Here is a 72089-nt window from a genome sequence, read left to right as displayed (position 1 = left end):
TAGAGAACCTCCCAAGATAAACCAAAATAGAGGGTGCAAAGTATGGAAAGGTAAGATCATATACTTTGGGGAACCTATTTGGCTATGGATTTACTTCGGTAGATGTATAGGCATATTGTATTTGTATTGGATAGGAGTGAAATATGCCTATGTTGGAATATGATGTGAGGAAGTAGAAGTAGAAGATGTTGACTTGAGCAAATCTATCACTAACCCCTTTGATCCCCTCTTAATAGTGCGGGATCCCTATAACTCAAGAAACATAAAAGAGCTATACTACATAGCTATCGAGAATCCATTCTTGAGTGTATATGTTTCTTCGGTGGTCATCTCTCCACAACACTAACGCCAAAGGAACTAATACCTTTGACTCAAGCCTTTCGCTTGAGCTTGATGTTGATGTTCCTTCTTGGCGCAAGTTGAAGGCAAGACATTGGTGAAGTCTTCAAGTAGCTCCCCCATACACAATATGGGAAGCTTTGCTTTATATTCATCTTCACTTGTCCATCATGTGATCATCCACAAGCTTCAAGCATGTAATCCCTCGGGATGGTTATCTTGAACTTGCCCTTATCAACCATGATCACCAACACTTGATGTCATCCTCTCATAGACACTTGAAATCTCTCTCTCGATGCGAGCCCATGAGAATCACCTAACCCACGAGATCTTATGTGGTGCATCATTTGCGCTCGTGTGTTAACCATTTAGAGTTCGATCTTCGAGCTTCATCTTGGTCAACCGATATCTCTACTCCATGTTCAATCTTGACGTCTTGAAGGGTATATTGAATTCTTCACTTGAATAGCTTGCTTGAATACTTGATCAATCATGACTCAACACATGAGTCCACTATGATCATATCTTTGAGACACTCCTAGAATTCATCATTCAAATCCTCCTTTTAAGTTCTTGATCCATTATGGCTCAAACCATAGCCCTAAGCATGGCAACTGTTAAGATACTCCAATGAACTTCATTTTGATCATCTCGATGTAACTGTTGGTTCAAAGGAGTTGTCTTCCATTATTCTTCAATCATTTTACAATGGGACAAACTTCAAATGCATATCTCAATGCAAACATTAGTCCATAAGGATTGTCATTAGTTAATTACCAAAACCACACATGGGGACTACATGTACTTTCAATCTCCCCCATTTGGTAATTGATGACAATCTCAACAAGAGGGTTTATATAATGAATTTTTAAACAAGCATGCAATTTATCTGAGGATAAACTGTATACTTGGGACGGTTGTACTATCATCAAGACACTACACAAGCATTTGATGATAGTACACCCATAGTATATAGAGCAAACTCCCCCACAATACATGCATGTGTGAATGAACTTTTTGAATGTCATTGCATTAATTGGTTGACGTAAACTAGGAGAAGATTTCTCTATATACAATACTCATCCATGCAACAAGAATATATAACAAGGGTAGATATGCATGAGTGACTACAAACACTACAAAAATACTTATCTTAAAACCTCTAAACTTCTCCCCCATTGGCAACAAATGCCAAAATGGATGGAAAAATCTAGAAGACTAATATAGTATGAGTTCCTCCTTGATACGTCTCCAACGTATCTATAATTTTTTATTGTTCCATGTTATATTATATTCTGTTTTGGACATTATTGGGCTTTATTATACACTTTTATATTATTTTTGGGACTAACCTATTAACCGGAGGCCCAGCCCAGAATTGTTGTTTTTTGCCTATTTCAGAGTTTCGCAGAAAAAGAATATCAAACGGAGTCCAAATGGAATGAAACCTTCGGGGACGTGATTTTCGGAACGAACGTGATCCAGAGGACTTGGACCCTACGTCAAGACATCAACCAAGAGGCTATGAGGTAGGGGGCGCGCCTACCCCCCTGGGCGCGCCCTCCACCCTCGTGGGCCCCACGTTGCTCCACCGACGTACTTTTTCCTCCTATATATACCTACGTACCCCCAAACTACCAGATACGGAGCCAAAAACCTAATTCCACCGCCGCAACCTTCTGTACCCGTGAGGTCCCATCTTGGGGCCTGTTCCGGAGCTCCGCCGGAGGGGGCATCGATCACGGAGGGCTTCTACATCAACACCATAGCCTCTCCGATGAAGTGTGAGTAGTTAACCTCAGACCTTCGGGTCCATAGTTATTAGCTAGATGGCTTCTTCTCTCTTTTTGGATCTCAATACAATGTTCTCCCCCTCTCTCGTGGAGATCTATTCGATGTAATCTTCTTTTGTGGTGTGTTTGTTGAGACCAATGAATTGTGGGTTTATGATCAAGTTTATCTATGAACAATATTTGAATCTTCTTTGAATTCTTTTATGTATGATTCGTTATCTTTGCAAGTCTCTTCGAATTATCAGTTTGGTTTGGCCTACTAGATTGATCTTTCTTGCAATGGGAGAAGTGCTTAGCTTTGGGTTCAATCTTGCGGTGTCCTTTCCCAGTGACAGTAGGGGCAGCAAGGCACGTATTGTATTGTTGCCATCGAGGATAACAAGATGGGGTTTATATCATATTGCATGAGTTTATCCCTCTACATCATGTCATCTTGCTTAAAGCGTTACTCTGTTCTTATGAACTTAATACTCTAGATGCATGCTGGATAGCGGTCAATGTGTGGAGTAATAGTAGTAGATGTAGGCAGGAGTCGGTCTACTTGTCTCGGACGTGATGCCTATATACATGATCATACCTAGATATTCTCATAGCTATGCTCAATTCTGTCAATTGCTCAACAGTAATTTGTTCACCCACCATAAATACTTATGCTCTTGAGAGAAGCCACTAGTGAAACCTATGGCCCCCGGGTCTATTTTCCATCATATTAATCTTCCAACACTTAGCTATTTCCATTGCCCTTTTTATTTTGTTTACTTTACTTTGCATCTTTATCATAAAAATACCAAAAATATTATCCTATCATATCTATCAGATGTCAGTCTCGTAAGTGACCGTGTAGGGATTGACAACCCCTTATCGCGTTGGTTGCGAGGATTTATTTGTTTGTGTAGGTGCAATTCCTTATCACCCTTTCCTCTTCAAGGGGAAACCAACGCAGTGCTCAAGAGTTAGCACTCCTTAATGTGTGCGTATCGCGAAAATGTGAGTGAAATCAAATGCACATATTCAATGATGAAAAATTTGAGGAGCTCAACCCATATTTAGGATCTAGAATGCAACAAGATAGTATGATATGAAAATAAGATTAAACATGGGAGGAAAACATTCAAAAGATCCAAAGAACATATTTTGGACAATATAAAATAGGAATATCCAATGTGATCATCATGTCAAGTATGGGTCCAAAATACATCCAAAGCACATGAGTGCGCAAGGATATATGCAATGCATACAAGCACTCACGACACAACCTCTTACCGAAGCCACTATACGAATAAAAGGAACACACAAAGTGGCCAGCAAGGAATAAATGATATCAAGGAAAGATATGAACTTTCTTATGTATAGAAATTTCTAAGTGGCCAATAATAATCATGATATGTGTCCACAAAGAAACCCGTATACACAAAACAAAGGTTGTAATTGATAAGAACATGATATCCACAAGTGAATCCACTATTATACAACTTTGAGCCTAGCATAAGAGCAAGGCACATGGCACAAAGCACATGGCACAAATTGATCTCATTTGCATAACACAAAGTGATGCAAGCAATCAAAAGATCCGACGAGCCAGAAAGATAAAAGAATATTATGATTTGGGCAAAGGAGTGTTCTAAGGAAAATAGAGAAGCTCCCCATGATTTGTGCACTATTTAGAATTTTTTTATTTGGATACAATTGCACAAAATAGGATCATCACTCCCCCAAAATCAATAGGAACACACAACAATTGCAAGCAAACATCGATAAGAAAAGAAGCCTAGCATTTGCAACAAACATATGGTTGAGCAACATGTACATGAGGCAACCTAATAATAGGCACAACCAAAGTGATGTGTGTGAGTCATGTCAAAGCACTTGAGAAGACTATTATAAGGATGAGAATTAAGCATCAACATAGTCTTGAGTAAATGAGATACAAGGTGCAAGACATGTCCTTCCCACTCACACGAAGTTAAGAAAGTCACACACACATCAAGCAAATGGGTTCACAAGCTCACTAATAGCTATCAAAGCCTGTGACAACCCATGATGAAGATAGGAAATAATAGGCTTGTCAAGACAAGCACGAGGACAATAATATTCACCAAACATGAGTGGACTAAGATGCAAAGAGGTAAGACACGCACTCATACAACAAATGCTTCCTCGGAGCCACTAAAGATATAAAAAGAGAATAAGACGGTGGACATGAAAGAATAGGGATATCAACTAGAGATGTAACTTCTCTCATGTGTATAAGATTCTAGGTAGATGATATACACAAAGAAGGATGTACACATGAAATAGTTACTAAAGGAAATAATACGATATCCAAAAGGGAGTCATAAAATATACCAATGAGATCTTTGCTTGAAAGCATAGCACATGGCTCAATATAATCTTATTGTATATTAATGAACTCCAAACACACAACCATCAAAGGCATCACAACTAGCAACAAGAGATCATTGTTGGGATGCTTTGAGAAAGGAAACAAGTATCACAGGAACGAGTCAAGAAATTCATGCCATGGTGCAACCTACACAAGGTTGACCCCATTTCTATAGATATGCATGAAGTAAATACTTGTTATCGAGATAGCATTGGTATGAAGTCGTAGATCAATAAAATGTCCAAGCTTGGTTCTAATTTCCTCATATTGCCACCACCTTCATGAATAAGCCTAGCACCCAATGCTTCTCAAATGTACCTAAAACGTTTTAAGTACAATATGGTCCTCAAACTTATTGGGTCCGAAGTAGTTAGCATAACTACAACACATAGGGTAAAACCACTTAAGCATGTGCATATCGATATGAATTTGAATTTCATGCACATCTTAGCTATTAAGAATTTGATGGATTTACCATATATATATATATATATATATATATATATATATATATATATATATATATATATATATGGGATCAAATAAAGCAAACAAGGCATGCGAATTTACACATAGTAAATATGCATGAACAAGCCTACCAAAATCCAGGGAGATACAAATTGGACAAATGAACGCATAACTGTTAATACTTCCAATAACATCACTAGACATTCATGTTCTCCAAAATGAAACAAATTGACAAATCAACATATGATAGCACACAAAGTTCAACATATGAACCAAGGAAAAACCAATGAGCATATAAGATATGCATTGCACACATACTCATAGGAATATCTCACTCAAGTAGATGTAGAACACTATAAATAATGAGATAGCAAACTCCCATAACTCCATACAAACCAATAAGATGAATTTGAACAACATGGTATTTTGGGCTATCATTCGGTGTAGAAACCAAATAAGTACATGATCATCTATACTAACACAAGCATAACATGAGAGTTTAGAAATAAACACAATGCTTGGATAGTATATTATTAACATTCCAATTAGATAGATCATCATGCAAAGCAACAATTGGAATAACTTTAATCAAACGATTTTCCAAATATGATTTTGAAGATAACCATGGGCAAAACCGCACAAGAATGCCATATGTAAACAAGGCATTGCATGCCACAGAGATATAGGATACTCTCAAATATATTCTAAGTGGCATCCCATAATTGTCAACATTTAACAAGGATTGTGATATGCACCATGCATATCACTCCCCCATAATGTGGTGATCCATTAATATCTCGCAAGAGCCCAATAAGATGCAACTAAAAAGCAATGAAGGCTCGAGACTACACACACAAATATATGACGTGCATTGCAACCTACACATGCTAGATCAAGCATATTAGGAGACACAACATATACAAACACATGCTAGGTACAAAACCTAAACATGCATGGGGCTAGTAACTTTCAATGTAGACAACATAAATACAAGTTACCGCCACGAGGAGCATTGGAATAACAAATATGATGATAATTCACTTGACTTTGTTTGAACCATAATGAATGGTGAGAATCATTTTTCTTCATGAACTAGCCAAGTCTCCAATGCCCTCCACACACCTATTGATCAAGTTTGAGCTCGATGGTCCCCAACCACGTTGGGTCCTAAGAAGTTAGTAACAACAGGCTTGGCAACCCAAATGGTCTTATCCACTTTCAAACCACTTTGGGCACCAACATACTTGGCAAACATATTGCCATAAATATCCTTCCTAAGTGAATAATGATCATTGATAATTGGAGGCTTAGAGATATTACCGTTGGGGCATGATGAAGCTATGTGTCCCTTCTTACAGCAAATATAGCAACATGTGCTCCCCTTTATCTTCTTCTTTACCTTTTCAACTTGGAGAACATTATCTTGGTTAGGCATGGGAAGAGGCCTTTCATTATCTTGAAATTGAACTTGAGGCCACTTCCCTTGATGCTTCACACTTGAAGCCTTCTTATTCAATGGACAAGATCTCACATGGTGTCCAACATTCTTGCACTTGAAGCAAGTAATGTTGGCCGAACTCTTGACTTGATCTTGTCCCTTCTTCTTGTTCTTGGACTTCTTCTTATTGGAGATGAAATCAAGTCCTATTTTGTCTTGAGGGTCCTTTTGCACACTCAATATATTACCACAACATTTTTCCAAGTCTTTCTTCAAACTAGTGACTTGGGCCTTGAGCTCTTTATTTTCCTCAACAAGGTTAGTATTAACAAAAGAACTAGAGGAAGTAGACGCTTCATTGTTAGAGCAACAAGGCATGGTGAGCAATTCATCACAAGATGTACCAATATCATGTAGATAGGAATTGCAAGGACTAGCACATGGCAATAAGGCATTTCGAGTAGAAGATGTGCTAATATCCACATGAGACTCACATGATTTTACCTTGGTGACCATAGCCTTATGAGCTAACTTTAACCCATCATGAGAGATTAGAAGATCCTCATGAGTGCTTGGAGCTTTTTATGACTTTCTTCCATTTTCCCATAATTGCTAGTTAGCAAATCAAGCTGAGTCCTTAGCTCAACATTTTCTTTCAATATCGATGCTTCACACAAGATATAGTTAGTAGCACAAGAATCATTATCAGTATGAGAGGAGCATGTAGAAACTAAAGACTCCTCATGAGTAGCTTGGAGTTCTTCATGAGACTTAGAGAGTTTGGTGAGCACTCCTTTGACATTCCTATAGTCAAGGTCAAGGTGCTCAAAACCCTCTTTAAGTTTACAATGAGTAACTTCAATCTCTTATTTTAAAGACCTCATGTCACTAAGACATTGATGAGCCTTAGAAAGTTCATGTTCAAGATGTTCACTTTTCGCTTGCTCGTTAAGAAATAAGTCATTACGTTTTTCAAAGCAAGCAAGAACATCTTGGAACCTTTTATAAGTGTTATTTTTAGCTCTATGAAGATTTTTCCCAATCTCATAGAGATTTTGAGTCAAGTCATCATCATCATCCTCATTACAACTATCATCATTATCACTAAGAGAAGATGATACCTCGTCATTACCTCTTGCCATGAGGCACATGTGAACAAAGGGGGTTGATGATGATTCTTTTGGAGAAGAGGGTTCTTCATCAATCAAGCATGCCTCATCTTTCTTGATTTCCTCTACATGGTTAGTCATAGAACAACTAGAGGAAACCAAGGCATTTATATCATGGCAACATGGGAGATCAAGCATATCATCAGAAATGAGCTTACCACCATCATCACAAGATATTTCTTCACTCACCATGTCATTACCTTGTGGCACGCAACATGATGGTGAAGTGTAAGATATTGAAGTGTCCAAGTAATTGGAGGTGGAAGCAATAGAGAGTTCTTCATGTTTTAAAAATGTGGAGAACTCCTCCATTAACTCCCCGAAAGAATATCTTCATCAAGATTGGACCCACCATATATATCTTCAAGTTTGGTCCAAGCCTCATGAGCCGACTTGCAAGTCAATATTTCCTTAAACACTTCGAAGGATATAGCTTGGTGAATGGCACTCAAAACTTGACTATCAAGATGCATATTCTCAAGTGATGGAGATTGTCCATCCTTTAGATTTGAATCCCCTACAACAACAATCCGCAAAGCATTTGGACCCATGGCCCGAAAGTGACAAAGCATGCGTAATCTCCACATAATTTAATTTGTGCCATTAACAAAAAATGTGTCATCGTGCACTAGTTCACTAGTCGACATCGTTACTCTCTAGGCGGTGAAGCCTAATAAGGAGAGACCGGGCTTTGATACCAATTGAAAGGACCACGATGTCGCCTAGAGGGGGTGAATAGGCGTTTTAAAATCTTTTACGGATTTGGCTATATCCTAATGCGGAAATAAACTAAGCGGATACTTTTCAAGCATAAATCCTAAATATACTAGGCTCACTAAGTGCACCAACAACTTAGAATAAACAAGATGAGAACAACGAGGATATGAGTAAGCACAAGTAAGTTATGTTGGGGAACGTAGTAATTTCAAAAAAAATCCTACGCACACGCAAGATCATGGTGATGCATAGCAACGAGAGGGGAGAGTGTTGTCCACGTACCCTCGTAGACCGAAAGCGGAAGCGTTAGCACAACGCGGTTGATGTAGTCGTACGTCTTCACGATCCGACCAATCAAGTACCGAACGCACGGCACCTCTGAGTTCAGCACACGTTCAGCCCGATGACGTCCCTCAAACTCCGATCCAGCCGAGTGTTGAGGGAGAGTTTCGTCAGCACGACGGCGTGGTGACGATGATGATGTTCTACCGACGCAGGGCTTCGCCTAAGCACCACTACAGTATTATCGAGGTGGACTATGGTGGAGGGGGGCACCGCACACGGCTAAAAGATCAAACGATCAATTGTTGTGTCTAGGGTGCCCCCTGCCCCCGTATATAAAGGAGCAAGGGGGGAGGTGCGGCCGACCAGGAGGGGGCGCGCCAGGAGGAGTCCTACTCCCACCGCGAGTAGGCCCTCCCTTTTCCTTGTTGGATTAGGAGTGGAGGGGGAAAGGGGTGGAGGAGAAGAAGGAAAGGGGGGGCGCCCCCTTCTCCTTGTCCTATTCGGACTAGGGGGGAGGGGCGCCCGGCCCTTGCCCTCGCCGCCTCTCCTCTTCTCCACTAAGGCCCACTATGGCCCATTAACCCCCGGGGGGTTCCGGTAACCCCTCCGGTACTCCGGTAAAATCCCGATTTCACCCGGAACACTTCCGATATCCAAATATAGGCTTCCAATATATCAATCTTCATGTCTCGACCATTTCGAGACTCCTCGTCATGTCCGTGATCACATCCGGGACTCCGAACAACCTTCGGTACATCAAAACATATAAACTCATAATATAACTGTCATCGAAACGTTAAGCGTGCGGACCCTACGGGTTCGAGAACTATGTAGACATGACCGAGACACGTCTCCGGTCAATAACCAATAGCGGAACCTGGATGCTCATATTGGCTCCCACATATTCTACGAAGATCTTTATCGGTCAGACCGCATAACAACATACGTTGTTCCCTTTGTCATCGGTATGTTACTTGCCCGAGATTCGATCGTCGGTATCTCAATACCTAGTTCAATCTCGTTACCGGCAAGTCTCTTTACTCGTTCCGTAATACATCATCCCGCAACTAACTCATTAGTTGCAATGCTTGCAAGGCTTAAGTGATGTGCATATCGAGTGGGCCCAGAGATACCTCTCCGACAATCGGAGTGACAAATCCTAATCTCGAAATACGCCAACCCAACAAGTACCTTCGGAGACACCTGTAGAGCACCTTTATAATCACCCAGTTACGTTGTGACGTTTGGTAGCACACAAAGTGTTCCTCCAGTAAACGGGAGTTGCATAATCTCATAGTCATAGGAACATGTATAAGTCATGAAGAAAGCAAGCAACATACTAAACGATCGAGTGCTAAGCTAACGGAATGGGTCAAGTAAATCACATCATTCTCCTAATGATGTGATCCCGTTAATCAAATGACAACCCATGTCAATGGCTAGGAAACATAACCATCTTTGATTAACGAGCTAGTCAAGTAGAGGCATACTAGTGACACTCTGTTTGTCTATGTATTCACACAAGTATTACGTTTCTGGTTAATACAATTCTAGCATGAATAATAAACATTTATCATGATATAAGGAAATAAATAATAACTTTATTATTGCCTCTAGGGCATATTTCCTTCAGTCTCCCACTTGCACTAGAGTCAATAATCTAGATTACACAGTAATGATTCTAACACCCATGGAGCCTTGGTGCTGATCATGTTTTGCTCGTGGAAGAGGCTTAGTCAATGGGTCTGCAACATTCAGATCCGTATGTATCTTGCAAATTTCTATGTCTCCCACCTGGACTAAATTCCGGATGGAATTGAAGCGTCTCTTGATGTGCTTAGTTCTCTTGTGAAATCTGGATTCCTTTGCCAAGGCAATTGCACCAGTATTGTCACAAAAGATTTTCATTGGACCCAATGCACTAGGTATGACACCTAGATCAGATATGAACTCCTTCATCCAGACTCCTTCATTTGCTGCTTCCGAAGCAACTATGTACTCCGCTTCACACGTAGATCCCGCCATGACGCTTTGTTTAGAATTGCACCAACTGATAGCTCCGCCGTTCAATGTAAACACGTATCCGGTTTGTGATTTAGAATCGTACGGATCAGTGTCAAAGCTTGCATCGACGTAACCATTTACGACTAGCTCTTTGTCACCTCCATAAACGAGAAACATATCCTTAGTCATTTTCAGGTATTTCAGGATGTTCTTGAGCGCTGTCCAGTGATCCACTCCTGGATTACTTTGGTACCTCCCTGCTAGACTTATAGCAAGGCACACATCAGGTCTGGTACACAGCATTGCATACATGATAGAGCCTATGGCTGAAGCATAGGGAACATCTTTCATCTTCTCTCTATCTTCTGCTGTGGTCGGGCATTGAGTCTTACCCAACTTCACACCTTGTAACATAGGCAAGAACCCTTTCTTTGCTTGATCCATTTTGAACTTCTTCAAAACTTTGTCAAGGTATGTGCTTTGTGAAAGTCCAATTAAGCGTCTTGATCTATCTCTATAGATTTTGATGCCCAATATATAAGCAGCTTCACCGAGGTCTTTCATTGAAAAACTCTTATTCAAGTATCCCTTTATGCTATCCAGAAATTCTATATCATTTCCAATCAACAATATGTCATCCACATATAATATCAGAAATGCTACAGAGCTCCCACTCACTTTCTTGTAAATACAGGCTTCTCCAAAAGTCTGTACAAAACCAAATGCTTTGATCACACTGTCAAAGCATTTATTCCAACTCCGAGAGGCTTGCACCAGTCCATAAATGGATCGCTGGAGCTTGCATACTTTGTTAGCTCCCTTTGGATCGACAAAACCTTCCGGTTGCATCATATACAACTCTTCTTCCAGAAATCCATTCAGGAATGCAGTTTTGACATCCATTTGCCAAATTTCATAATCATAAAATGCGGCAAATTGCTAACATGATTCGGACAGACTTAAGCATCGCTACGGGTGAGAAGGTCTCATCGTAGTCAATCCCTTGAACTTGTCGAAAACCTTTCGCAACAAGTCGAGCTTTATAGACAGTAACATTACCGTCAGCGTCAGTCTTCTTCTTGAAGATCCATTTATTTTCAATGGCTTGCCGATCATCGGGCAAGTCAACCAAAGTCCACACTTTGTTCTCATACATGGATCCCATCTCAGATTTCAAGGCCTCAAGCCATTTTGCGGAATCTGGGCTCACCATCGCTTCTTCATAGTTCGTAGGTTCGTCATGGTCTAGTAATATAACCTCCAGAACAGGATTACCGTACCACTCTGGTGCGGATCTTACTCTGGTTGACCTACGAGGTTCAGTAATAACTTGATCTGAAGTTCCATGATCATCATCATTAACTTCCTCACTAATTGGTGTAGGCATCACAGGAACCGGTTTCTGTGATGAACTACTTTCCAATAAGGGAGCAGGTACAGTTACCTCATCAAGTTCTACTTTCCTCCCACTCACTTCTTTCGAGAGAAACTCCTTCTCTAAAAAGGTTCCATTCTTAGCAACGAATGTCTTGCCTTCGGATCTGTGATAGAAGGTGTACCCCACAGTCTCCTTTGGGTATCCTATGAAGACACATTTCTCCGATTTGGGTTCGAGCTTATCAGGTTGAAGCTTTTTCACATAAGTATCGCAGCCCCAAACTTTAAGAAACGACAACTTTGGTTTGTTGCCAAACCACAGTTCATAAGGCATCGTCACAATGGATTTTGATGGTGCCCTATTTAACGTGAATGCAGCCGTCTCTAAAGCATAACCCCAAAATGATAGCGGTAAATCAGTAAGAGACATCATAGATCGCACCATATCTAGTAAAGTACGATTACAACGTTCGGACACACCATTACGCTGTGGTGTTCCGGGTGGCGTGAGTTGCGAAACTATTCCGCATTATTTCAAATGTAGACCAAACTCGTAACTCAAATATTCTCCTCCACGATCAGATCGTAGAAACTTTATTTTATTGTTACGATGATTTTCAACTTCACTCTGAAATTCTTTGAACTTTTCAAATGTTTCAGACTTATGTTTCATTAAGTAGATATACCCATATCTGCTCAAATCATCTGTGAAGGTGAGAAAATAACGATATCCGCCACGAGCCTCAACATTCATCGGACCACATACATCTGTATGTATGATTTCCAACAAATCTGTTGCTCTCTCCATAGTACCGGAGAACGGCGTTTTAGTCATCTTGCCCATGAGGCACGGTTCGCAAGTACCAAGTGATTCATAATCAAGTGGTTCCAAAAGTCCATCAGTATGGAGTTTCTTCATGCGCTTTATACCGATATGACCTAAACGGCAGTGCCACAAATAAGTGCACTATCATTATCAACTCTGCATGTTTTGGCTTCAACATTATGAATATGTGTATCACTACTATCGAGATTCATCAAAAATAGACCACTCTTCAAGGGTGCATGACCATAAAAGATATTACTCATATAAATAGAACAAACATTATTCTCTGATTTAAATGAATAACCGTCTTGCATCAAACAAGATCCAGATATAATGTTCATGCTCAACGCTGGCACCAAATAACAATTATTTAGGTCTAATACTAATCCCGAAGGTAGATGTAGAGGTAGCGTGCCGACGGCGATCACATTGACTTTGGAACCGTTTCGCACGCGCATCGTCACCTCGTCCTTGGCCAGTGTTCGCTTAATCCGTAGTCCCTGTTTCGAGTTGCAAATATTAGCAACAGAACCAGTATCAAATACCCAGGTGCTACTGCGAGCTCTGGTAATGTACACATCAATAACATGTATATCACATATACCTTTGTTCACCTTGCCATCCTTCTTATCCGCCAAATACTTGGGGCAGTTCCGCTTCCAGTGACCAGTTTGCTTGCAGTAGAAGCACTCAGTCTCAGGCTTAGGTCCAGACTTGGGTTTCTTCTCTTGAGCAGCAACTTGCTTGCTGTTCTATTTGATGTTCCCCTTCTTCTTCCCTTTGCCCTTTTTCTTGAAACTGGTGTTCTTATTGACCATCAACACTTGATGCTCCTTCTTGATTTCTACCTCCGCAGCCTTTAGCATTGCGAAGAGCTCGGGAATCGTCTTGTCCATCCCTTGCATGTTATAGTTCATCATGAAGCTCTTGTAGCTTGGTGGCAGTGATTGAAGAATTCTGTCAATGATGCTTTCATCCAAAAGATTAACTCCCAGTTGAATCAAGTGATTGTTATACCCAGACATTTTGAGTATATGCTCACTGACAGAACTATTCTCCTCCATCTTACAGCTGTAGAACTTATTGGAGACTTCATATCTCTCAATCCGGGCATTTGCTTGAAATATTAACTTCAACTCCTGGAACATCTCATATGCTCCATGATGTTCAAAATGTCGTTGAAGTCCCGGTTCTAGGCCGTAAAGCATGGCACACTGAACTATCGAGTAGTCATCAGCTTTGCTCTGCCAGACATTCATAACATCTAGTGTTGCTCCTGCAGCAGGTTTGGCACCTAGTGGTGCTTCCAGGACGTAATTCTTCTGTGCAGCAATGAGGATAATCCTCAAGTTACGGACCCAGTCCGTGTAATTGCTACCATCATCTTTCAACTTTGCTTTCTCAAGGAACGCATTAAAATTCAACGGAACAACAGCACGGGCCATCTATCTACAATCAACATAGACAAGCAAGATACTATCAGGTACTAAGTTCATGATAAATTTAAGTTCAATTAATCATATTACTTAAGAACTACCACTTAGATAGACATCTCTCTAATCCTCTAAGTGATCACGTGATCCAAATCAACTAAACCATAACCAATCATCACGTGAAATGGAGTAGCTTTCAATGGTGAACATCACTATGTTGATCATATCTACTATATGATTCACGCTCGACCTTTCGGTCTCAGTGTTCCGAGGCCATATCTGCATATGCTAGGCTCGTCATGTTTAACCTGAGTATTCCGCGTGTGCAAAACTGGCTTGCACCCGTTGTAGATGGACGTAGAGCTTATCACACCCGATCATCACGTGGTGTCTGGGCACGACGAACTTTGGCAACAGTGCATACTCAGGGAGAACACTTTTATCTTGAAATTTAGTGAGAGATCATCTTATAATGGTACCGTCAATCAAAGCAAGATAAGATGCATAAAAGATAAACATCACATGCAATCAATATAAGTGATATGATATGGCCATCATCATCTTGTGCTTGTGATCTCCATCTCCGAAGCACCGTCATGATCATCATCGTCACCGGCGCGACACCTTGATCTCATCGTAGCATCGTTGTCATCTCGCCAATCTTATGCTTCTACGACAATCGCTACCGCTTAGTGATAAAGTAAAGCATTACAGGGCGATTGCATTGCATACAATAAAGCGATAACCATATGGCTCCTGCCAGTTGCCGATAACTCGGTTACAAAACATGATCAGCTCATACAATAAATTTTAGTATCATGTCTTGACCATATCACATCACAACATGCCCTGCAAAAACAAGTTAGACGTCCTCTACTTTGTTGTTGCAAGTTTTACGTGGCTACTACCGGGCTTAGCAAGAACCGTTCTTACCTACGCATCAAAACCACAACGATAGTTGTCAAGTTGGTGCTGTTTTAACCTTCGCAAGGACCGGGCATAGCCACACTCGGTTCAACTAAAGTTGGAGAAACTGACACCCGCCAGCCACCTGTGTGCAAAGCACATCGGTAGAACCAGTCTCGCATAAGCGTACGCGTAATGTCGGTCTGGGCCGCTTCATCCAACAATACCGCCGAACCAAAGTATGACATGCTGGTAAGCAGTATGACTTATATCGCCCACAATTCACTTGTGTTCTACTCGTGCATATGACATCTACGCATAAAACCTGGCTCGGATGCCACTGTTGGGGAACGTAGTAATTTCAAAAAAATTCCTACGCACACGCAAGATCATGGTGATGCATAGCAACGAGAGGGGAGAGTGTTGTCCACGTACCCTCGTAGACCGAAAGCGGAAGCGTTAGCACAACGCGGTTGATGTAGTCGTACGTCATCACGATCCGACCGATCAAGTACCGAACGCACGGCACCTCCGAGTTCAGCACACGTTCAGCCCGATGACGTCCCTCGAACTCCGATCTAGCCGAGTGTTGAGGGAGAGTTTCGTCAGCACGACGGCGTGTTGACGATGATGATGTTCTACCGATGCAGGCCCTCGCCTAAGCACCGCTACAGTATTATCGAGGTGGTCTATGGTGGAGGGGGGCACCGCACACGGCTAAAATATCAAATGATCAATTGTTGTGTGTCTAGGGTGCCCCCTGCCCCCGTATATAAAGGAGCAAGGGGGGAGGTGCGGCCGGCCAGGAGGGGGCGCGCCAGGAGGAGTCCTACTCCCACCGGGAGTAGGACTCCCTCCCTTTTCCTTGTTGGATTAGGAGTGGAGGGGGAAAGAGGTGGAGGAGAAGAAGGAAAGGGGGGAGCCGCCCCCTTCTCCTTGTCCTATTCGGACTAGGGGGGAGGGGCGCGCGGCCCTTGCCCTGGCCGCCTCTCCTCTTCTCCACTAAGGCCCACTATGGCCCATTAACCCTCGGGGGGTTCCGGTAACCCCTCCGGTACTCCGGTAAAATCCCGATTTCACCCGGAACACTTCCGATATCCAAATATAAGGTTCCAATATATCAATCTTCATGTATCGACCATTTCGAGACTCCTCGTCATGTCCGTGATCACATCCGGGACTCCGAACAACCTTCGGTACATCAAAACATATAAACACATAATATAACTGTCATCGAAACGTTAAGCGTGCGGACCCTACGGGTTCAAGAACTATGTAGACATGACCGAGACACGTCTCCGGTCAATAACCAATAGCGGAACCTGGATGCTCATATTGGCTCCCACATAATCTATGAAGATCTTTATCGGTCAGACCGCATAACAACATACGTTGTTCCCTTTGTCATCGATATGTTACTTGCCCGAGATTCGATCATCGGTATCTCAATACCTAGTTCAATCTCGTTACCGGCAAGTCTCTTTACTCGTTCCGTAATACATCACCCCGCAACTAACTCATTTGTTGCAATGCTTGCAAGGCTTAAGTGATGTGCATTACCGAGTGGGCCCAGAGATACCTCTCCGACAATCGGAGTGACAAATCCTAATCTCGAAATACGCCAACCCAACAAGTACCTTCGGAGACACCTGTAGAGCACCTTTATAATCACCCAGTTACGTTGTGACGTTTGGTAGCACATAAAGTGTTCCTCCGGTAAACGGGAGTTGCATAATCTCATAGTCATAGGAACATGTATAAGTCATGAAGAAAGCAATAGCAACATACTAAACGATCGAGTGCTAAGCTAACGGAATGGGTCAAGTCAATCACATCATTCTCCTAATGATGTGATCCCGTTAATCAAATGACAACCCATGTCAATGGCTAGGAAACATAACCATCTTTGATTAACGAGCTAGTCAAGTAGAGGCATACTAGTGACACTCTGTTTGTCTATGTATTCACACAAGTATTACGTTTCTGGTTAATACAATTCTAGCATGAATAATAAACATTTATCATGATATAAGGAAATAAATAATAACTTTATTATTGCTTCTAGGGCATATTTCCTTCAAGTTACCCAAACTTACTCAATGTATATAACAAGATATGTAAATGAATAATACACACAACCACAAGTAAGCAATACAAGCTTACACAAATTATGTCACAAGATATGGAAATGAATGTTACAAGCTAGCAATTCACACTAAGCACAAGATAGAACAATAGTAGCAAGTATGAATTGCGGACTATAAAGTGTTTGCCTAAATGATCTCTACGATATGGTAACCAACACAATATAATGAGGACAACAAGATATAGTGAATGCAAGGTCAAGAGACCAAAGTAAACCACAAGTAGTGGCTAGGGTTAGAAATAACCGAAGACACGGAGACGAGGATGTATCCCGATGTTCACTTCCTTGGAGGGAAGCTAGTCACCGTTGGAGGGATGGATGTTACCACAAAGGCACACCAACGCCACGAAGGCTCATCCTATTCTCCCCTTGAGATATCACCACGAAGGCGATTCCGAACCACTAGTGGTAGACCTCGAGGCGGCCTCCAAACCTTCACAAACTTTCTGGGGGAGAAATCACAAGTTGATTCCTCACCGGAGCACTCCTACCGCCTAGGAGTCTCCAACCTCCAAGAGTAACAAGAACAAAGGGGGAAATGCTCAAGACTTGCTGAAATCATGAATTCCTTTGGTCACAAGAGGGAGAGGGAGTGGATCTATATTTTGATTGGAACAACTCCCAAGAACTCTCACAAATGCCTCCAGGATCTAGGATTTGGTGTGGAAGAGTGAGAGGGAGCCACTTGTGTTCTTGGGGCGATTTGGGATGAAGTGGTCAACCCTCTACCGGATGGGTAGAGGGATATATATAGTGGTAGTGCAAGTATGGCCGTTGGAGTGTAAGTGGCTGTGTCGGGCCGGACATCTGGGCCTGGGGTCGGACATCCGGCTGCTGTGAAGTGTGCACACACGAATGTAGAAAAATAGGTTACAGGGCCTGGACATCTGGCCGAAGCCCGGACATCTGGCCAAACTTGGGGCTCCGGACATCCAGCCAAGTGCCGGACATCCGGCGTATACAAACAACATTTCGGTAAGGTTTCTGGACATCTACGGCCGGACATCTGGGCCAGGGGCCGGACATCTGGGCCAGGGGCCGGACATCCGGCAATTTCACACAAATCAGACGCCCTCTGGATAGCAGTGGCCGGACATCCGGCCAACACAAAAACTGCAGCCGCCCCAAAAGTAAAACATGCATAACTTTCACATCCGGACTCCGATTTTGATGATCCTGGGCTCGTTTTGAAGCTATGGAAAAGCTCCAGGTCCTCAGATAGAGAAACACCCAAGATAAACCAAAATGGAGGGTGCAAAGTATTGAAAGTTAATATCATATACTTTGGGGAATCTATTTGTCTATGGGTTTACTTTGGTAGATGTATAGGCATATTGTATTTGTATTGGATAGGAGTGAAATATGCCTATGTTGGAATATGATGTGAGGAAGTAGAAATAGAAGATGTTGACTTGAGCAAATCTATCACTAACCCCTTTGATCCCTTCTTAATAGTGCGGGATCCCTATAACTCAAGAAACATAAAAGAGCTATACTACATAGCTATCGAGAATCCATTCTTGAGTGTATACGTTTCTTCGGTGGTCATCTCTCCACAACACTAACACCAAAGGAACTAATAGCTTTGACTCAAGCCTTTCACTTGAGCTTGATGTTGATTTTCCTTCTTGGCTCAAGTTGAAGGCAAGACATTGGTGAAGTCTTCAAGTAGCTCCCCCATACACAATATGGGAAGCTTTGCTTTATATTCATCTTCACTTGTCCATCATGTGATCATCCACAAGCTTCAAGCATGTAATCCCTCGGGATGGTTATCTTGAACTTGCCCTTATCAACCATGATCACCAACACTTGATGTCATCCTCTCATAGACACTTGAAATCTCTCTCTCGATGCGAGCCCATGAGAATCACCTAGCCCACAAGATCTTATGTGGTGCATCATTTGCGCTCGTGTGTTGACCATTTAGAGTTTGATCTTCGAGCTTCATCTTGGTCAACCGATATCTCTACTCCATGTTCAATCTTGATGTCTTGAAGGGTATATTGAATTCTTTACTTGAATAGCTTGCTTGAATACTTGATCAATCATGACTCAACACATGAGTCCACTATGATCATATCTTTGAGACACTCCTAGAATTCATCATTCAAATCATCCTTTTAAGTTATTGATCCATTATGGCTCAAACCATAGCCCTAAGCATAGCAACCGTTAAGATACTCCAATGAACTTCATTTTGATCATCTCGATCTAATTGTTGGTTCAAAGGAGTTGTCTTCCATTATTCTTCAATCATTTTCCAATGGGACTAACCTTCAAATGCATATCTCAATGCAAACATTAGTCCATAAGGACTGTCATTAGTTAATTACCAAAACCACACGTGGGGACTACATGTACTTTCAGTTGGCATGTGGCAGGGACGTCCATGTTGGAGCCCGCCCTAACCGAAGACTTTGGCCCGGGATTACCCCCTGGCACCTCTTTAACATCCTTGGGCAATGATGATCTACAAGTCTCCTGCAAGTCTTAAGAAAGGGTTATGAGTGCTTGTAGCGGCTATAACAATGCCAGACTGCGAGTTGGATATATTACCTCTTGGGCATGGGCGTGGTTGATGTAACTCCCGCGGTTGTCACACGTTTGGAGGCTTTACATTCATTCGGTACTGAGGCAGCCGGCGCAGCTCTCGCCAGTGTTCAGCGCGTGGTGCGACGAACCTTGGGAGTAGAAGTCAGCATACTCGGAACTACGGGAGGCGAACGCCCTTTTCGGGTAGAGGTCTTTTGTCACTTACAACGGAGGAGGGGGTGTCCCAGGGTGATCTAGCAAAAGTGCCACTTTAGAGCCATCAAGACTCTCCTGGTAAAATACCATCTTCAAAATCGATCGACATTTCTGGATCGTCATGAAATCCTGGGTCGTCATCACAGGAATAACTCTCCGGTTGAGGAGAAGGACAACTGACTGTCTCGATCCAGCGCCTCCATTTCTGTTCGGAAAGTTAGAAGATCCGATTAGACAAAAAGTGGACATAATATATGAACTACAAAATGTAGCCGAACTCACCCATTCAATGGGATTATAGCTCGAGTAACCATCCTTGGACTTTAGGCGGTCAAACTCTTGCTCTAAAGAGATCGGCTGATGAGGACATCAATACCATTTTTACACCCATAGCCCCTGCTGCTATACATACTGGACCAATTACTAGAGCTCGCGCACGCCAATTGAATTACCAGGTACTTTCATTTCTTGGTAAAGATTCTAATGTTCATGAGAATATGATGCTGCCTAAATTGGATACATTTGTTTTGCTTACAAATGAAGGGCCTAGCTTGGACAAGAAAGATGAACCTTGGAGCAAGTTCAAGCATGGAGATGATGGCATGTGCAAGGGGAACAAGAATGAAGTTTCAAGTGATGATTTCAGGACTTTGAAGCCACCATAATGAGTGCATGAAGGCTTGGACGAAATATACAAGATGCCACTTCCAAAATTTCATCCAAAGGCTATTATAGGTGCTGCATCGCCTTATTATTGTCCAGGCCCGTGTAATTTTGAAATACTTGAGTATAGGCTATTTTTAGAGTCTGTATGTGTGGGGAAACAAGAGATAGGGTTGGTTTCGGACCCCTCCTCCAAGGGCCGCGAAACCCCCCCTCTTCCTCCATATATACAGCCCCTAGGGCACCGTTTAGATTTTTGGTTTTGTTTAGATTAAAAGTTTGACATACTTGCAACTTCACATACTTCATTTGTGTTCAACGACCAGACCAAGGCATCACAGAACCCCACTTTATCAATAAAGCTTTCCTCTTTTATTCACAATATCCAGATTGTAATTTCAGTTTCTTGCTTGTTCTTCGTTTGCTTGGAGGAAATAGACCCTTGTGGTCAGGTTGATCGTGCTCCGGCGTGGTCAATAACCTCTCAGAGTTGGTTTAGCGATTGCTAAGGCGCGACATCCTCGTATGTTCGTAGTCGGATCATCAAAGTCTACTCCACCATAAACGATAGCTGCCATCTCATCAAAAGATGGGACACCTTTGCCGCTATCAAGTGGTATCAGATTTCCAGGTTGCTCGGTGAGATTTTATAGTTTTTGTAGTTTAGATCGAGTTTGTTCTTCATACCTACAGTCCACGAAAAAGCAAAAAAAAATAGGGTTAGTTCATCATATCCGAACCAATCTGAGCCTTTGCATAATCTTTTCAAGGTTTTTGCTTCGTTGAATTTGCGGTTGCATCATCGTGTCTAGTTGCTGGTCTTAGCGTCTAGTCCTTTAGAGTTTTGAGTTCTGTCACAGTTTGTCACACCGCCGCTGCACCATCTTCATCGCTGCTGCCATATACCACCACCGCTACCATATACCACCACCGCTGCCATATCCTACTACCGCTGCCATATCCTACCACCGCTGGCATATACCACCACCGCTGCCATATCCTACCATCGCTGCCATATACCACCACCGCTGCCATATACCATCACCGCTGCCATATCCTACCACCGCTGTCATATACGACCACCGCTGCCATATCCTACCACCGCTGTCATATACCACCACCGCTCCCAATTCTACCACCATATATCCACCACCAATCCGAGTTCTTTTCATATTAGGTTTGCTTTTGATACCCATCTATTTTCCGATTCGTGTTTCCTTGCCTGAGTAGGTTTCAAAAAAAAAGAGTCTGGATACCCCCAGGCAGTTTTTAGGCCAAAATTTCAGCGATCGAAAATATTTTTCCCTATCCTATTTTTAGGTCCCAAGGAGCGTTTTGAGACACTCGCCATCATAGTGATTTTTTGTCGCACTTTTTCATCGTTGCTGCCCTGATTTTAAAAAAAAATCAATTTTTTTGTGCCTATCCTGTTATTTTGACTTGGGAAGAGTTTTGAGACACTCGCCATTATAGTGATTTTTCACAAAAAAAGAAGAAAAGAGAGCAATTTTTTTCAGAGTGTGCTTTTCCCTTGTTTATGTGCCGCGTCGTGATTTTATTAGTGTTCTAGGCTCGCGTCTCTAGTACGGTCTAGCCTAGGACCAGCACAGTACCGTCATTGAGCGTTTATTCAACTTTGCATCTCTGAATTGATTATTGCTGACCCTTTTGGCTGGCATATTATAAGCCTTCCCAGCTCCACATACATCTACGTCGTGCGTTTAACTCTCCCTGGTAATCGCTCTATCCAAGCTTTGAGAGTATTGACTACAACGGTTGCCGATCACCACCTACTGCTGGGTAAGAACTAGTAAGAAATTGAGATTTGCTTGATGGATTTGTGACACACTGCCACTTTCTAGTAGTCTGTAGGATCATATTCTTGTGTGTTTCTATTGTACTAACCATGGCAAGACCACAAGCCGACGAGATTGACTGGGAGAACATGACGAAGAAGGAGCTTCATGATGAATTTCAGCAAATGTTGAGTCAACAGGTGGAACACGTCATGGCCAGCTTTGGAAAGGAACTAGAGAGGACTGATGACGTTGAGAAGACAATTGACACCAAGTTGGACGCCAAGTTCGATGAAGTACTCGCACGTCTTCCACAACCACCACCTGCATCTGCTACACCATTACAACAACAACAACAACCACCACCCCCACGTCGCGAAACAGCCCTCCGCCGAGCGGGCCGTGTTCCTCTTAAGCCAGGACAAATTTCTGGTGCCGTTGCTACTGCTGTTGATGCTTCTGTAGCTCCTGCTGCTACTGCAGAGGTGGAGGACTATTATGAGGATGAGGTTGATCAAAATCAGAACTACGTTCAACCACCAGCACCACCACCAGCAGGTCGACCTCATGCATATAATGCAACGGTAGGGCTCCAGCACCACCTCAGGTACGAGATTACGACCATATTCCTAAACTAAAATTGAATATCCCACTGTTTGAGGGTAGATACATTCCTGACGTATATCTTACTTGGGAGTTAGAAACTAAACAACGTTTCACATGCTTACAATATCCTGAGGATAGACGTGTTGCTGCTGCTGTTTGTGAATTCACTAGTTTTGCTTCTGTTTGGTGGTCTGAACATTGTAGATTATATCATGATAATATTCCTACTACTTGGGGTGCTTTGAAAACTACTATGTGTACTCGTTGGGTTTTACCATATTATCAACGTGAATTACTTCAAAAACTGCAGCGTTTGAGACAAGGAAAAAATTCTGTAGAGGAGTATTATCAGGAATTACAAACTGGCATGATTAGATGAGGTATTGTAGAGGATAATGAAGCTATGCTTGCACGTTTTATGGGTGGATTTAAATAAAGAGATTCCAACCATTCTAGAGTATAAGGAGTATAATAACATCACTCGTTTATTCCATCTTGCTTACAAAGCTGAACATGAAGTGCAGGATCGACATGCATTGGCACGAACTAATTTTTCTGCAGGTCGATCTTCATCATGGACGCCACATACATCCTCTACTCCCACACGTCCTACTGCAGCACCACTGACTTCAGCTGCCAATTCCAACCGAGATACAAGAAAATAGGCACCACCACCACCATCTGTCAGGAGTACACCTTCCGGTCCCGCACAGAGCTCTTCTTCATCCATGGCATCAACAAGGCAAACACATGATATTATTTGTCGTCATTGCAAGGGTGGAGATCATTATGCGAGAGAATTCCCATCTAAGCGTGTGATGATTGCGACTGAGGATGGTGGGTATGAGTTCGCTAGTGACTATGATGAGGAGACTTTGGCTCTTATTACAAGTGAAGAACACGGTGGAGATGATTCTGATCATGAGACGCAATACATGGCTGCTGAAGATGTTGACAGGTATGAAAGTTTAGTTGCTCAACGTGTTTTGAGTGTGCAGGTCACACAAGCTGAGCAAAATCAGAGGCATAATTTGTTCCATACAAAGGGAGTTGTGAAGGAACATTCTGTCTGCGTCATCATAGATGGAGGGAGCTGCAACAACTTGGCTAGCATGGAGATGGTGGAAAAGCTCTCTCTCACCACAAGACCACATCCGCATCCTTACTACATCCAATGGTTCAACAAAAGCGGCAAGGTTAAGGTAACATGTACTGTTCGTGTGCATTTTAGTATCGCTACATATGCTGATTTTGTTGATTGTGATGTGGTACCCATGCAATCATGTTCCTTATTGATTGGTAGACCATGGCAATTCGATAAAAATTCTGTACACCATGGTAGAAACAATCATTATACTTTTGTTCATAAGGATAAACATATTACTTTGCTTCCTATGACTCCTGATTCCATTTTGAAAGATGATATTAATCAAGCTAGTAAAGCAAAACAGGAGCAAAATAAGAGTGAAAATCAGATAGTGGCAAAAGAATTTGAGCAACAAATGAAACCTAATAATAAACCATCTAGTGTTGCTTGTGAAATTAAATTGAAAAGTGGATGTTTACTTGCCACCAAATCTGATATTGATGATCTAGATTGCAGCAAATTTGTTTGCTATGCTTTTTTGTGCAAAGAGGCATTATTTTCATTCGAGGACATGCCTTCCTCTTTGCCTCCTGCTGTCACTGACATTTTGCAGGAGTTTATTGACGTCTTTCCATAAGACGTGCCACCGGGATTACCACCTATTCGAGGGATTGAGCATCAGATTGACTTAATTCCTAGTGCATCACTACCCAACCGTGCACCATACCATACCAATCCAGAGGAGACGAAGGAGATTGTGCGTCAAGTACAGGAGCTGCTCGACAAAGGTTATATACGCGAATCTCTTAGTCCTTGTGCTGTTCCTATTATACTAGTGCCAAAAAAGGATGGTACGTCGCGTATGTGTGTTGATGGTAGAGGCATTAATAATATTACTATTCAATATCGTCATCCTATTCCTAGGCTAGATGATATGCTTGATGAATTGAGTGGCTCTACAATATTCTCCAAAGTTGATTTGTGTAGTGGATACCATCAAATTCGTATGAAATTGGGAGATGAATGGAAAACAACATTTAAAACTAGGTTTGGATTATATGAGTGGTTAGTCATGCCTTTTGGGTTAACTAATGCACCTAGTACTTTCATGAGATTAATGAACGGAGTTTTACGTGCTTTCATTGGACGATTTGTGGTAGTCTATTTTTATGATATATTGATTTGTAGCAGATCTTTGGAGGAACATTTGGACCATTTACGTGCTGTTTTTATTGCTCTACGTGATGCACGTTTGTTTGGTAACCTTGGGAAGTGCACCTTTTGCACCGACCGAGTATCTTTTCTTGGCTATGTTGTTACTCCATAGGGAATTGAAGTTGATAAAGCCAAGATTGAAGCTATTGAGAGTTGGCCACAACCCAAAACAATCACACAAGTGAGGAGTTTTCTTGGCCTCGCTGGATTCTATAGGCGCTTTATGAGAGATTTCAGCACCATTGCTGCACCTCTCAATGATCTTACAAAGAAGGATGTGCCTTTTTGTTTGGGGTACCGCACAGGAAGAAGCCTTCACGGTATTGAAAGATAAGTTGACACATGCTCCTTTACTCCAACTTCCTGATTTTAATAAGACTTTTGAGCTTGAATGTGATGCTAGTGGAATTGGATTAGGAGGTGTGTTATTGCAAGATGGCAAACATGTTGCATACTTTTATGAAAAATTGAGTGGGCCTAGTCTAAACTATTCTACTTATGATAAAGAATTATATGCTCTTGTTCGGACTTTAGAAACATGGCAACATTATTTATGGCCTAAAGAATTTGTTATACATTCTGATCATGAATCTTTGAAACATATTAAAAGTCAAGCCAAACTGAATCGTAGACATGCTAAATGGGTTGAATTCATTGAGACTTTCCCTTATGTCATTAAACACAAGAAGGGTAAAGAAAATGTTATTGCTGATGCATTGTCTCGTCGCTATACTATGCTTTCACAACTTGACTTGAAATTTTTTGGTTTGGAGACCATCAAAGATCAATATGTGCATGATGCTGATTTTAAAGATGTAATGCAGAATTGTAAAGAAGGAAGAACATGGAACAAGTTCATCGTTAATGATGGATTTGTGTTCTGTGCTAACAAGCTATGCATTCCAGCTAGCTCATTCATCTTTTGTTGTTACAGGAGGCGCATGGAGGAGGATTAATGGGACACTTTGGCGTGAAGAAGACGGAGGATGTACTTGCTACAGATTTCTTTTGGCCAAAGATGAGACGGGATGTTGAACGTTTTGTTGCTCGCTGCACTACATGTCAAAAAGCTAAGTCACGACTCAATCCTCATGGTTTATATATGCCTTTGCCTGTACCTAGTATTCCTTGGGAGGATATATCTATGGACTTTGTTTTAGGTTTACCTCGAATAAAGAAGGGGCGGGATAGCATATTTGTTGTCATGGATAGATTCTCGAAAATGGCACACTTTATACCATGTCATAAAAGCGATGATGCTGTTAATGTTGCTGATTTGTTCTTTCGTGAAATTATTCGCTTGCATGGTGTGCCAAATACTATTGTTTCAGATCGTGATACTAGATTTCTTAGCCATTTTTTGGAGATGTTTATGGGCTAAGTTGGGGACTAAACTACTTTTTAGTACTACTTGTCACCCCCAAACTGATGGACAAACTGAAGTAGTCAATAGAACATTGTCTACTATGCTTAGAGCTATTTTGAAGAATAATAAGAAAATATGGGAAGAATGCTTGCCTCATATTGAATTTTCTTATAATCGTTCATTGCATTCTACAACTAAGATGTGCCCTTTTGAAATTGTGTATGGTATCCTACCTCGTGCACCTATTGATTTGTTGCCTCTTCCATCTTCGGAGAAGGTTAATTTTGATGCTAAACAACATGCTGAATTGATCTTCAAAAATGCATGAGTTAACTAAGGAAAACATTGAGCGTATGAATGCTAAATATAAACTTGCTGGAGATAAAGGTAGAAAACATGTTGTGTTTCCACCTGGAGATCTTGTTTGGTTACATTTGCGTAAAGATAGGTTTCCTAATTTGCACAAATCAAAGCTAATGCCACGTGCTGATGGCCTTTTTAAGGTGTTAGAGAAAATACATGATAATGCATATAAACTTGAGCTGCCTGTAGATTTTGGGGTTAGTCCCACTTTTAACATTGCAGATTTGAAGCCTTATTTGGGTGAGGAAGATGATCTTCCATCGAGGACAACTTCATTTCAAGAAAGGGAGGATGCTGAGGACATCAATACCATTGTTACACCCACAACCCCTGTTGCTATACATACTGGACCAATTACTAGAGCTCGCGCACGCCAATCGAATTACCAGGTACTTTCGTTTCTTGGTAAAGATTCTAATGTTCATGAGAATATGATGCTGCCTAAATTGGATACATTTGTTTTGCTCACAAATGAAGGGCCTAACTTGGACAAGAAAGATGAACCTTGGAGCAAGTTCAAGCATGGAGATGATGACATGCACAAGGGGAACAAGAATGAACTTTCAAGTGATGATTTCGGGACTTTGAAGCCACCATAATGAGTGCATGAAGGCTTGGACGAAATATACAAGATGCCACTTCCTAAATTTCGTGCAGAGGCTATTATAGGTGCTGCGTTGCCTTATTATTGGGCCAGGCCCATGTAATTTCGAAATACTTGAGTATAGGCTATTTTTAGAGTCCGTATGTGTGGGGAAACAAGAGATAGGGTTAGTTCCGGACCCATCCTCCAAGGGCCACGAAATTCCCCCCTCTTCCTCCATATATACAACCCTTAGGGCACAGTTTAGATTTTGGGTTTTGTTTAGATTAAAAGTTCGCCATAGCTGCAACTTCGCGTACTTCGCTTGTGTTCAATGACCAGACCAAGGCGTCACAGAACCCCACTTGATCAATAAAGCTTTCCTCTTTTTACGCGGGATGTTTGGAGCTACCCCTGGGGACCACACTATACATCGGCCAAATACTACAATTTTTTTATAGAAACATCACCGCTGATGACGCCTTTTCTTGGATCTCGAAATCCAAATGCACAATGAAAATAAAAGTCTTTACCTGGTTACTCCTAGCAGACAGAGTCAACACAAGAAATATGCTGAAAAGGAGACATTATAACGTGGGGGATGACGTCATCTGCTCGCTGTGCAATCGACAAGAGGAAGAAACGGTCGAACACTTATTCTTCAGGTGTCCTTTCAGTCAGAGCTGCTGGAATGTTCTAGGCATTAATTGGACGAGTGATGGTAACAGACTTGCTCTCATTCATGAGGGGCGTCGGAGCTGGCAAACTCACATGTTCATGGAAAATTTTATGTTGGCTGCGTGGAGCATTTGGAAGGAACGCAATGGCCTTCGGAGGGTCCCGCACACCCTCGCATCTTGGAAAGAGCATTTTAGGACTGACCTAGCTTTATTATGCCATAGGGTTAAACCCTCGTTGGCTGAGTTCATTTCTTTGTTCTTGGTGACAACACTGTAATTTCTTTTTCTTTCTCTTTGCTAGTACCAAAACTACCCCCCATGTGGTGAGAGTGGTTTTAGTTCTAGGAAAGCATGAGCACTATGCTTATGAAACTTGTGTAACATAACACATCTGATTAATACATGTCAGTAGGATCCTCTCCTACTATCTTTGACTGTTCAAAAAAAAATAAAGCTTTCCTCTTTTATTCGCAATATCCAGATTGCAATTTCAGTTTCTTGCTTGTTCTTCGTTTGCTTGCAGGAAATCGACCCTCGTGGTCAGGTTGATCGTGCTCCATGTGGTCAATAACCTCTCGGAGTTGGTTTAGCGATTGTTAAGGCGCGACATCCTCGTACGTTCGTAGTCGGATCATCAAAGTCTACTCCACCATAAATGATAGCCACCATCTCGTCGAAAGACGGGACAACTTTGCCTCTATCATCGGCTAGTATAGCCGCCACAACTTTCTGGTTCGCAGGCCCTTTCGTTTGTAATGGGTCGCGTCATTCATCTCATTGTAACACCATAAGGGCTGCATCCTTTGTTGGAGAGGTTGGACGCACCGAGTAATGACAGCATCCATTACGTCAATAATGGTTAACCCGTTGCGAGCTAGCCACCTCACTTGAGTGGCCAGACGCTTTTACTTCGGCACTTTCCTTCTGGGAAGGGCTTTTTGATCGCCCGTTGAACCGCTTCTTTGGAGGGGCGAGTGAGTGCTCTGGCAGACCCCTCCGAGCTGGATCGAATAGGGGGACGTCTTCGATGTAAAACCACTCTGAGGTCCACTCCTCGGAATCCTTCTTCGGGGTCCCAACAGGGTACCCCGTGATGTCTACTATGCAACTTTATTCTTGTGGACTCGTGTTGGGCCTCCAAGCACAGAGTTTTGTAGGACAGTGGCAAATTTTCCTCAAGTGGATGACCTAAGGTTTATCAATCCGTGGGAGGCGTAGGATGAAGATGGTCTCTCTCAAAAAACCCTGCAACCAAATAACAAAGAGTCTCTTGTGTCCCCAAGACATCAAATACAATGGTAAATTGTATAGGTGCAGTAGTTCGGCGAAGATATGGTGATACAAGTATAGTAATGATAGAAGATATTGATTTTTGTAATATGGACAATAGAAAACAGCAAGGTAGCAAGTAACAAAAGTGAGCACAACGGTATTGCAATGCTTGGAAATAAAGCCTAGGGTTCATACTTTCACTAGTGCATTCTCTCAACAGTGCTAACATAATTAGATCATATGACAATCCCTCAACGTGCGATAAAGAATCACTCCAAAGTTCTTATCTAGCGGAGAACATAAGATAAAATTGTTTGTAGGGTATGAAACCACCTCAAAGTTGTCCTTTTCGATCGATCTATCGAGCTATTCCTATACCTGTCACAAACAGCCCAAGAGTTCATACTAAAATAACACCATATGATACACATCAACCAACTCTAACGTCACCTAAATACTCCAATGTCACCATAAGTATCCGTGAGTTGATTATCCGATATGCATCAAACAACTTCAGATTCATAATATTCAATCCATCACAAAGAACTTCAAAGAGTTCCCCAAGATTTCTACGGGAGAAACAAAGACAAAAACATGCATCAACCCCTATGCATAGATTACCCCAATGTCACCTCGGGAATCCGCGAGTTGAGTGCCAAAACATACATCAAGTGAATCAATATGATACCCCATTATGACCACGGGTATTCATACGCAAGACATATATCAAGTGTTCTCAAATCCATAAAAGTATTCAATCCGATAATAGTGAAACCTCAAAGGTAAAAACTCAATTCATCACAACAAGATTGTGACGCCCCCGATTTGACCGTACACTAATCATGCACGCAAATGTGTACGATCAAGATCAGGGATTCACGGGAAGATATCACAACACAACTCTACAACATAAATAAGTCATACAAGCATCATAATACAAGCCAGGGGCCTCGAGGGCTCGAATACAACTGCTCGATCATAGACGAGTCAGCGGAAGCAACAATATCTGAGTACAGACATAAGTTAAACAAGTTTGCCTTAAGAAGGCTAGCACAAAAGTAGCAACGATCGAAAAGGCAAGGCCTCCTGCCTGGGACCTCCTAACTACTCCTCGAAGTCGAACTCCATGTAGAATCATCCTCGGGATCTCTAGCTCCTGGACTCCAGCATCTGGTTGCGACAATCCGGTATAGAAAAAGGGAAAAGAGGGAGAAAAGCAACCAAGAGTACTCATCCAAAGTACTCGCAAGCAAGGAGCTACACTACATATGCATGGGTATATGTGTAAAGGGCCATATCAGTGGACTGAACTGCAGAATGCCAGAATAAAAGGGGGATAGATAGTCCTGTCGAAGACTACGCTTCTGGACATCTCCATCTTGCAGCATGTAGAAGAGAGTAGATTGAAGTCCTCCAAGTAGCATCGCATAGCATAATCCTACCCGGCGATCCCCTCCTCGTTGCCCTGTTAGAGAGCGATCACCGGGTTGTATCTGGCACTTGGAAGGGTGTATTTTATTCAGTATCCGGTTCTAGTTGTCATAAGGTCAAGGTACAACTCCGGGTCGTCCTTTTACCGAGGGACACGGCTATTCGAATAGATAAACTTCCCTGCAGGGGTGCACCACATAACCCAACACGCTCGATCCCATTTGGCCGGACACACTTTTCTGGGTCATGCCCGGCCTCGTAAGATCAACACGTCGCAGCCCCACCTAAGCTCAACAGAGAGGTCAGCACGCCGGTCTAAACCTATGCGCGCAGGGGGTCTGGGCCCATCGCCCTATGCACACCTGCACGTTGCGTACGCGGCCGGAAGCAGACCTAGCCCCCTTAATACAAGCGCGAGCTTACGGTCCAATGCGGCGCGCGCCACTCAGTCGCTGACGTCAAAAGAGCTTCGGCTGATACCACGACGTCGGGATACCCATAACTACTCCCGCGTAGATGGTTAGTGCGTATAGACCAAATGGCCAGACTCAGATCAAATACCAAGATCTCGTTAAGCGTGTTAAGTATCCGCGAACGCCGACCAGGGCCAGGCCCACCTCTCTCCTAGGTGGTCTCAACCTGCCCTGTCGCTCCGACATAAAGTAACAGTCGGGGGCCGTCAGGAACCCAGGCCCACCTCTACCGGGATGGAGCCACCTGTCCTTTCAGCCCCCTCATCAGAATCACTTGCGGGTACTCCTCGAGCCGACCCGACTTTAGTCACCACATGTGTCATGTATATAGTATATAAGTATATACCCGTGATCACCTCCCGAAGTGATCACGACCCGATAGTATAGCACAGCAGACGGACAAGAATGTAGGGCCACTGATGGAAAACTAGCATCCTATACTAAGCATGTAGGATTGCAGGTAAAGGTAACAACAGTAGTAGCAAGGATAGGCTATGCATCAGGATAGGATATCGGAAAGCAGTAACATGCTACACTACTCTAATGCAAGCAGTATAGAGAAGAATAGGCGATATCTGGTGATCAAGGGGGGGGGGCTTGCCTGGTTGCTCTGGCAAGTAGGAGGGGTCGTCAACTCCGTAGTCGAACTGGGCAGCAGCAGTGTCGGTCTCGTAGTCTACCGGAGAGAAGAGGGGGAAGAAACAGTAAATACAATGCAAACATAAACATGACGATGCGTGACATGACAATGAGCAGTGCGAGGTGTGTCCTAACGCGACAGTAGGTGGTACCGGCGAAGGGGGGGAACATCCGGGAAAGTATTCCCGATGTTTTGTGTTTTCGGACAGATGGACCGGAGGGGGAAAGTTGCGAGTTCAATAGGTTAGGGAGGTGTGGTGGACGAACGGACTGCGTATCCGGATTCGTCTCGTCGTTCTGAGCAACTTTCATGTACAAGGTTTTTCGATCCGAGTTACGGTTAATTTACTATGATTTTTCAAAGATTTAAACAATCTTCTGGATTTATTATAATTCAAAAATAAATATTAAATTGCTATGGGCACCCAGTTCTGTGTACACAGAAGTGTACACAGAGGATGACAAGTGGGCCAGGGGAGGTCCAGTCAGCAGTTGACCAGTCAACTGTTGACTGGTCAATAGGGTTAAAGTGGACCCACATGTCATTGTCACATTAGGTTAATTAGCTAATTAGCTAGGCTATCTAATTAATTAATTTAATTAAACAAGATTACTTAAGTTAATTAAGTGTTTAACTAATTAATTAATTATTCTTATTAATATATATTTTTACATTTCCTTTTTTTTAGGGGAGGGGCCCCAGCTGCCAGTGGCACAAAGGCCACTGGAGCGGGCACGGCTAACGGGCGCTGCCCCGGGCGGAGGCCGAACCCGCCCCGGTGCGAGGCGAGGCGAGGCGCGTCGGGGCGCCGGCAGCCGGCAGGAACGGCTGTAGGGCCAAGCGTCGTGGGGGCAGCCGTAGGAGGGGGGCAAGGCCATGCGGAGGCTGACGCCGGCGGCGAGGCGTGCTCGCGGTGCGAGCAACGGCGACGCGAGACGTGGACGATAGAGGGGCGAGCCGGGCGCGGCCAGGGCGCGCCGGACGACGACGGGGAGAAGGGAGAAGGGGGAAACGGGCGGCGCTCACAGCGAAGCGTAGGGGAGCGGCAGTGGGCTCGGGTGGGGCCGGGGAGGCGGTCGGCGACGTCGTGGCGAGGTCGCGTCGGCGTAGGGGCAGGCGACCCGAGGCAGCACCGGGCGGCGGCGTCGAGGCAGTGTTGACGAGCAGCGGCGGCGGGGTCGTCCGTCGATGGGGAGGCCTTCGGGCGACGGCGGACGAGGCGTCGAGAGCGACGAGTACGGCGGCGGTTCGGTGACGGAGAGGACGGCGGCGGTGGTGGTGCACGGCGACGACGAGCGGGTGGGGCCCCGGCGATGTGGTCCTCAGGGCGGCGTCAGGGGCGATGGGCGACGGCGTCAAGTCGCGGGGGGGGGGGGGGGGGGGGGCGTGCGGGAGGAGTCGGAGAGGCGCGCGGTGGCTTCGGGCGGCACGGCTGGGGCCGGGCCGGGGAGGGGCGCCTGCGGCGGAGGCACGGGATCGGGCTCCTCCCCGATCCAAGCGAGTGGGGAGGGAGAGAGTGGGGGGTCGTGGGGGATCTGGGGGAGATGGGGATAGGTTAGGGTTTGGGGTCGGGGGTTAAGCAGGGGTGAGGGGCCGGTTGGGCCAGTGGGCTGGCCGGCTGGGCCGTTGGCCCAGTTGGCCAGGGGGCCTTTTGTCTTTTTTTGGATTTTAGTTTCCTTTTGTTTTTTTGTATCTTATTTCTTTTCTGTTTTATTTTGTTCCTCATTTTATTTTAGTTTTGTAAAGTACAAAATGATCCCTAAATTAGTACTACCACTAAACCCACTGCGATAAAAAGTTTAACACCTAACTATAATTGTTTAACATTTTATTAATTATAAAAGGCATTTCAATAATTGTTTTGACTACTGTTTTATTCATTTTAGAGTATTTAAAGATTTTATATAAGTGTGGTTTTCTCCATCATAATTATCCATGATTTATTTGAATCCCCCCGAACATTTTAGTTTTAATATTTGAAAACTTTTATTGTTTGCTTGATTTTGAATTTGAATTCGAACCGGTTTCGAACTAACGAGAGATTAGTAACAGTAACCGGGGTGATGTGGCATCATTAGCGTGGGATCACTGTAGCCTAATTATCCGGGCGTTACAAAGATAGAGAGGGGGAAACACCATATGATCCAACTATATCAACAAAGATCGCAGTACATCAAGATCATGCCAAATCAAGAACACGAGAGAGAGATCAAACACATAGCTACTAGTACAAACCCTCAGCCCCGATGGTGGACTACTCCCTCCTCATCATGGTGGCCGCCGGGATGATGAAGATGGCCTTCGGTGATGATTTCCCCCTCCGACAGGGTGCCGGAACAAGCCCCCATTGAGTTTTCATGGATACAGAGGCTTGTGGCGGCGAAACTTCTCATCTAGGGTTATTTCTAGGGGTTTCTGTATTTATAGGATTTTTTGGCGTTAGTCTCACGCTAAGATGGGCCTCAGGGAGCCAATCACCCACCAGCGCACCATTACCCCCCCAGGCGCTCACTGGTGGGTGGTGGCCACCTCGTGACTCTTCTAGCCTTTCCACGAAGCTTATAGTGCCTCTTTTCTTCCAAGTCGTTGCATTTGGAGAACTTTTATTTCTGCACAAAAAACAACACCATGGTAGTTCTGCTGAAAACAACATCAATCCAGGTTAGTTCCCTTTAAATCATATAAAATTGCACCGAAACCATATAAAATTGTTGTAAACATGGCATGAATACTTCATAAATTATAGATACGTGGGAGACGTATCACCCCGTCCAGGCAATACGCCATACCTCGGCTCCGCCGACCTCGAAGATCGTCCCTCCCCGGGTGCGAGGGACGAGGCAGAAGTATTTTCTCCATAATTTGAAATGGGCCTCGCATCCCAGAAACATCTCACAAAGGGCGACGTAGCCCGATATATGCATAATGGATCCTGGGGTGAGACGATGGAGTTGGATCCCGTAAAACTCCAGTAAACCCCTCAGGAAGGGGTGAATGGGGAGGCCCAAGCCTTGTAAGAGGAAGGGCACGAAACATACCCTCTCTTCCTTGCATGGGGCAGGGAAGTTCTGTGCAAAAGCTTCACCATTCGCTGAAGTCAATCCGGGGCGAGTGGAGGCTAGATCTGAAGCGAGTAGATACCCTTGCGTCTCGAGGCTGCTCAGCTAGAGATGGGAGACTGAACAGCTTGCCCAGTCGCCTGGGAGGGGGCCGTGGGGGCACGAGGAAGAGATTGGGACGCTTGCCATTGTTCAGGGCTTGGCTCCGGATTGGTGGTGATTCGGGATCGAGTGCGACAACTTTCGCATCCCTAAGGCCTGTTAAATAGACGTCTCTCGTGGGCCCGTAAGGGGCATTCCTGCAAAAGATTTTTCAAGGTTATTTGGTTTCCCCTAATGAAAAACGAGGGGCATAATTAATTCTGAATGAAGAAGATGATGCGTCAAATTCCATGGTATTCCCCTGACCGAGCTACCAAGGGTTGTCGAAGCTATCATCAGCCAAACACAGGAGATGGGAGGAACTCGCCCCTCAAGCCGAAGACTTCCAGATGAACGGAGCTAATAGAAATTATAGACTACGACGTTGGAGGCAAGTTTGGGGGCTACTGAGGGTGTCCGAGACAAGGGGTCCTCGGGCTATCGGCCTCTTTCTTGTGGGCCGGACAGATGGGCTACCTTTGGTTCGTTGGAGAAAGACTGGACACCAGATAATCTCGTGCTGTGGAAGGAGACCTCCGAAGACGTGGCGTACCCTCCAAGACAAGGTGGGGAGATTGGCGTATTTATCTCGTGGCAATACCCGACATATGTAACCCTAGGAACCCCTGGTGTCTATATAAACGAGAGGGTTTAGTCCCTAGAGGCTAGAACCATCATCCTACTCATCTAGGGTTTAGTTCATTCGATTCGTGGTAGATCAACTCTATAACCATCGTACACACATCAATATAATCAAGCAGGACGTAGGGTTTTACCTCTTGGAGAGGGCCCGAACCTGGGTAAATACTGTCCCTGTGTTTCCTGTTCCCCATTGATCCAACATCCACAACTTGGTACCCCCTACCCGAGATCTGCCGGTTTTGACACCGACACTCACGAACCAGGCCGTGGTCGTCAAGGGCTACTGTAGAGCGCGTTGTGGCCTCCACAATGTCGGCGTTGGGTAGGCCTAAGCGTGGGTGGGTGGCACCGAGCGCTAATGCACCAAGCCGCTCCCTCGACCTCTGATCCCAGACCCTCCACCTCCTTGCCCTTTCCTATGGAGTATGAAGTTTTCATAGGGGCAGGGCCCACCATGACATCATCGTCCACCTTCTGTACAGAGGGTCACCCCACCTATTAATCGGAATTCATGGTTTTTATCTCCTCCTTGAATCCCATCCCCAGGCTTTCCCCAAATCACTTCGAATTTGCGTACATATGATTGTAAAATGCGAAATATTTTTTACATATATGGAAAGTTTTTGTTTGTCTTCCTACTATCCATGCTTATTTTCCATCTTTGTTATTATACTTTTTACAATGTGGTTTGGCCTAAATACTATATCTACTCATGCTTAATACTAATGACATCAACACATGGACATATCTTCTTTACAATCACAGGGTGCTTTCTGGCGAACCAACGCAATCTCATGCAGATGTAAATGGTTGAAGAAATAGTAGAGAAGAAAATTCCTACAACCACACTAGATTTGGTTTATTACTTAACAACGTTCCATATTAAAACACTTAATTCCTTTTTCTTACAAAGGTGAGCACTTGCAAATCTCCTGGCAGTAGCAATTCAACAACTCGATCTAGGTGTGAGAGGCCTATTATATTTGTTTTGCACGTATTTGTTGAACCTCATGGTCATGTCCACTAAGAATTAAGCAAAATTTCAGCACTAATTTGTGTTTATTTCTTAAACTTTAGATTGTAGGATCTTGCTATGACCGTCATGCAAAGCAAACGGGTTTCATCATTTCTCTTAGTGTAAATCATTGGTATGCATTGATCCACTACCTTCCTCATTGTAAGTCACAACAGAATATTCTTCAAATCCTTTAAAATTGAGAAGATGGATCAATGTTAACTTTTTTGGGCTGTAATGTGTCAGTCTAATAAATATCACATATTACCGATTTCCTTTTTTCATATGTTGTAAATCTTTGCTGACTTTCCCGCCGCAAAGCACGCGTCGTCCTCTAGTTGAGATACATGTGATGTCATTTCCTATGATTTTTCTATCCTTTAAATATTCCTTTTCTATGTATGATGTGGCATTATTCTCCTAATTTTATTTTTTGATAATATAAATTCATTCGTTGCTACTTTGCCATCGTCCCATCCGTTTGCGCCACTGCCCTCCGCTCCCCACGGCGCCGTGCGCCGCCACGCTCCCGCGTTATCCTCTTCCAAATCCAAACCCAAACCCCTCGAGCTCACCTGCTAGTCTAGGGTTTTTCGCCGTTGCCACCCCACCAGCACCGCTAGCCGGGCGGCGCGCGCAGGCTCTAATGGCGCTTGCAGGCCCCTCCCACCTCCTGTCCTCCTCCTCAGCCTGCCTCCGCCGTCTCAACCCGCTGCTCTTCTTCGCCCACCGCCGCCCGGCGTGGACCCCGCGCCGCGCCGCCCACAGGTTCTGCGCAGGTACCGGCAGTGCTCCCCAGTTCTCGGTTTCGTTCAGCTGGCGTGAAATCCTGTGAGACTGGGTTGTGCATTGATTGGGTCTGGTTCACGTTGCAGCAGTTGCCTCTGAGAGGGATGTGTTCACCTCCCCTGAAGTCGCCAAGTCGTTCGACTTCATCAGCGAGGAGCGGATTTATAAGTGGTAATTCAGCGTCTCTGCTACGAGTTAACTCGCTTGATTGCTTGGTGATCCATTTATGCTCGTTCTCATGTGGGCATGATAAGTAAATGATTCAGCCAGCAATTTGGCAAAGGTTGCAAATTACGCCCTGCTACATGCAATGAAGTTGAGGGATGACATTTTAGTTGGTATTGGTTGTATGGAAATGTCTAAAGAGACCAAGACACAAATGTGTAGTTAGTTGTCCACCTTTGAGCTGATCATTGATTTTCAGACATTTCTTGCCTACCAGTCTGTTGATAGTAGCCGCATCGTGGGTGCTGGCTTTGGACAAGATTGCCAAATCGTTCTGTTACCAAGGAAGAACTAACCGCCGATCTCTGTACTGACTGTACATTGCTCGCTTATGTATAGCTGTAGTTAGCAAGTCAAAGGAGATGCAAAGTTGACAAGTCATACTTGTGCGATGCGCTATGGAATTTAGAACCACTTCTCTTTATATGTGTTAAATTTGGATCTCATGATATATTGTTCTGCACATAAATCTTGAATCATACAGAGGGAAATTGCCATGATTCAATCAGGAACTTAAAGTTAACCTAACTACTGATAGAGAAGTATGTTTCAACTCCCATTGGATTGGCGTTACAACCTAGGTTGAAGACTACTAGCTTAATAATCTAGTTATTTGATTCTAGTTTATTGTTCAATGAATTGAGTTGAATAAATTTTATTTTATTTTGCTTACTTTCCCTCCTGTCTCAGTATAAATTATTTTTGGAACCACACATAACTTCTCCTAAACTATTTGATGTTTCAATTTCCATAGGTGGGAATCTCAAGGATTCTTTAAGCCTAACTTCGACCGTGGAGGTGACCCATTTGTCATTCCTATGCCACCTGCAAATGTGACTGGATCATTGCATATGGGTCATGCTATGTTTGTTACCCTTGAGGTAGGGTGATTCAATTCCCTAAGACTCTTGTGTTCTTATGTTGGCTAACTATATGCTGATTTACAAGCAATAAATTTGTTTTTACACCGTATTACGATCTTCTATGGTACGTTAGCTTTGTTGATTTGTTGTATCATGATACTCTCTCCACACTGTACCTTGAAATAACTTGCATGTTAGACTTGAGCATAAGCTTTGATGGATTTACCTAGTGAGGTGGATCTATTTCTTACTCCCTCCGTCCCATATTAGTTGTCGCTCAAACGGATGAATCTGGCACTGAAATACGCCTAGATACATCCATTTCAGTGACAACTAATATGAGACAGAGGGAGTATAAGACAAGCCATGTTTCCAAGGTACTAGTGACTAATTGTGTCACGCAAAGTAAAATAAACATTGGTCGCTGCTGCTGCATTAAGCAGAAGTGATGGTAGAAGTCTGTGTAGAATAATATCTTGAATGATGTGAACTAGCGTGTTACAGTTAAACTAGCCTGTTTAAGTCAATTCTGTGTAGTCTGTATTCTTAGATAATCGCCCTCCGCAGGGTGCTTAACATTGCATTTTTAAGGTTCCAAGATCACTAATCCACATATACAGCTCAAAATAGTAAAGCTCAGATTCCCCCCATCATTCTGGGATCAATTATTTTTCTGACTAACAGTATCCCCCTTTTCATTAAGTAACTCAGGATATAATGATAAGGTATTTCCGTATGAAAGGGAGGCCTGCACTTTGGATACCTGGTACCGACCATGCTGGGATTGCAACTCAGGTTTGTATTCCTGCACATTTGATATGTATTCACACAAAGTTTTAAAAAAGTGTTAGGCGTTAATTGTGCGTTTTGCCACCGCTTTTCTAACCAAAGTGCTTGCTTAAGCGCAATTATGTGCACATTATGGAGGTCCTGGGTTCGACGTGGTTTCTCTGCATTGCACTGTGCAGGGGTAAGGTTTGCCTCATATAATCCTTCCCCAGACCCCACCTGGTGTGGGATCTTCTAGCACTGGGTCTGTCCTCTTTTAAGCACAATTAAGCGCTAGGTCTTTTGTTATTGCCTAGTTTTTTTAACTATATGATTCAACATTGCGTTCAAGACTTGGTGCAGTAGATAGGGTTAAGGCCGAAGCCAAATGTTGGGCACAAGCCGGTGCATTGGGCCTCAGGGTAGTCCTCCCCCCTAACTGGGATGTTCACTGATAGGGTGCTAACCCATGTAACCACCACCTCCTAGGAGGACTGTATCTTTTCATCTTTCCAATGAAATGAAACGCAAAGAGTCCTTTGCGTTTTCTCGAAAAAAAAGACTTGGTGCAGTAATTGGCTGATTTTTATTTTCAACTTTCATTGCATTTCAGTTAGTTGTGGAAAAGATGTTAGCTGCTGAAGGCATCAAAAGAGCAGATCTTACCCGGGAGGAGTTCACTAAAAGAGTTTGGGAGTGGAAAGAGAAGTCAGTCCTTTTTCTGAATCCAGTCTAGTTTGTGTACAATGTTTTCTTATGCACTCAGAGGTTTTGTCCTCTTGCTGATTTGAAGCAATCCTTTCTTCTTCTTTTTTTACAAGAGTTAAGCATCCTTGCTTAATTACCTGGATTAACTATAAACCATACATTTCTGAACTTTCTACCCAGGTGATTTCCTCTTTCTGAATATGGTTGGTCAACACCCTCACTGCATCCTATGTGCGTTTGCGCATGCATCTCACACGCATTATGCTCTATTTTCTTTGTTCTTTGCTGTCTTCTGGTATTGTTAATACAAATTTTGGGTTCTGTCTGTCATAATAATTGGAAATTAAACTACCATGAATGGTGAGGAACAATAGAGAGATGGAAAATAAAAATATAATCAGAAGTCAAACCACTTCTAGATACTTCTACTCCAGTTTAGTATTTGTTTTTTTGCTTAGCTTTAGCTACAGTTTTCTAGAATCTCCTAGCTATGAGTAGAATGCTAAATCTTAATTAAGTAATGTTTTCTAGAGTGTTCTAGCCATAAGTAGAAGTTGAGGTGTGAAGGCTTCCCAAAGCCTATAAATAGAGGTCCTCACCTCTAGTTTGTAACCGGACTATGTACACCGCTACCTAGAACTCATTGGTCTTATCTAAGATCTTGGACTAGATCTTGTGCTCTAGGAGTTTTGGATTGAACTCCTGCTGCCATATTGATCTATATTCGCCTCTAGATCGATATCTTGCGCAGCATGTTGAAGTAGTTCGTTCGTAACAGCAAGGTGGAGTTGTTCCTCCACAACCTTGTGCTGCTGCAATGATGAACATGTGATGAAAGATTATTCTGGTTGATTTATTCATTCCAGAAGGTTGCATTTTTAAAGTTCTTTGTAATGCTGAACTTTCATTGCTTCAATTTGGCTAGTTTGTTTTTTATTCTGAACACTTCCCCTTTCAGGTATGGGAGTACAATCACTAATCAGATTAAGCGGTTGGGTGCATCTTGTGATTGGACTCGTGAATGCTTCACGCTAGATGATCAACTAAGTCGTAAGTGTCAACTGTCGTTTTCCATTGCAAATGATGATTGGACCTGTGTTTCATGGCATTACCTTGCGGAATTACTAGCTTGTTTCTGAGTTTTAGGATTTCTTACGTGGTTATATTTTAGCTTTCTTCTTCTGCAATTGTTAGGTCACATGGTTGCATCCATAAATTTCGTTCTGTTGATAGACTTGCATTTAATCAGGATCACGGTGATGGTATAAGGTATCTAAGTCTTGTTTTGGCTTATGACTGTGATTTCATTACGAATGAGAGGCTATTTGATGTCGAACCAAAGCACTCCCATCCTTTGCCTGCCAGATCTGAACTTTTTTATGCAATTTATGTACACTAGTGATTTGACCTAACCTTTTTTCAATCGAACCATCAGGACATGATGTTGTGATAGTGATGTTAGGTTGCTCCCTCGAGCTCAATGTTAGAACCATGTGGTTATCTTTACAACTGGACTCAGTGTTTTCCCCCTTCTGTTTTGCAGATGCAGTTGTTGAAGCATTCATTAGGCTTCATGAAAAAGGACTTATATATCAAGGTATTATAATTAAACATGGCTACATGTTCTATTACAAAAAGTAGGTGAATGCACATCATCTTGAGTAATGTGCTCTTGTTGAGTTTGATATCCTGTTTACTATTTTCAAATCTCTTGGTGTGTCCCCAAATTTTGCCTGGTAATAGTTTCTAGTCGACTATATTAACATACTTATTACTGGTTGATTTAATACCATTTGCTTCAGTTGATTTAGGGTAGTGAACACAGATGCACTTGTATGAAGTAGGGGGTGACAATAATTTGTCCTGTATATGTTTTTCTATTCTTGTTATATTGTCAGTAACAAACTTACCTCACTACTTTCATAAATTATTCGGGGCCGTTACAAGCTTTACTCTCAATATTTTTTTTGTTAGTTATTATAGCTGATTGGATAGTTAATTAGTTATATGGCGGAAGAATGTTGCTCTGGATGTGAAAACTCTTGGTTTTCTAGTCAGCTTTCTTCAGCAACCAGAAGTTCTATAACTTTTGAAGCAGCACAAAGTTTGTGGAGGAGCAACTCCACCTTGCTGCTACAATATGTACAGCACAAGTGTTGAAGGAACAGCTTCAACGTGCTGCGCTCGATATCGCTCTAGAGGCGAATGTAGGTTGATAGGGCAGCAAGAGTTCAATCCAGAACTCCTAGGGCACAAGATCTACTCCAAGATCTTAGATAAGAACAACAAGTTCTATTATAGGTAGGGGTACATAGTCTGCCTCCAAAGTAGAGGCGAGGACCTCTATTTATAGGGCTTTGGGAAGCCTTCACATACTTCTACTTATAGCTGGAATACTCTAGAAAACATTATGTAAGTTTCACCATTCTACTCATAGCTACTCACAACTAGAAGACTCTAGAAAACAGTAGGTAGGATAGAAAAGAAAAGGAAAGAAATACTACACTAGAGTGGAAGCATCTAGAAGTAGCCAAACAGATCTGGCATGTGTTTTCTTTCTTCTCATCTAGTGTTCCTCATCATTCTCCCCTGGTTGTTTGGAACTCGCCCTCGAGTTATCTTCATAGAGCGCTTCTTCTGGATGGTAGAGAGTCAAGTCCGCAACATTGAAAGTGTTGGAGATACCCATGTCACTTGGAAGATCTATCACATAAGCATTATCATTTATCTTCCTCATGATAGAGAAGGGTCCATACCTTCGCTGCCTAACTTTCCCTTTAACACCTAAAGGCAGCCTCTCTTTTCGGAGGTAGACCATCACCTTATCACCGATTTGGAATGATTTTGGCCTCTTTTTGCAATCAGCAAGTTGTTTATATTTCTGATTTTGTGCTTCCAAAGCGCCGCGAATCTCTTCAAATAACTCGGTGTAATTATCAGCAAAGGACAATGCTGATTTTGAGTTTCCCCTTGATGGCAGCTTCACCAGGTCCACCACATGTGTTGGAACTTTAGTGTAGACAATGGAAAAAGGGCTCCTTCCTGTGGATCTATGCTTGGAGTTATTGTAGGAGAACTCTGCAAGAGATAAAGCCAAATCCCATTGCCCCTTTCTTTCTCCACAAATGCAACAGATCAGATTACCCAAAAACTTGTTCACCACTTCCGTTTGTCCATCTGTTTGTGGATGAGCAGTGCTAGAAAATTTCAATTCAGTGTTGAATTGCTTCCACAAAGTGAGCCAAAATGCAGCAAGAAACTTGCTATCACGGTCTGAGACAATGGACCTTGGAACTCCATGAAGTCTGACCACTTCTCGAAAGAATAGGTTTGCCACATGATGAGCATCCGTTGTCTTGCGGCATGGGATGAAATGAGCCATCTTAGAGAATCTATCCACGACCACAAATACAACATCACTTCCTTGTCTTGTTCTTGGCAAGCCCAAGACGAAGTCCATAGAAATGTCCTCCCATGGAGCAACAGGAACAGGCAAAGGCATGTATAACCCTGTGTTCTGGACTTGGCCTTTGCAGGTCTGACATACGGGGCACCGTTGAACGAACTTTCCAGCATCTCTCTTTAGTTGTGGCCAAAAGTAGCGAGCTTCCAGGTTAGCGATAGTCTTGTCCCGTCCAACATGGCCACTAAGATCACTTGAATGGAGCTCTCTAACCAGCTTGTCACGTAGAGAACTTCTTGGAATGCACAAACGATCATTTTTGAAGAGATATCCATCAAATAGTCATCACCTAATGGTTGGCCCCTTGCGTGCTTTACCCAAACATCGGCCAAAGTCTTCGTCACCCTCATACAACTCCTTTATTTGACCCATGCAATAGTGTAGGGATTTGGATGATCATGGGTTTCAAGCTTTAAATGGTCCACCAACTTCTGGGAGATAAGATTCTCGCAGCTGCAACTATCGATCACTAGTTTGCATACCTTGCCATTCACCGTGCATTTGCTCTCAAATATTTTCTTCCGTTGTGTGTCATTGGGTTGTGGTGTGGAACATAGGAGACGCTGGATCACACATACCACCTCTTCACCTTCTTCTTGACAAACCTCTTGTCCGTCTACATCTTCAGATTCGTATTCTTCCTCATCGCCTTCACCATCATGGATAGTCGTGTTAACAAATTTCCTTAGTGGGCAACCGCTGGATATGAGTCCCTCTTTACCACATTTATAGCACTTTGGGCCTTCATTTGCCTTACCCTTGCCTCTAGTTTGCTTCGAGATGGGCTGTTTTGTCTTTGGTGGAGTGGTCTTTTCTTCCACTCTATTAGGTTGGCTCCTAGATGAGCCTTCGGTATGTGGATATGGAGGATATGGAGCCTTAGTTGTCTTTCTCATCCTCACAAACCTCTCGGCCTTTAAGGCTAGAGCTTGTGCTTGATCAACGGACCAGATTTGTTGCATCATCAATCGATCTTGAATAGCATCATTGAGACCATTGATGTACCTTGCAACTTGTTGCTCTTCAGTTTCAGCAAGGTTGCACCTCACTTGTAGCCTTAGAAACTCCTCCGCGTAATCTGAAACAGTCCTATTTCCTTGAGCACAATTTTGAAATTGGATAAATAGGATCTGGTCATAATCAGCGGGCAAAAATCTCCCTTTCAAGAGGCCTTTCATTTGTCGCCAAGTTGTAACACGAGGTTCTCCTCTCAGCCTGCGCTCCTCTTGAACGCGATGCCACCATGCACCGGCTCCTCCTTTCAGTTTGTATGCGACCAAAGGAACTCTACGATCTTCCGGAACCTCCATGACCTCAAAGAAAGTCTCCACTTCATATAACCAATCCAGGCACCCTTCAATGTCAACATTTCCATTAAAAGTTGGGATCTCAGCTTTCACCTTGTATGTATCTCTTGCATATGTAGGGTTGGGTACTCTCCGATATGCGTAGAGATCTGCTTCTTCAAGGGCATCATCATATTCTTCACCTTCAGAAGCTTCAACATAAATTGGCCTTCTTGAAGCACGTTGAACAGCACGTTGTTGTGGCGGTCTTGCTCCAAGATTACCTCTCCTTCCTTGTTGAGCATCTTCTTCTTTAGATGAATCTCCTTCATTGGCAGCAGGGGGGACACCCTTTCTTATCATCTCAACCAGCTGACCAAATCTCCGATTAAGATCTTCACGCAGCTCTTTGATTTGTTGTTCTGCAGCATCCATCCTCTTCTCCAATTGCTCCATTGCTTGCTGCAACTTACTCTCGAAGAGGACAGCAAGAACTAGTATGGGTCAACGAGGCTCTGATACCACCTGAAGCAGCACAAAGTTTGTGGAGGAGCAACTCCACCTTGCTGCTACAATGTGTACAGCACAAGTGTTGAAGGAACAGCTTCAACGTGCTGCGCTAGATATCGCTCTAGAGGCGAATGTAGGTTGATAGGGCAGCAAGAGTTCAATCCAGAACTCCTAGGGCACAAGATCTACTCCAAGATCTTAGATAAGAACAAGTTCTATTATAGGTAGGGGTACATAGTCTGCCTCCAAAGTAGAGGCGAGGACCTCTATTTATAGGGCTTTGGGAAGCCTTCACATACTTCTACTTATAGCTGGAATACTCTAGAAAACATTATGTAAGTTTCACCATTCTACTCATAGCTACTCACAACTAGAAGACTCTAGAAAACAGTAGGTAGGATAGAAAAGAAAAGGAAAGAAATACTACACTAGAGTGGAAGCATCTAGAAGTAGCCAAACAGATCTGGCATGTGTTTTCTTTCTTCTCATCTAGTGTTCCTCATCAACTTTATGAGTCAGAAATTCAGTTGGTTGATTTAAAAAAATCCATCAGGCCACAAGTGAGTGGCTGTAGTTGTGGATAGGAATGCAAATTGAGTGGGCTGGGCCTGCTCACTGACCTGTCCTAGTTATTTTACTTGACCACTAATAGGAGGGCCGTGTGCATAATTTAGTGGGAAGCAAGCCACCATTATTTTACTTCCATCACCAATTATCGTGGTACTTTTTGCAAAAAGTAATTTATATGTTCTTTGGTGAGACAATACAAATATGTTTGCATTTTGCAGCTTATAGCATCCAGTTTTATGTTACACAACATATTTGCTGTAACCATCCTCAGATGAGGATCATATTTACTGATCAAAACAGCATACCTGCCAAATGGCAACTTATGGTGCAAGCACCATCCAACATAGTAAATCATGATATCTGTTTGATACTGGTAGTTCATGTGTTTTGCTTTAGCACATGCGAAATATGGTTTTTTTGGGTATATGCCTGGATGAATTCATGTTGAGGATGGCCTCATGCTTGTGATCCCATTCTTATGTAATTTTTCTTGTTGGACAGGGATTTAGGAATTCTTAATCTTTTGATTTGTTCTATTTTTCTTGTTTACATTTTAAATTTAGGGACTTACCTTATGTAACTTTGGTATGTATTGGTTGATTCATTGTATTTCCTTTTCAGGATCTTATTTGGTCAACTGGTCTCCTAACCTGCAGACTGCAGTATCTGACTTAGTATGTGAAGAGACTACTTCTTTTTTTAACTAGTACATACGTACATATATCTGCACAACTATATAATTTAAACCAAAAGGAAAATTGGGTGATTCTGCATGGGAGATCTGAAACTTCAATACTTCATGGGTGATCATACGTGAGCCAATCAAATATTTGATTCTATAATGTTTTGTGTTACTAGGAAGTTGAATACTCCGAAGAACCTGGCTATTTGTACTATATGAAGTATCGTGTTGCTGGTGGATCGAGGTACATATTTTTACATTCTTAATCGTGCTTGTCTAACATCTAATAATTATTCGATGTGAATTATCATTAAATAATCAATGATGTCGTCACACATATTGCTGACTGTATTTACAGCCAAGTGTGTGCTTGTGTTACCACCAGTTCTTTTTTATTTTGGCTCTCTGTTGTGATGTAAGTGAACATTTTCATGAGAATGAGTATCCTGATATACATTATATTTTGCATTCTAACATGAGGATCCAGCAAATATGATTGACACAGTTTAATGCTTAGCATTGCTTACACATTGAAATTTGTGGGGCAGGGATGATTTTATGACTATTGCAACAACACGACCTGAGACTCTATTTGGTGATGTTGCGATTGCTGTTAACCCAGAGGTATGATCTTTTTAGTGCTCTGCACTAAACATAAGTGGTACGTTGTAAGACATTTCGTTGTCTTCTGTTGCAACCTATGCTATAACTACATTGAGCTATTTTATTTCTCAAAGAAATTGGATTTGGTAAACCATCTTTATTTTAATGTTTTAATTGACAATGCAGGATGAGCGCTATGCAAAATATGTTGGAAAATTGGCTATTGTACCCTTGACATTTGGGAGACATGTTCCTATCATTGCTGATCGGGTAAGAATGAAACTATTGTTTTCTTTAGTACTCCCTCCATTCTAAAATATAGTGCGCCCGTGCTTCCCAAGGTCCAACTTTGACCATAAATTTAACCAACGAGGCCGACTGCGGCGGGAGAAAAAATTATATAATTGAAAACTTCTTTTGAATACGAATTCACTGGTATAACTTTTGCTCCCGCCGCAGTCGGTCTCGTTGGTTAAATTTATGGTCAAAGTTGAAGCACGGGAATAGAGGAAGCACTATATTTTGGAAGGGAGGGAGTATTTTCTATATTTCTAGCAATTTCAGATAGGATACACTTACACTTACTTACGAAGCCTTTTATCCCAAACAAGTTGGGGTAGGCTAGATATGAAACCCTTTCACGAGGACTTCCCAGGAGGTCACCCATCCTAGTACTATTCTCGCCCAAATGGGTTTCATACCCAAAAGACTGGCTAGTTTTTACGTTGGCTCGCCAAGCCTATCACAACCCTTAGATATGAAACCCTTTCACGAGGACTTCCCAGGAGGTCACCCATCCTAGTACTACTCTCGCTCAAATGGGTTTCATACCCATGGGACTGGCTAGTTTTTACGTTGGCTCGCCAAGCCTATCACAACCCTCCTCCTTTACCCGGGCTTGGGACCGGCTATGCCTAGAAGACATAGGCGGAGTTCAGATAGGATATTGTGAGATTAATAAAATGAAGCAATGCAAAAGCACCATATTCACTAGTCAGGGCGTTCTCTCGTCATATTTATTGAGTTATAATTTATCTTGTTGCTTGCACATGCAAACTTTACACTATAGTGTTTCAGTTGAAGCAAGGAAAACATTTATTCATCAATTCATGTAGTTACCTACTTCACCGGTATGACTATTTTTGTGGCTAAGGCAAAATTTTGCATCCCAAGCTGGCTTTTCCCTTTGCTTGATGTACGTACATGCATTCTTTTGTGCAAGTTTTTCACACTTGCATGCCCAAATTCAAAATATTTTTCCTGTGACCACATATAGTTTCTCCCTGGCTAAAAAACTTATTTCGTTGTAGTAATTGGGTCTACTTTTCTCCAGATGCAATTGAAGGGACTGCTAAAAGGGCAGCAGGATAGTTTTCCTTGCATAAACTTTTGTTAATAGTCACTATCGTTTCTATGATTTACAGTACGTTGATCCAGAATTCGGAACAGGGGTGCTGAAGATTAGCCCTGGACATGATCAGAATGATTATCATATTGCTCGAAAGCTTGGGCTGCCAATTCTTAATGTTATGAACAAAGATGGCACATTAAATGATGTTGCTGGATTATACAGGTATAATATTTGCAAGACAATGCATGTGAAGTAACATTGTTATTTATTCTGTGGTTAATTTATTCATGACTTGCAATTTCAGCTGCTTACAAACACATTTATGTTATTATATGTTCCTCTTTGTAAGGTGACTTGAAGTTGCTTTCGAGGTATAATATAATAGGACTTTAGCTGTTTAACACAGCTTACTGTTCTAACTTTTTTTTTAAGATAAAAAGGTTGGAAACACAATTTGCGGCATTGAGTTAGTACAATTAGTATAATCAGTTGATTCAACTACTGCATATGAAAAGGCAGTACTAACAGAGTTGCAGTTTGCCTGGCCTTCTGTATGCAACATGTTGATCTTAACTCCGTTTCCTCCTTTTTTTCGCCAGTGGTATGGATCGTTTTGAGGCACGAGAGAAGCTGTGGTCTGACCTTGTTGAGACTAACTTGGCAGTGAAGAAGGAACCCTATACACTTAGAGTTCCCAGATCTCAACGTGGTGGTGAAGTGTGAACCTTTTTCCTATTCTTTGTCGTATTTAAGGGCTGGTGATGTTTTTCGGCTTGATGACCCCACTTCTGTGTGATCCTAGGTCATAGAGCCCTTGATTAGTAAGCAGTGGTTTGTCACAATGGAGCCATTGGCTGAAAGGGCCCTCCATGCTGTTGAAAAAGGGCAACTCACTATTCTTCCGGAGAGATTTGAGAAGGTAAATGCATGGATCTTTCATTCTATTCTCTAGAAAGGTAGTGGCCAAAGGAAGGGGTGGTGGGTGTTGCCGCACTTCTCCTGGCGGTTACTTCGTAGGCCCGTAGCATTGTACCTTGGAGTGTTGGTCCGGCCCTGGGATTGTACCAAACCTTTTCCCTATCTGTCTATGCATACTTAGGCATCTTCTCAAAAAAGAAAGAAAATAATGGTAGTCATCTACTGCTCAGCAGTAAGCACACCTAAAGAGCAGTAACAGAGGCGGGCAGAGCCTAACAATTTAGCCCCCTTAGGCACTTAGTCGTCAGGGCGGCGAGTACTTGCGTTAGGTCGCTTTGCCGCCTTAAGAACAATGCTATTGTGACTGGAAGTTCTATCGGGGCTCAGCGAAACAATATATATGCCAAAGAAAGTGCTCGCATATCTACACATATTTGTGTTAATTATTATTCCTGCAGAAATGAATTTTGTAATTGTCCTGTCCTGCCCACTATTTTATCCCTGCTCATTCTTTTGTGTGCTCTGCTGCTGCAGATATATAATAATTGGTTAACAAATATAAAAGATTGGTGTATAAGTAGACAATTGTGGTGGGGCCATCGGATACCAGTCTGGTACATCGTTGGAAAGAAATGTGAAGAAGACTATGTTGTTGCCAGAAATGCAGAGGAGGCACTTGCGAAAGCTCAGGAAAAATATGGAAAATCAGTTGAAATATATCAGGATCCTGATGTTCTCGATACTTGGTTCTCAAGGTTTGTCTTCCTCTTCAAAATTGTGTGGTACCAATTGGTTTTCTGCAATATGGATTTGTCGATCGCTTGAATTTTTGTGAGCACTTCTTATTTAATTCAGAACATTACTTAGCATTCACCTAATGGAAATACATGCTCCTTTTCTTATTTTGCAATTGAGCACAAGTTCCGCAATACAATTTTGTTAATGAAAGACTGTAGGGGAGGCCCTGACAGCACACATTTTGTATTAATAGGAAAATATATTCACATTTCTTGGCAATTTCTTGATGTTCTGGTTTTTCTTGTTGCAACATCAAGATATTGCGACACTAAAACATTTCGTATCACTTTCATTGTGATTGCCTCTAAAGAATTAATCATCAAGTTCGTCCTCAAATTCTTGGCTTTGTTCCTCACCTCTGCTTCTAAATGGTTTCTTAGCCCTCTGCTTGTGGTGCCTGCCATGTGCAATTGCAATAAGCAGGTTAATAGTTAATGTCCTTGTGTGGCCGTTCTCACAGCTCCGGGTTCTAGGCTCCAATAAAACTATGAATTCAGGCAATATATTTGACTGGACTTGCTATTCACCATGCTTTGAATTCTTTCCAAACTCCTATATTACATTTGCTTTCTTCCTTTACTTCCTATATTACATTCTCTTTCTTACTTCAATGTCTGTATGAGCCGTATTTCCAAGTATTGGGAGTAGTAGAGAACTGCACAAGTATAATCAATTTGTACATACAACTGTTACAAGTAATATAAAAAAATTGCTCGTAGTTTTCTGTTTTGACTTGTTGGAAATTATCGTGCAGTGCTTTATGGCCTTTCAGCACACTTGGTTGGCCAGATGTGTCCAGGGAAGATTTTAAGCATTTTTATCCTGCAACAGTCCTTGAGACCGGGTATGTTAGCTCCAGTAACACCTTTTCCCCCCTTTCTTTTGAACAAGGTGGTGTGCTTGTTATCCCGCTGATACTCTGCTTTCCCATTTACTATGTCTGATACTATAGCTAATTTATTTTTGACAGCCATGACATTTTATTTTTCTGGGTTGCACGGATGGTTATGATGGGAATTGAGTTTACAGGAACAGTACCATTTTCTTATGTCTATCTACATGGTCTTATCCGGGATTCTGAGGTGAGAGATATGAGCACCTTAATTTATGTTTTGTACTTTTGAGGGACAAAGGCTTATCATTTTCTTGTAATTTATAATCAATATGATCAAATTTCTATTTCCTCTTTTGAGAAAACGGTTGTATCTCAGGAAACATGCTGTACACGCTGCTACGTATTATTTACTGAGAGCTGTTAATTGATGTGTCCGTCGCCTGTTTTGCTGTTTGCCACATGTTCCTACCTAAGTCACTTTTGAGGACCACCGCAAAGAGAACTTTGTGGTCAGGACAAATAAGAGGAAAACTGGAAAAACAAAATTAGAAGGATTGACCTTTAGCCTCAACTCGACCCCAGGAGAGAAACTGTTGTATATGAACTTCCTGCTTTGTGTGCTAATGGGCTGTGTGATACTCTGGCAGAGATCCACAGACTCCTTGCAGATGGCCTGATATTGTATATGTGGCCCATACCAGCCCATGAGGCCCAGGCCATACCGTTCCAGTGGTTGACCAAGTTGAGAGGGGTGCACGACGATGTCAGTGTGAGAGCGCCGCTTCACACCAGATTGAGTAGCTGCCTGGTACATCCCTCTCTCGAACTACATGGTATCGGAGGCCGAGGGCGAGGGAGGAAGGCGATGGCGGCTGCCGGAGGAGCCGCAGTAGATGCACAGTGAGACGAAATCGCCAGCGAAGAGAGGCGGCTGTGCGCGACGCTGACGGAGGAGCTGCGGCTGTGCGGCAGAGCCGCAACGGACAAAGAGGAGGTGCACGACAGCGGAAGAAGGCAAGGTGCGGCGGCTGCTTGTGCAGCTGCTGTTGGTGGTACTGGCTGTGCCTGCTGCGGCAAAGGTGGGGTGCGGCTGCTCGCCCTCGATCTGGAGCAAGACAAAAGTGCTGTTCTGTTGCTTGATGTTGGTGGTACTTGCAACGTCTGAGAAACAGAGAGGGTGGTGCTACTGAAGTGTGGCTGAGGTGCTGTGCTGTTGCTGCTGCTGCTGCCGCGATTGGAGAGGGTGACAGAAGCAGTACTGGCGGTCACACTCGCACAGCTAGGAGAAGAGGTGGAGGCTGTCATGGCGAGTGATGTTACCTCTGTGCTGGAGAAACTTGTGCAGCTCATGACTGTGAAAGCTGCCGAGGGGTCATCTCCTGCAGGATTGTTGTGCCTTAAGCAGATCAGGGTTCAAGCTTGAACTCATGCAAAAAGATGTCAAGCTGAATGGTGTGAGCAGCTATCTGAGCTGGTCGAGGTGGGCCTTGTTGATCTTGAAGACGGAGGGCCTGACGGGGTATGTTCATGAAACGGTTGAAGAACCTTCTGACAAGGAGAGCCCATAATGGAAGAAGTGGAGTGTTACTGACTCCCTGATATTGGCCTGGATGTTGAACTCCCTGATTTCGGCCATTGCAGTGTCTGTTGTGTGGAGCATGCTGTCCATGAGGTATTCCGGTAAGGGAAACCTGATGCTCATGTCTCAAATTGAAGACAAGATCCAAGCTGTTTGTTAAGGTGATAGAATGATGGTATATGTTCAAGATTCAGGGGGGGTCCGGTTCGCCCCGTTGGACCGGTGGACCGCACCTCCCTTTTGTTACCAACGTAGGGTAACCGGACGACCTTGAGGGTCCAAATGGGGCAAACCCCTTTCAACCTGGGGTCGAATCGCACCTATACCTCATCAGAATAGTGCCCCCGCAGGATGGCTGGAGCCTGGAGGATGGATCACGGCAAGCCGTCAGCCACTGAATAAACTCGTAGAAGCATCGCCTACCCCTGCCGGTTGCCCATGTCTCCTTCTGCACATAATATGTTACTGTAACATAACACACCCCGAGGCAAAATGAGTCTACATCTAAATAAATAAAGCCTTGCATGATACCACACATATGTTACTACCCATTATGGAGGTAGTAACATATACCAGTAACATATGCATGTTACTAGTCTAAGTTACTTCCCCACTATGACCAGCCTAACGCTTGCCTATCACGGTGCATCTTGGTCGCGATGCAACTCCTTAGACGACCTATGCACCTGGACGGTGGGAGTACCGGCTTTCGTCGTGAACTTAAGTGTCCTTGAGTGCTTTGATTGACCAAATTGATTGCTGAATAATTCATGGCAAAGTTGTGTGCTTGATCCAAGAGAGATCGACGAGCAGGAGTCTTGGGACTGAAGTCAGGCATAGGGGGTTGTGGTACATGGACTGCAACATGACGGACCGGCAGTGAATGCACATGCTAGCTGCAGTTGCCGAGGATAAGGAGACTAGAGCACTAATCCATCACTGTAGAGCAAGCAATCGTCAGGGTCTGACGGAGATGTATAAAGGTTCGACATGTATCTTTTGACAAAATGTATCAAATATTTCCCAGATGTAATGAGTGGTGTGAACAAGAGCAAGCTGAACTGTGATGCATGTGAGTTTGTTAAACATACCAGAAACTCATGTGGGTAAGGGATCAGGAGCATATCTCCTTTTTGTGTTAATCCATTCTGATGTATGGACATGTCCAGTGCTATCTGTCAGTGGTATGAAGTACTTCGTTACGTTCATCGATTGCCATTCTCGAATGTCTTGGGTCTATCTTGACATAAGGATGGAGTGTTTCAAAACTTTTTATGGACTTGTTCAGACTCAATTTAATGTGAAAATTCAAGCACTCAGATGAGACAATGGCACCGAGTATGTTAACAAGGCCACTGGTGCCCCTTTTGTCGGACAAGGGCATCCTGCATCAAACATCTTGTCCAGACAAACCTCCTCAGAATGGGGCGTCAGAGAGGAAAAATCGTTACCTATTGGAGGTGGCTCGGGCATTGATATTCACCATGAATGTGCCCAAGTTCCTGTGGAGTAAAGCTGTCAAGATGACCCCTTCTTGATTAACCACGTGCCATCTAGGGTGACATGTATGAAATCTCCGTGTGACTTGATTTTTCACAGAAAATAAATTCCCAGTTCCTCCCAAGGTGTTTGGTTGCACTTGTTTTGTTCGTGATCATAGGCCATCGGTCAACAAATTGGATCCTCAGGCAGTCAAATGTATCTTTTTTTTTTAGGAACAAATGTATCTTTATTGGATATTCTTTAGGACAAAGAGAGGCGGACATTTGTGAGCATGGATGCTACGTTCTGTGAATCGGAACCCTTTTATGGTGAGAAAACTGATCTAACTGTCTTGTTTGAAGTACTTGACCAATGTTTCCAACCGGAGATTGGTCAGGAGGGGGAGAATAGTAGCATAAAGTGCAGATGCATCCGTCACCTTTAGCAACAGGCGGCTCCATAGTACTCATGTGGATCCTTTGATAGACATCGATTTCCACTGGTGATGTGCAGGTTGGCACAGATGGACTTTTGCTCCAGTAGCAAAGATGAATATTGTGAGGATTCTGATCTCTTGTGTAGCAAATTTCGGGTGGCCTTTCGATCAACCTGATGTGAAGAATGCTTTCTTGCATGAGGATTTATACATGGAGATTCCACCTGGGTTCTCGACTTCTGAGAGCATCTCCAGCCGCGCCCCCAACAGGCCCCCCCAGGCGACTTTTTCGGCGCCGGCGCCAAAAAAACGGCCTAGTCGCGCCCCCAGGACGACGAAAAGCGCCGGTTCGGCCCTTTTTTCCGCCCGGCGGCCGCAGGCCGAACCCGGCGCGCTGGGGGGCGCTTGGGGGCTCCGGCGCAAGGGAAAAGCGCGGCTGGCCCACGCCGTCAGGTGAAAAGTCAAGATTTTCTTCCCCGACTCGCCTCCCACCCCCCGCGCTCTCGGCCGCCACTAGGTATATCCCGGCGCCGCCCCGCCACCCTTCACCGGTAGATAGCCATTCCCTGCCGGAAAAATAGCAGAGGTTCGCCGCGGCAGCCCCTCCGACACCAGCTGGGCGTTTCCGGCCGCCGTTTCCAGCCGCGGAGGGGCAGTTTAGCGGCGGGTGCACGCCCACCGTGCGCAAGGTGTTCGGCGATTTGCCTGCCTCGGCGATGGACTCGGATGACGAGGAAGTGCTCGCCGCGCTGCTGGAGGAGGAAGCCGAGGCCGACGTCCAGGAAGAAGAGCATCTCATGGTGCTCGCCGCCCTCGCCCAGCTGCTGGCGAGCAATGAAAAGCCGCGGCGAGGTGGCTCGGCGCCGGGGCGGGTGAAAGCAAAGAACCGGCATCGTCTCGAAGGCTACTGCATGCTCTACTCCGACTACCAGCATAGATTGTTTCTACAAGTTCTGTCGGGCAGTGGTGGTAGTGTTTGGACTGCAATACTTGAGAACACCCAATGCGGAAGACACTGCTTGGATCCTAGCACAGAATGCAGCAAGAGGATTTCCTGGGATGCTTGGAAGCATCGACTGCATGCATTGGAAATGGAAGAATTGCCCATTTGCTTGGCAGGGGATGTACAAAGGCGCCAAAGGCGGTTGCAGTGTGGTACTTGAGGCGGTGGCCACACAGGACCTCTGGATTTGGCACTCCTTCTTTGGTATGCCAGGAACTCACAATGACATCAACGTGCTGCAGTGCTCTCCTGTCTTTGCCAAGCTTGTTGAAGGTCATTCTCCTCCGGTGAACTTCGAGATCAATGGGCGGCACTACAACAAGGGGTACTATCTAGCTGATGGCATCTATCCGAGATGGTCGACATTTGTGAAGACCATCAAAAACCCTGTGCCTGGAGGCAAGAACGCCTGGTTTGCGAAGATTCAGGAGGCTTGCAGGAAGGATGTCGAGCGGGCATTTGGTGTGCTCCAATCTCGATTTGCTGTTGTCCGGTACCCCGCTCAGACCTGGTCGAAAGATCAAATGTGGGAGATCCTGACCTGCTGTGTCATCTTGCACAACATGATCATTGAGAACGAGCAGGAAGAGCCAGTGTTTGACACTGAACCATACCACAGGCAGGGTCCTCTTGCCCAAGTTGATCACCAGCTACCGGCAACCTGGACTGCCTACCTCAGTATGCGTCAGGAGATCCGAGACCCACAGGTGCATCATCAACTGCAGCAAGATCTGATAGAGCACCTATGGAGGCTCAAGGGCGACACCGGGCGCGACGTGTGATGAAATATGAGTTTTTATTTGTTGAACTATATAATTTGTATTGAACTATTTGTTGTTGAACTATTTTGTTGAAGTATTTGAATTTTCTGTGATGAAATATGTGATAAAAATATATTTATGTTGATAATTGAACGCCGAGCCACGGCGAACCACGCCGAATATGGGCCTATTCTCGCCCATATGGGCCTTTTTCGCCGAAATGGGGCTTCAAAAGTGGGCCAAAATCGGCGACTGGGGGCGACGACTGGGCGCAAAACCGCCCCCAGCGCCGAACGAATCGCCGGCTCGCCCCCGGGGGGCGATTTTTATGCGTCCTGGGGGGGGCCAACGGCTGGAGATGCTCTGAGACTGCTGAAGGTATGCAGGCTAAAGAAAGCCCTTTATGGACTAAGCTCCAAGAGCTTGGTTTGACAAGTTTAGACGGGCGGTGTGTGACATAGGGTATGGACAATGCAATGGTGACCATACGTTATTTTATAGACACTCTCAAGGGGAAGTAATCATTCTTGCAGTTTATGTTGATGATATCGTTATCGCTGGTGATGATGACGTAGAGATAGCAAGGTTCAAGGGATGTCTGAGTAAGGTCTTCGAAGTTAAAGATCTTGGTCGACCCAAGTACTTCCTTGGTATAGAAGTAGCCAGGTCTGAAAAAGGAATAACTCTTTCTCAAAGAAAATATACCCTGGACCTTCTCTATGATGTTGGCATGTTGGGTTGTCGATCTGCTTCAACCCCAATTGATCAAAACTAATAAAGTGACTGCCAATAAGGTGACCTGGTGGATAAAGAAGCATATCATTGATTGGTGGCAAGGTTGTCGTACTTGTGTCATGCACGACCAAACATTGCATTTGCAGTAAGTGTTGTGAATAGATATATGCATGAGCCTAGAAGTGAACATCTTGAGGCAGTACGTAGAATCTTGAGATACTCGAAAGGTTCTCGTGGGAAAGGACTGTTGTACAAGAGTCATGGACATCCTGCCATAGATGGTTATTGTGATGACAAAAGATCAATTTCAGGCCATTGTGTTTTTGTAGGAGGAAATCTAGTGTCTTGGAGAAGCAAGAAACAATCCAAAACAAATACAGAGCCATGTCAGGGACTGAGTGATTTGTTATGGACAAGGAGTCTATTAGAAGAGCAGAAGATATTTAAGACCATTTGCATGAATGTGTTGTGTGACAAGAAGTCAGCAATTAATATACTCCCTCCGTTCACTTTTGTAAGTCATTCACAGCTCAAAATGGGCTGTTTTGTACATTGTCTGAAATGTTTTCAAGGTCTTATAAAAATGAACAGAGGGAGTAGCAAACAACCCGGTTCAACATGAGAACCAAACATGTGGAGACCGACAGATCCTTTATCAAAGAAAAAGTTGGATGCTGGATTATCAAGATAGAGTATGTGAGCTCAGGGCAACAAATTGCATATTGCTTGACTAAAGGACTAGGAACCAAATACAGCTTGGCTTGTGACAAGATGGGAATGATAGATATCTAAGATATCCATCACCCCTCTTGGGGGTGGGGGGAGTGTTGTGTATGTGGCCCATACCGTTCTAGTGGTGGTCCTAGCTGAGGGGGGTGCATGACGATGTCTGTGTGAGAGCGCCGCTTCAGACCAGATCGAGTAGCTGCCTGGTAGGTCCTCTCTCGAACTGCACCTGACAGTGCCTCCCTTACCCTGATAAACTTGTAAGTCCACATACTGCAGTTAAACCGATGGATGGGTGGGTGGGCCACTAGTCCACTATGAAGTCTATTAGACATGTGTCATTCCTTCGTCCGTCTGAGTTGTTTATGTTGCTAGATTAGCTCTCAGTTCCACAGACTAATCAGCAAGATCTTCAGGGGCGGAAAATGTCAAAGTCACTGGGGAATGTTATTGACCCGCTAGATACCATGAACGAGTACGGGACAGATGCATTGAGATTTACACTTTGCATGGGCACTGCCGGCCAGGTTTGCTTTTCCATGGTCTTCTGCATTTTGTTGATCAAGCTTGTTCACTTCTCCGTTGTTAATACACCTTTTTACTTCAGGACATTAATCTTTCTACAGAAAGGTTGACATCAAATAAGGCTTTCACCAACAAACTCTGGAATGCAGGCAAATTTTTGTTGCAGAATTTGCCTGAAAGAAGTGATGCTACTGCATGGGATCTCTTATTAGCAAACAAGGTATCTCACTGAATTCCAAATTGCAGATGATGCATTGATTAAATTTCATTCTCCTTTATATAATTGTTGCTAATACATCTGCATCTCCTTTTTAGTTTGACACAGAAGCAGCGCTTCAGCAACTACCATTGCCAGAAGGCTGGGTGGTGAGTCCATTATTTTTTCTTTTGAATTGTTGGCCTTTTGTGAAGTATGCTAATTAAGAGAGCAAACAAAAATTCAGGTTACAGGACTACATGAACTTATCGATAAAGTCAGCATAAGCTATGAAAAGTTTTACTTTGGAGATGCAGCTAGAGAAATCTACGATTTCTTTTGGAGCCATTTTGCTGATTGGTAAGTTTGCGAAGAACCAAATAACGGAAAGTACAACTTGTTTATGGGAGCACACACACACACACACACACACACACACACACACACACACACACACACACACACACACACACACACACACCCACCCCAAGCTGTCGCCTGATTCTATATTCCAATATGCACTCTACCGTTGCACCGTTATGGTGCATGCTTTCTACTCCCTCAGACCCAAAATAAGTGTCGCAGTTGTGAGCTAAGGTTGAACTAACCTTAGTTCAAAACTGAGACACTTATTTTGGATCGGAGGGAGTAGTAGACTTACATATTTTCTCAAATTTATTGTAATTCAGGTATATTGAATCTAGTAAGACTCGTCTCTACCACTCTGGTGATGGTTCAGCTACTATTACGGCACAAAGTGTTCTCTTGTATGTGTTTGAAAACATACTGAAGCTACTGCATCCATTCATGCCCTTCGTCACTGAAGAATTATGGCAGGTACAAAAACCTTGACGCCCATTACTATTATACAGCATTGTTTAACCTCCCACTTTCATCAGCCTCATCAGTACATATATAATTATTTTCAGGCATTGCCGTACAGAAAGGATGCACTTATAGTTGCTCCCTGGCCTAGCACCGACCTCCCAAAGAACTTGTTGTCCATCAAAAGATTTCAAAATTTGCAATCGTTGGTAAATTTCCACTTGAGCTGTATGTGCTCATTTTATATGTGGCCTGCCGGCGACCATTTTGTTTGATCACCAGTATAATAACAGATAAGAGGAATCAGAAATGTCCGAGCAGAGTATTCTGTCGAGCCAGCTAAACGGATATCAGCTTCTGTTGTTGCCACTGTGGATGTCCTGGAGTACATATCGGTAGGTGTCTTCTCACAGCAAGTCCATTCTGTTTGTGACATTTCATCGTACGTATATTATGAGTCTTTTGATCCAGCAATTTGAGAAGCCTATCATGTTTTGTACTCAAATTATTGAAATCAAAGTTGCCAAGGAATAGTGTATTTAACTGGGAAAGCTTCACTGTTAGAACTTGAGAGGCACGGCTCCTAGAAAGATTAGAAGTAGAGTTACCTATATGTGATTGGTGCGATGGTATCTATGATTGCTACAACTTTCCTGTATACTATGGTGTTTTTCCCCCCTCATCTGACTTGTATTTCTATGCCGCAGAAAGAGAAGCAGGTGCTTGCTTTGCTGTCAAAGCTTGACGCGCAGAACATAAATTTGACTGAATCACTACCGGGTGAGTGCCTTGTAAACTCGTTATCTTGGTTGATGCAGTTTGCCAATAAGCAAATCTCTTTGATGCTCGCCAGGTGATGCAAATCAGTGTGTCCACATTGTTGCTGATGAGGGTCTGGAGGCATACCTACCTTTGGCGGACATGGTTGATGTGTCAGCGGAAGTTGAGCGGCTCTCTAAGCGCCTCTCTAAGTTACAGACAGAGTATGACACTTTGTTGGCCCGCCTCAGTTCCCCGAGCGTACGTGGAATATTTCTTCTCCTTTATGTGGGCAAGTTTTCGGAAGAGGGTTCCTGCATCCTGTTGGTCACGCGTTTCATTTGTGGTGCAGTTTGTAGAGAAGGCCCCGGAAAACATTGTTCGTGGAGTTCGTGAGAAGGCATCCGAGGCAGAGGAGAAGATCTCCCTTACTAAGAACCGGCTTACTTTTCTGCAGTCAACAGTTTCCACATAAACATAGTAGTCAGCGTGGCCCTCAGAATGCCAATTTTGATTGTCAGTAAAGCAAATCTCGAGAGAAATGGTCACCTCAGAGTAGCACAGCAGATCAGAACATAAATGGACTACATTGAAAAGAGGCACATTACATTTTGGCTTAAGAAATCCATTTGACACCTTGATGTACAACACATTTTGGCTTTAAAGGTTCTTTTTTTCTTTTGCATGCTCTACATTTTTGTTTGAGTGTTAACGCTAATGATTGATACTGGAGAAGATTTCTCAATTTGTATAATCACACATGCACGTAATTATTCAGCAGGCCTCCATCCAAGGCACATTTTATAACAAATACATTAATTTCTGATCAAACATCTCAATTCCTATGTGTCTAGCTGCTATCTCCTTTTTTTTTGGTTTGCGAGGGCCTAGCTGATATATCTAGGGACTTTGGAGGGCAACCGCAACGACACATTATGGACACGGCAACGACCTATGATCTGGACCATCTCACTGCATGTACTTTGAAACTAACGTCAAAAGAAAATTGTCATTTTGGTTTAAAAAAAAGTGCATGTCTGAAAAACCACCAGCTTCTCTGGCATGGGTTGCGATTTTGCAACCATCACGTCGCATAATACTCCATCTTCTCTGGCGTGAGTACCTATCATTTCAGATCTTTTTTCTTCAAATCTGTATTTACGTGTGCAAAGCTCGATATTATGGTGCTTTGTTGGAAACTCTTGCAAAACCTGATAGTGACACCGGTGATCTGCCCGCTGCAAAGTACTAATCTCTGTTCACAAATATAAGGTGTTCTATCTTTTCTCTAGATCGAATGTTTGTTCACTCATTTCAGTTTGTATTTAGTCCATATTAATAAAATATTTAAAACATCTTATACGTGCAGTGAAACGGTGCCGATGCCCTTTGTCGCAGATCGCTCTGTAACCGTCCGATGCAGGATGTCGCTATCTCTTTCCTAGCAAAACTGCATAATATTCAATTAAAAAAAACTGTATAATTCCTACTGAGCCTTCAGGACATAACATTTCCTTCCGACCAATCATCTCAAAATTCAGTTTCCAAATACAAACTCACACCAAGTCTGATTTGCAGCAAGCTTCACAACATTTCAACCAAACCACGTCAAACAAGTTCAATGATCACAGCATTCTCATTTGCCACTTCTTTGACCTATATTTACACAATGCCTCCTATTCAACATTGGGGATTGGGAGATGCATTCTTGCCATGCACCAAGCATGTCTCTGTTGCAAGTTCGTTGTGTAAGCATCTCTCTACCGCTCGTTTGGTTTCTTTTTCCCGGTCGCTCAATTTGCTGGTAGTTGCACAAGTCTGCGGATACCTTCACATGCCTATATTTAAACAATATGAGAGGGAGTAACATCTCAATATAAGCAGATTCAAAACATGTATTGCACTTAGTTCATGGTACGTACCAACTTGATCTGTGCTTTTATGCTCGAGACTCATCTATTTGTCTGAAAACACGCAAAATTTTACTACATTAACATGTGAATGAATGTTAACTGTATGATTGCACGATGATTGCTCTTCGTGCATAGGCACGTATATATGATGTACAAAGGTGGGCCATGGACCTCAACTATACAAGGAACTACGAGACGGGCCTAATACACAATATGCACATAACACATATACTCAACACCCCCTCCCCCCCCCCCCCCCCCCCCCCCGGGCAGTCGAAGCGGCACCGCGGCTGACGCAAAGACTGGACCGGAACTCCTCAAATGACGTCGTAGGCAAGCCCTTGGTCATGATATCGGCAAATTGTTGGGAAGTAGGGACGTGTAAAACACGAATATGGCCAAGGGCCACCTGTTCCCGAACAAAATGAATATCCAACTCAATATGCTTGGTTCGTCGATGATGCACCGGGTTAGCGGAGAGGTAGACCGCCGAGACGTTGTCGCAGTAGACCACCGTGGCACGGTCAACAGGGCAAGAGAGCTCCTGAAGCAGCTGGCGAAGCCACGAACACTCGGCGACGGTGTTGGCCACCGCACGATACTCAGCCTCAGCACTGGAACGAGAGACCGTAGGTTGCCGCTTGGACGACCACGAGATAAGTGAGGGTCCAAGGTAGACACAATAGCCCGAAGTGGAGCGACGAGTGTCAGGGAAGCCCGCCCAGTCTACATCGGAGTAGGCGGTGAGGGTGGTGTCATCGGAGGCGTGAAGCGTGACGCCAAGATTCCTAGCGCCACAGATATAGCGGAGAATCCGCTTGACGACAACCCATTGAACGTCTCGAGGAGCATGCATATGAAGACACACCTGCTGCACGGCATACTAGATCACCGGTCGAGTCAGAGTGAGGTACTAGAGAGCACCAACGATAGACCGATAGAAAGCAGCATCCGAAGCAGGAGAACCATTCGTGGCAGAAAGCTTGGCCTTTGTATCAACAAGCGTAGCGGCGGGCTTGCAGTTAAGCATGCTGGCACGCTCGAGGAGCTCGTGAGCGTACTTCCGCTGATGAAGGAAGAAGCCATCCGGACGCCGCACCACCTCGACACCGAGGAAGTAGTGCAAAGGACCCAAGTCCTTGATGGCAAACTCAGCGCGAAGATGAGCCGTGAGCTGACTGAGGAGACCAGCCGTACATGCCGTCAGGATGATGTCGTCGACATAGAGCAGCAAGTAGGCCGTGTCAGAGCCCTGATGATAGACGAAGAGCGAGGCGTCCGAGCAGGTAGAGCGGAACCCAAGCTGGTGGAGAAACGCTGCGATGCGCTGGTACCAAGCGCGCGGAGCCTGCTTGAGTCCGTACAAGGACCGCGAAAGCAGGCACACGTGGTCGGGAAGCGTCGGGTCAACAAACCCGGTGGGCCGCTGGCAGAAGACCTGCTCCTCGAGGTGACTAGGGAGGAAGGCGTTGGAGACGTCCATCTGGTGCACTGGCCAAGCACGGGAGACCACAAGGTGGAGAACCGTGCGTATCGTGCCGGGCTTGACGACCGGAGCGAAGGTGTTGATGAAGTCGATGCCAGCACACCGTCGGAAGCCACGAACGACCTAGCGCGCTTTGTAGCGATCAAGAGTACCATCAGGACGGAGCTTGTATTTAAAGACCCACTTTCCGATAATCACGTTGGCGTGCCGGGGACGGGGAACAAGCTGCCACGTCCGGTTGCGCAACAGGCGTCAAACTCCTCTTGCATCACAGCCATCCAGAGCGGGTCACGAAGAGCGGCTCGAATGGAGGACGGCAATGGCGACGACTCAGAGGTGGACGCTGCATGGACGTAGTCATCCGAGGCGTAGCGCGAGCTCGGGCGAAAAATGCCCATACGGGCGCGGGTGACCGGATCGGCCACAGGCGCCGGGGGCGCCGAGGGGGGGGGGGGGGCGGGTGCCGGGGGGGCCGCGGGCGCCGAGGGGTCCGCGGGGGCCACGGGCGCCAACGTCGGCGGTGCCGGGGGCGCCAGCGCCGCGCCTATAGGAGGCGCCGCATGCAGGGGCGCGCCTCAAAGCTAGGGGGCGGGCCAAGAGAGGCGCGCGAGCGCCCTGGGAGAGGCGTTGAGGAGCCCGCGTCACCGGTGGCGGGAGGAACAGCCGGGGGTACCTGGTGAAATGGAAACACATGCTCATCAAAGTAAACGTGTCGGGAAGTGAACACACGGTGGGAGACGGGATCGTAGCACCGATATCCCTTGGAGTTGGAGGGTAGCCAATGAAGATGCAAGCGACAGAACGAGGTGCGAGTTTGTGAGGAGCGGATTCGGCAGTGCTAGGATAGCAAAGGCACCTGAAAGTACGCAAGCCATCATAAGATGGGGGTGTACTGTAGAGAAGATGGTGAGGTGCATAGTTCCATCGTGGGCGGCAAGGGCGAAGGTTAAGGAGAAGAGAAGCAGTAGCGAGTGCGTCCGGCCAGAAACGAGGCGGCACATTAGCATAGAACAAGAGCGTGCGAACACAGTTGTTCAGAGTGCGAAGGACGCGTTCGGCTCGACTGTTCTGCTGTGAAGTATACGGGCATGTGAGACGAAAGACTGTGCCGTGGTTCGACAGAAAAGTGCGGAAAGCAAGGTTGTCGAACTCTTTTCCATTGTCAGTCTGAAGAGCAAGGATGGGATGCCCAAACTGCGTGCTGACATAGGAGTAAAAAGCCGTCAAAGTGGAGAGTGCATCCGACTTTTTGCACAAAGGAAAAGTCCACACATAATGAGAATAATCATCAAGGATAACCAGATAATATAAACAGCCCGAATTACTAGGAACCGGAGAGGTCCACACATTGCTATGAATTAACTGAAAAGGAAAAGAAGCTATGGTGGTGGAGTTATTGAATGGGAGGCGAACATGTTTGCCAACATGACAGGCATGACAGGTGTGATCCTCAATCTTATGACAACTGAAACTGAAACTCCTAAGAATATGACGAAGTGTGACGGGGTTGGGGTGACCCAAGCGAGCGTGCCAGAGATCAACTCCAGCGGAGAGAGCGACCGGTGCGGTGGTGGTGGATGAGGGTGAATGCACCAGATAGAGCTCGGGGCTGTCACATCGGTGAAGTACCATCCTGGTTCGAGCGTCCTTGACACAAAAACCAAGCTCGTCAAATTCAATAGTGACAGGATTTTCATGAGTGAAACAACGAACGGAGATAAGATTCTTAATAAAATGAGGAGACACAAGTATGTTAGACAAAGATAAAGGTGTAGAAGTAGAAGGAAAAGAAGTGTGCCCAATATGTGTGATAGGAAGTGTGGAACCGTCGCCGATAATGATGCGGCGGTCGGTGGAGACAGGAGTGAAGGAGGCAAGGTTACCAGGATGAGCAAACATGTGAGCCGTGGCACCGGTGTCCATGTACCAATCACCACCTCCAGTGTAGTTGTTCGGCGTAGGAGCGGCATGCACCCCGGTGAGGAGCACCGGGTCCCAGGGCGCCGGCGGCAGGGCCGGCGAGGGGGGGGGGGGACGGAGACGCCATGGGGAAGCCGTAACCGCCGCTCAGCTGCGGTGGTGGGTACTCTCCATACGGCTGTGGAGCCGCGTAGTACGCATGATGCGCGGGAGGGGCGGGAGGCCCGTACAGTATGGATAGCAGCCCCGGCTGCAACTGCGGTGCCGGGTAGGCCGGATGGTCCGCCGGAAAAACCTGTTGTCCCACTGACAAATGCTGCAGGTGTTGGGCGCCGTCTGGCTGCTGCCCAGCGAGCGAGTGCTGGCCCGCTGACGACCCCCACCAGTACCCGGGAGACCCGTACGCGGGCGGAGCCCCGTACGCCCCGTACGTGGGAACGGGCGCGTGGGAGGCCGCGCCGGCGGCGGGGCGACGACGGACTGGCCAGAGGGCGCCGGCGGTGGGGCGTCAACATACGCCAGTGGGGGCAGCAGGGCCGAGCCGTGCGGCAAGTCGGGGCGACGCCGGACGCACCGTAGGTGGCGGCCACCCCGTACGGCGATGGGGCCACACCGTAGGACGCCGGCGGCGGAGCCGCGCCAGAGGGCGCCGGCGGCGGGACGGCAGCGGATGGGCCGTTGACACCATCGCTGGTTCGACGGCGGCGGCTGGCGACGCGGCGGGCCGTAGGCGATGTGGTGCGGGTCGGGCGGGTTGGCTTAGCGGGTCGGGCAACCGCGTGGCGAGCGGGCGACGCTGGCGGGTGGCGATGCGGGCGGGAAGGCGACATGGGATCGGGCGAGATCGAGCGGGCGGCGGCCGGCACGAAGGTCGCGCGAGCGGCGACGGCAGGGGGCGGTGGCCGGCGCGGAGGTCGCGGGAGCGGCGGCGGCAGGTGGCGGCGGCGGCGGTGGAGGTCGCGCGAGCGGCGGCGGCAGGGGGCGGCGGCCGGCGCGGAGGTCGCGCGAGTAGCGGTGGCAGGTGGCGGCGGCAGCGGCCGGCGCAGGGAGGCGCGCGGACGGCGACGGCGGAAGCGGAAAAACCTAAAAATCTGATACCATGTATGATTGCACGATGTATTGCTCTTCATGCATAGGCACGTATATATGATGTACAAAGATGGGCCACGGACCTTAACTATACAAGGAACCAGAAAACGAGCCCAATACACAATATGCACATAACACATATACTCAACATTAACTACATGAGCATCAAACTATGCGGTATGCCGACATAGTATAAAGGAAGACATGCAAGCTTTTGAGTTATTCTATGGAGGTGATATGTGAGGCTTGCCCGCGATCAACAAAGCGATCGTCACGCTTCTTCCTAAGATTGATGGAGCGATGAATATTAAGGACTATAGGCCTGTGAGCCTTGTCCACGAAGCAATCAAGATTTTTGACAAAGTGTTGGCCAATAGAGTGGTTGTAGAACTTCCAAAACTCGTGGGCAATCATCAAAGCGCCTTTGTAAAAGGGAGATCCATACATGATAACTTCATATTGGTGCAATGCACGACCCGTAGACTCCATGCTCTCTGGGAGGCAACTGCGATGCTCAAGCTCGACATCACCAAGGCTTTTGACACGGTCCAGTGGGCCTTTCTTCTTGAGGTCTTGCAAGCATCGGGCTTTGGGCCAAGGTGGATTGCTTGGATATGTGGGCTATTAGGTAACTCTTCAACTCGGATTATGGTCAATGGGATGTCAGGCCGGCCCATCTACAACTGTTGTGGTTTGCGGCAAGGGGCTCTGCTATCCCCCGTGCTTTTCATCTTAGCCATGGAGTCGCTGCACTAGTGGACCTAGCCACGGCACGTGGAATCTTTGCACCACTAGCAAACACGGGCATGAAACAAAGACTATCAATGTTTGCGGATGATGTCACGCTTTTCATTAAGCCACAGATTTTGGATTTTCAAGCTTGTGCATTGATCCTGCACATGTTTGGAGAAGCCTCGGGATTGAAAGTCAATTTTGCCAAGAGTGAAGCACTGCCAATCAGATGCGATGAGCAAACTATGCAGCGGGTGGAGGAGGTGTTGGGGTGCTCAGTAGGCACTTACCCCTGCAAGTACCTTGGACCCCCCTAACAATCAGGAGACAGACCGCGACACAACTTATGGGACTCGTGGGTTACCTGGCAAGATGCCTGCCAAAGTGGAGAGGTGGTACGATGCCAAAGAGTGTCCGGCTACTGCTGGTGAAGTCGGTCCTTTGCGCAATTCCGATACATACCATAGAAGGTAATCACAACAATGACGCGGATATGTAGAGGTTTCCTCTGGAGTGCGAGTGATAGAGCAAACGGTGGCCAATGTGCAGTGGCTTGGGAGGCCGTGTGTGCACCAAAGTGGGCAAGAGGCTTGGGGCTCCCCAACCTTAAGTGGTTGAATATTGCTATGCACACAAGATGGCCATGGCTACAACAGACTGACAATTCTAGACCATGGGCGGAGTTTCAGATTGAGGTGCCTGCTGAACCGAGGCTTCTATGTGCAGCGGCATCCCACACCACACTTAGGAATGGCATCAACACCCTTTTCTGGGAAGACAGGTGGCTCCACGGTTTCAGGGTGCAGGAGCTAGCACCCAGTGTGTATGCATCAGTTCGCCAGAGTGTCCGGGCAGAAAGGACAGTATTTCAGGCGCTATCATTGGGACCTTGGGCTCTGGATGTTGGACTAGAGATTTCGGCCCAAATTCTCAATGATTACATGGACCCGTGGGAGCAGGTGGCTCGGGTGGAACTCAACCAGGAGGGTATGGACTCCATCACTCGGAATTGGGAGACAAGTGGGAAATTCTCATGCAAATCTGCCTACGAGGCCAAGTTCTGGGGCCGACAAATTTCACCCACAACCAAGTTTACATGGTCATCCACGACACCGCTACGGTGTAGGTTTTCGCATGGCTAGCCCTTTAGAAGTGGTGTTGGACCTCCGACAGGCTTGAACGACGGGGTCTGGATCATTAGGATACCTGCCCATTTTGTGCTCAGGAACAGGAGACGATTGACCACATCCTCCTGAGTTGTGTGTTTGCTAGGGAAGTTTGGTCTATCATTTATGGAGCAATGGACAGACAGGATTGTGCACTAGGAGGGGATGAAACGCTAGTGGATTGGTGTGTTAGCAAGTCCACCTCCCACATGCATATGAAGGACGTCCGAGCAGTTTTACTGTTAGTCATGCGGGAGATGTGGAAGCGCCACAATGCCATCGTGTTTGAGGGTGCCTCTCCTTCCGTGAGAGTTTCGGATGCAAACCATTGAGCAGAAAGGGCGGACGTGGAGGACAGCGGGACTATTCAAGGGAGATGTAGAAGCCGTCTTTGGGGCGTTAGCTATGTGGGCGAGCGCGAGAGAGTAGCTTTGAGATTGTAAGGGTGGAGTTGGCCCGCATGTATCCTGTATCATGTACTTGCCAACATAAAGGGGCTTTCTTCCTCACACTCTTTGAAAGGATCGATATAGTTGACTAGAGGGGGGAGGCTGAATAGGCAACTACCAATTTTTAACCTTTCTTAACAAATTATGCTTAGCAACAAATAGGTTGTCTAGATATGCAACTAGGTGAGCAACCTATATGATGCTAGCAACACAAGTAAGCTAAGGAGACAACACAAGTAAGACAAGCACAAAGTAAAGGTGAGAGATAACCACAAGTGGAGACGGTGGAGACGAGGATGTGTTACCGAAGTTCCTTCCCTTTGAAAGGAAGTACGTCTCCGTTGGAGCGGTGTGGACACACAATACTCCCCAAGAAGCCACTAGGGCCACCGTATTCTCCTGACGGCCTCACACAATGCGAGATGTCATGATTCCACTAGTGGTGCCCGTGAAGGCGGCAACCGGACCTTTACAAACAAGGTTGGGGCACTCTCCACAACCGAATTGGAGGCTCCCAACAACACCACGAAGCTTCACCACAATGGAATGTGGCTCCGAGGTGACCTCAGCCGTCTAGGGTGCTCAAACTCCCAAGAGTAATAAGATCCGCGAGGGATTAGTGGGGGGGATCAAATTTCTCTTGGTGGAAGTGTAGAACTAGGCCTTCTCAAGCAATCCCCAAGGAATCAACAAGTTTGATTGGCTAGGGAGAGAGATCGGGCAAGAATGAGCTTTGGATCAACAATGGAGCTTGGGGAGGAAGAGGTAGTCAACTAGAAGAAAGATGACTCTTTTTTATAGAGGGAGGAAAGATCCAACCGTACCGCTGGCACGGAAGTGCCGTTGACCTAGTTCAACCTGAGCAGATCAGGGGAACGGTAGTGCCGCCTGAGCGGTACTACCGCGCGCTCCAACGGTACTACCGCGTGGAGATGAACAACAACCGATACCCGCGGTAGTAGAGGAGGGCAAGGCGGTAGTGCCACCCCAGGCGGTACTACCGTTGGGAACTGACGCCCTACTACCGCTCGTGGAACAGAACCTTTCCAGAACAAAAAAATAAGCGGTACACGCCGCGGTACTAGCCAGCGGTAGTTTCGCTGGAGCGGTACTATCGTGGCTAGCGGCGGTACTTCCGCTTAACTTGTAGGTGCCTCATAAACCCGCGGTAGTTGAGAGCCAGTTAGCCCCGTAGTACCGCAGGAGCGGTACTACCATGGCGAACTGCCGCTCCACTACCTCCCGTTTACAGAACCAACAAATTAGGCGGCAGTAGGAGCCGTACTGCACAGCGGCAGTACCGCTGGAGCGGTACTACCGCTTAGTCTGTTTTGGCAAGGTTCAAACACAAGTAAGGAAAAGCTCGATTGTCGGGAACAAACAAGGGTGCAGAGATAGTGTACATGTTGATTCCACCCAAACCTTTCCGAAGCGGACCCCCTCTTAATAGTATGGTGTTCCTACGACTCAAGTTCACCGAAAAAGAAATGCAAGAAAACACCGTCTTTATCAATATCCAGAGGAGTTCAAAACGTCTTGTGCTGAAAGCACACGATTAGTCCGCAAATGCATTGTCATCAATCACCAAAACCACTAAGGGAGAAATATGCCCTAACAATCTCCCCCCTTTTGGTGGATTGATGACAATACGGGATTTGCACAAATATGTGATAAGATAACATGCGAACCCAACATCTACAAAATATAGATGGGCTCCCCCTAGATGGTGCACTATATGGATATGACTTTGGAATGCAAAGCCCACACATTAGGATAAACATCCCCCTTTATTTTATAGACATGCAATACTTGGAACAGTAATATGAGAAAGTAATTCAAGGATGCAAGTAAATAACATGTGAGCATAAAGATAGAGCATACGATAAGTAACATCTCACAAGCTAATATGGTGCTAATAAGGTACTTGACATAAATATAAATATAAGGTAGCATATGTCTTACACCATATGATAGGTTCCACACACGAACGAAAAGCAAACCAAACAACGATAAAGTGTTCAAGAGAGAACGAAAACAGCAACAAGGAAGACACACTCGTGACTTGGCAAATCCCTAAGCTCCCCCCTTTGGCATCGAGACACCAAGAGGGCAAAGAGTGCTAGACACGACCCAAGTGATAGTAACGCTCCAGATCATCAATACTCCTCGTGCTCATCTAAGTCCTCATGCCCCTCAGACTCCTCATGCCCCGCAGACTCTGCAGTTATATACTGATGCTCTCGTCTCGAAATCTGACCACTTGCAATGTTGTGAGATCCAGTCCTCCTTATCAGTAACCCGCTCCTCAGATCCACTCCAGATCTCCTGACCAAGAGCCCGCATCATGTTCTTATGGCGAGTGCGAGTGGCCTTCTCAGCCACATGAGCCCTGTACTGACCTTGAGCTTCCATGTAGAAAATCTTCTTCATCTTAGACTTGAGCTTAGATTCCCAAGATGGCACCTTCTCTGGGGAGGGAACAAACTCGTAGTTAGGATCCTCCTCCTCATCTAAGTCAGTGGGAGGAGATCTCCTCTCCGGTGCCAGCAAGCACAGTCCCCCAATTCTCCTTCTGGCGTAGATTCATAACTGGATGAGAAACAATGTGCTCAGTAGGAAGAGCCTCTCCTGGACAGTCAGCAGCCCACTTCTCCTCAATCATCTTGAACAAATAGGGACCATAGATGGGAACCTTGCGGTCAATACAGCAGAGCGAAGCTCGTGCCACATGATGTGAGAAATATCCAACGTAGAAGTCCTACCCTTCTCCTTGATGCACATCAACAGGAGATCCACCAGGTAAGAGTGCACCATATCCAAGTTCCCAATACAAGGGAAGGGAGTGTTGCGGAAGATACCGTGCATGATGCT

At 44.8% G+C, this 72089-nt stretch overlaps 1 protein-coding gene across 2 annotated transcripts; it reads left to right on the top strand.

Moving 5' to 3' along the window:
* Positions 1 to 37539: 37539 nt before the first annotated feature.
* LOC109758495 (valine--tRNA ligase, chloroplastic/mitochondrial 2) lies at positions 37540 to 61294 on the top strand. Of its 2 annotated transcripts, none has more exons than XM_020317352.4 (27): positions 37540 to 37846; positions 37946 to 38027; positions 38836 to 38962; positions 39656 to 39739; positions 40326 to 40420; positions 41379 to 41470; positions 41964 to 42017; positions 46871 to 46923; positions 47108 to 47175; positions 47480 to 47555; positions 47721 to 47804; positions 48959 to 49107; positions 49485 to 49602; positions 49688 to 49804; positions 50338 to 50558; positions 51356 to 51445; positions 51572 to 51683; positions 58575 to 58685; positions 58766 to 58903; positions 58999 to 59049; positions 59127 to 59239; positions 59569 to 59716; positions 59809 to 59913; positions 59998 to 60099; positions 60412 to 60484; positions 60558 to 60724; positions 60816 to 61294. In XM_020317352.4, the coding sequence occupies exons 1-27, from the start codon at positions 37714 to 37716 to the stop codon at positions 60936 to 60938; spliced, it is 2886 nt and encodes a 961-aa protein (XP_020172941.1). In that variant the 5' UTR covers positions 37540 to 37713; the 3' UTR covers positions 60939 to 61294. The 2 variants fall into 2 exon arrangements, with proteins under 2 accessions (XP_020172941.1, XP_020172940.1); XM_020317351.4 differs by having other exon boundaries at positions 37541 to 37846; positions 37943 to 38027.
* The last annotated feature ends 10795 nt before the right edge of the window (positions 61295 to 72089 follow it).

Source organism: Aegilops tauschii, chromosome 2, assembly GCF_002575655.3.
Source record: "Aegilops tauschii subsp. strangulata cultivar AL8/78 chromosome 2, Aet v6.0, whole genome shotgun sequence".
NCBI classification, from domain to species: Eukaryota; Viridiplantae; Streptophyta; class Magnoliopsida; order Poales; family Poaceae; genus Aegilops; species Aegilops tauschii.
The sequence above is the reverse complement of the archived record's forward strand: the minus strand, read 5'-3'. Positions and strand labels throughout refer to the sequence as shown.

What these genes read in the sequence shown, in the direction of transcription:
- LOC109758495 (XM_020317351.4), top strand. Translation starts at nt 37,714, where the DNA reads ATGGCGCTTGCAGGCCCCTCCCACCTCCTGTCCTCCTCCTCAGCCTGC. An exon ending in AAAAGGACTTATATATCAAG is followed by an intron (nt 42,018 to 46,870) that starts GTATTATAATTA and finishes TTTCCTTTTCAG; the next exon opens with GATCTTATTTGGTCAACTGG. An exon ending in AGACTGCAGTATCTGACTTA is followed by an intron (nt 46,924 to 47,107) that starts GTATGTGAAGAG and finishes TTGTGTTACTAG; the next exon opens with GAAGTTGAATACTCCGAAGA.